Source organism: Nyctereutes procyonoides, unplaced genomic scaffold (assembly GCF_905146905.1).
Source record: "Nyctereutes procyonoides isolate TBG_1078 unplaced genomic scaffold, NYPRO_anot_genome, whole genome shotgun sequence".
Lineage (NCBI taxonomy): Eukaryota > Metazoa > Chordata > Mammalia > Carnivora > Canidae > Nyctereutes > Nyctereutes procyonoides.
Window position 1 is genome coordinate 16,516,375 of NW_026575132.1, and position 56,172 is coordinate 16,572,546.

The window sequence follows — 56,172 nt, forward strand, 5'->3', positions numbered from 1 at the left end:
TATTTTTGTTAATGTGTAATAGATTTACCATCTAAGGCCTTGAGTCAGAGGCCTGTACTCTCAGACTTCTCAGTTGTGTAGCCAGCTTCCAATGTTAGACCATCAGGGACCTGGACTGGGTCAGGTAGGGGGGTGAGTGGTGCTTTCAGGATTTGCACCATTGTTCGGTGGAGGAATAAGCAATTGCAAGTGACACTAACTGTGACCACCTACCTTACCTGTCCTATGCCTTGCTTTCACAGTGCTTCCTCTAAAGTTATTTTTCTTCCCAGGACTTATAAACACCATGAAATCGTTGAATAGGCACCATTTGTGGAGAACACATTCAAGGATCAACACCTACACACATACACATGCACTTCTGCAGTTTCCATTACTCTTTGTGTAATCTTGGGAAAATCACCTAACTTCCCTAGGCTTTGGTTTCCCCATTTATAAAATAGGAATGGTGATGAAAATCAAATGCAATAATGAACTCAAAAATACATGATAAACTATAAATACCAGTGGTTAAAATATCATATCATTCATATTTTAATAAATGCTAAGGATGATAATATTAATAGAATTCTTGGTACATCAAACAAAAATAAATATGAATGTGTTTCTGTGTTTCAACATCACAGTGTCTACATTTTTTGCTTATTTTATGGAGACCAAATGTGATCAGTGGATAATATCAGTGGATAAAATGTGAAATGGTTTGGAATTTAGCAACAATCTTGTTTGGTAATTTTGATTTCAACAATCAAATGATGACTACCATTTGAGTGTGATCCTGAATCAAGGTGACAAGGAGAGGAATAACATAGGCAAGGGCAGTAGAGTCAGAGCAGATAGAGTCCTTGAAGTTCACCCACTGCTGGTGGCAGATGCCACAGCCCAGAGCATGCAGCTCTTGTTGTCCACTTGCATGTGCCAAGTTGCCAGAGCTAAAGCAGGACTGCAGGTTGGAGTGGCCACTGCTGCTTGCATAGGAGGTAATCTGCAATGGAACACGTTTACAGTAAGGGAAATCTCCCCAAGATCACATTACCATGAGCTCATTGACAAAATCCTGTTCTACACCCTCCCCCACTGGTGGACTGCAGATGCAGCAGCCAGGGTCATCATCAGCCATAACAGAGGCTCAAGTATATGTGCTTACATGCATATGTGTGCACATTTCTGATCCATCAGGCAATTTAGGCCTGATTTGGCTAACAGTAGAATTTTGCCTTTTTTCTCATTTCTATATCACTAGTGCAGCTTTTTAATGTGTTTGACTTTTATTCTTCATTACATTAAAGCTGTTAAAGTGCTTTGGAGGTCTTTGAAGCTGTGTGGAAGAGGAAAGTTGATATATAAAGGACAAGTCAGAAGAAGTATCCTTGCTCTAATTATTTGACTAAACTTTTTAATCTTTAAGTAGAGAAATAATAATAATAGACCCAATTCACACTAAAAACTATGGGGACATTTGCATTAAATCACAGCAGGCTGGGAGGGCCAACGAGGGAGGATTTGGCCCCATTCTGCCTTCGAAATTTAAGATGTCTGTGAGGATCTGGGCCTAGGGAAGGGAGCCATTCCTTGATACTGGAGCACCTTCCCTTCTCCGAAGTTTATCAAATCCTGGTTCAGTCTAAGCACCCTACATCCCTCGTCTAGGACAGCTCCTCTTCAGACCAGCTTTACTTGGCTCTCTCTTCTCTGAGCACCTACCTCCACTTCATCACCACCCAACTTAGCACAGCAGCTCTGTCTTTCTCATATAATTTCTTCTTTTCCTGCTTTCTTCTTTTCCTTGTTTTCAGCAAGGTTATGAGTTCAAGAATAGGGCCATGTCACACCTCTTTATCCCCCATCATGATTTATTATTAGTTAGTTAGATGGATAAAGAGAGCCCCACAAACATGAAGAACATGAAAAAATAATAATTCTAATTCTATTTTGGAAAATGATGACTCTCCCACGTGAAGTCACCCATGTGGATGTTCAGAGACATAGAAGCCTCTTTCTCCCACTTACTCAGCTACCACTTTCTCTGATTCTGATGCCCTCTGCTTCTGCCTGTCCTGGGTTACCTGGGAGGACTTGAAGGGAGGTAAAAATGGCCCAGAACCCCAGGCTGGTGTGGGCTGACAACAACAAGGCCCTCCAAGAGCACCACCAGGGCTATGCTATTAAAGTCTTAGAACTTCCCTCCAGTAGCTGAGGGAGAGAGACAGGGGAGTGGGCCTGAGAAAGAGAATGAAAATGAAAGAAAAAGTAGTAAGCAATATTTTGTGAAGGAAAATAATAGAGTATTCTTAGCTATTTCCTTGTAATTTTTTTCTTATACTTTTTTTAAAAAAAGATTTATCTATCATCTATCTATCTATCTATCTATCTATCATCTATCTATCTGAAAGAGATAGCGGCAGTGGGGCAGATGGAGAGGGAGAGAAGCAGACTCCCCGCTGAGTGTGGAGCCCACTGTGTGTGGGTGTGGGGGGGCTTGTACTTTAGAAGGTGGATGGATCAATAGAATGAGTCTTTGGATCCCAGATGACATAAGACATGCTTTGTTATGTCTCTTTGTATTACCAGCCAGCAGCCCATTCGATTTATGTGGGAGGTTAAGGGATTGAAGCCAATGCATCTCTTATCAGAAATATTTGAATACTGAGTTTAACTGTAAAGTTATGTACTAGTTGTTTGTTTTTTTAATAACTACAAAACTCCCTTTTGGAAGAACTGGTCTTATTTAAATCAAAACAAAAAGTTAGAAAGCTGTTTAGGGTCCTCTAGGAGCTCATGGTTAAATGAACTTGTAGATCAAAATATTTGAATGGATCTACTATAACCCCTGCTTTCTCCTAAGAACAAAATCATTTATTTAGGAGCCATTATAGTCGCGTGAGGCTGTTAGGAGCCTGAGTAGAAAGAGTTCATTACCCTTCTCCCCTGCCCAAAAACACAAATGTTTTTGTTTACAAATTGGCTTTTCCAGACTCTCTGGTAACCACTCCCAAGTGAAATCTCTTGAGTTCATCAGCACATCATTGACTTAACCCTACTGAAGGAAGCCATGTCTACCTTCATTTAAGCAGTTAGGATTGAAACTGCAGCAAATCTTACAGTACTCATTTGGCTCATGATGATGAAAATAATAATAGGTAATAGGAAGTAGCTTACTGTATAAAGAGTGTCTGGTATGTTCCAGACATTGTGTGAGGAATCTTGTACAAAGTACATCATGTAGACAACATAGCACAATTATTATGGGAACTTCCCCCAAATATTTGTGAAATCTAGAGCAACAGCATAAATAGAGCCTTCTCTATCTCTCCCCTCTTCTCTTTTCACTCCCTCACATGTCCACACTCTATCCACATGCTCTTTGCCCCCCTTCCCTTCCACAAATAGCTGCTTTTGACTACCAGTGTTTTTGGGAGGATAGACCTGGTAAAGACTCTCTTTTAGGTCTTGGAATCAAGGGTCTAGATAGAGGGAATTCTGGAGTTTTAGGTAAAAGGAGTGTGGTCTAGAAGTGTGGGCTTGTCCCCAGGGTTCCACAGATTCTTGTCCTGTGGGGAAGATTGCAGCTAGAGGAGGCTAGAGTAAGACCCTCTGAAGCACCCAGTTCAGGCCAAGATCCCTGGCAGATCAAGTCTAATTATAGTACTGATCACTGTAGAGAAACAAATCCAAAAAGGTAGACATAGCTAGTAAGTGAAGGAACTGGGATTTGAACTCAGGTGTGTCAGCCTCCAATGCCTAAACTAATTGCTTCTACATATAACAATGGCTTATCTTAGATGTTCCTTTCTAGGTGTGCCTATCTTATATCTTCCTAAATTGCATGCTTCTCAATGTCATACTTTTAATTTACAAAAGGCCTTGCATCCAACTAGCTTGCAGTGTCCCTACCAACCCTGAGAATCTTTGTCTTTAACAGGAGTTCTGGTAAATTGAAGTGGATTCTTCAATTGACTGTTGCTGCCAAGCTCAAGAAATCAGCATTAACTGACTATAACAGGCTCTGTAATCCCTTATTCACTTATTTGGACTTCTTATTCACTTCTAAGACAGTGGTAATGAGTGACTGTCAAAGGGACATTAAAGAAATTCACCTTTCTTTGACTTAATGAAATTTTCTAGAAAACAGCTAATTTATCCTGACACTTTTTCCTTATAAAGTCCATATATATAGCCGAATTAGACACAACGAATAGAGTGATGACTACTACTTACCGAGCTTCTGCTTTATGCTAGCCTCTTTATAGGAGGGAGCTCATTTATTCCTCATAAGATCATGCAAGTGGGAAAACTGAAGCTCAGGGAGGATAAGTAACTTGCTCAAGATCAGCCAGCCATGGGTGGTCAAACCAGGACCAAGTCTATGGAGCTCGAAGCCTGCATTGGTAGCCACTGAGATACTCCACTTTGAAACCTGATAAAGTCTTAAAGTATCAGAGCCCGAACAAAATGTGGAGCTCATCTTATCCAGACCCTTCATTTTATAGAGAGGGAAAGTTTTGAGGTACTGAGATCTGTGCCATAAAACGCTGTTTTCTAAGCCTCTAAGTTCACCAGATTAAAACAAAACCAAATCCTAAATTAACAAAGTTATTTTCGGAGAGACATGTCACCTGGTTTTTCATTTTTTTGTAAAAACAGAGATCATACATCTTTAGTCATCCAACCAGAGGACAACACATGATGATTTAGCTAGGCCAGCAACAAAACCTCAACTCTTCTATGTATTTGGAATTGATAAGAGCCACAACATTTTGATATTATGTGTATCTTTATATTTATAATTTATCTTTGTAAATTCCTTTACAAGAAGGAATTTTATTTTAAAGAATCTTCACTACTTAAGGTTCTGTACAGAACATTATTTTTTAAAGACTTTTTTTTCCTTCTTTTTAAGTAATCCTGATACCCAACATGGGGCTTGAACTCACAACCCTGAGATCAAGAGTCATAAGCTCTATGGACTGAGCCAGCCAGGCACCCCAGAGCATTAGTTTTTAAAAGATATTTGTTGATATATATTCACATATCATACAGTTGATCCATTTAAAGTATACACTTAATGGTTTTAGTATGTTTATGGATATGTACAACCATTCCTACAGTCAATTTTAGAACATGCTCATCAATGCAATGAGAAATCCTGTACTTGTAAATTGCATTCCCTTATCCACCATCCTCCCAGCCCTAAGCAACCACTAATCTACTTACTATCTTTGTAGATTTACCTACTCTGGGTATTTTATATAAATGGAAACTTATAACATATATGCTTTTGTGACTGGTTTCTTTCACTTTACATAATGTTTTCAAGGTTCATCCATGTTATAGCACGTATCAGTATTTCATTCCTTTTAATGGCCAAATACTAATGGAATACTAATGGAATTCCATAATATGGATAAATCACATTTTATTGATCCAATTATCCATTGATAAACTGGGTTGTTTTCACTGTTTAGCCGTTGTGATTGGTGCTGCTATAAATGCTATGTATAAGTTTGTGTTTGAACACTCCTTTCAATTCTTTTGAAGGTATACCTAGAAGTAGAATTGCTGAGTCATATGATAGCTCTGTTTCACTAAGGAACTGCCAAACTATTTTCCATAGCAGCTGCACCATTTTACATTTCTACCAGCAACTTATGTGAGTTCTAATCTCTTTACATCCTTACCAATAATATTTGTTATTTTCTGGGGATTTCCCTCCCTAAAACTATTATAACTATCCTAGTGGGTATTAAGTGGTATCTCATTGTGGTTTCAATTTGGATTTCCCTAAGGACTAATGATGTTGAACATCTTTTCATTTGTTTATTGACCATTTGTATATCTTCTTCAGAAAGATACATATTCAAGTCTTTTGCCCATCTTTTAATTGTGTTTTCTTTGTGTTATTGAGTTGTAAGAGTTGATATATATATATATATCCAGAATATATATGTGTATATATATATATATATATATGTGTGTGTGTGTGTGTCTGTGTGTGTGTGTGTGTGTGTGTATATATATATATATATATATATATATATATATTCAACATATATATTCTGGATACTCCATTCTTACCAGATAAATGGTTTATAAATATTTTTTCCCATTCTGTAGACTGTCTTTTCACTTTCTTTTTAAGAAAATTATTATTTATTTTGTTTTCTCCCAAGATTTTATTTCAATTCAAGTTAGTTAACATATAGCATAGTATTGATTTTAGGAGTAGAATTTAGTGATTCATCACTTAGATATAACACCCAGTGCTCACATCAAGGGCCCTCCTTAATGCTTATCATCCATTTAGCGCATTCCCTCACTCTCCTCCCATCTGGCAACCCTCAGTTTGTTCTCTATAGTTAAGAGTTTCTTATGGTTTGCTGCTCTCTCTGTTTTAACTTATTTTATTTTTCCTTCCCTCCCCTTATGTTCATGTTTTGTTTCCTAAATTCCACACATCAGTGAAATCATATGGTATTTGTCTTTCCCTGACTGACTTATTTTGCTTAGCATAATACACTTTTGCTCCATCTATATCATTGCTAATGGCAGATTTCACTCTTTTTGATGGCTGAGTAATAGTCCATTGTATATATACATACCATATCTTCTTTATCCATTTATTGGTTGATGGACATTTGAGCTTTTTCCATAATTTGGCTATTGTTAATAATGCTACTATAAACTTTGGGGTGCATATGCCCCTTCAAATCAGTATTTTTGTATCCTTTGGATAAATATTTATAGTGCACTTGCTGGATCATAGGGTACTTTGACTTTTAATTTTTGAGGAACCTCCATACTGTTTTCTAGAATAGCTGCACCAGTTTGCATTCCCACCAATAGTATAAGAGAGTTCCCCCTCCTCTGCACGCTCGCCAACATCTGTAGTTTTCTGTGTTGTTATTTTTAGCCATTCTGATAGGTGAGGTGGTATCTTATTGTGGTTTTGATTTCTATTTCCCTGATGAGAGATGTTGAGCATTTTTTCATGTGTCAGTCATTAGTATGTCTTCTTTGGGGAAATGTCTGTTCACGTTTTCTGTCCATTTCTTTTTTTTTCTGCCCATTTCTTAACTGGATTATTTATTTTTGGGTGTTGAGTTTGATAAGTTCTTTATGGATTTTGAATATTAACCCTTTACCAGATATGTCATTTGCAAATATCTTCTCTCATTCCGTAGGTTGCCTTTAAGTTTTGTTGATTGTTTCCTTTGCTATGCAGAAGCTTTTTATCTCAGGAAGTCCCAATAGTTCATTTTTGCTTTTGTTTCCCTTGCCTCCAGAAACATGTCCTTTGAGGCCTAAGAGGTTTTAATTTTGACTAAGCCTGATTTACTTTGTTGTTCTTGTTTATGCTTTTGGTATCATATTTAAAACGTCATTGCCTAATAAAAGTTTATAAAGATGTATGCTTGTGTTTCTTCCAAGTTTTACAGGTCGAGTTTTTACATTTAAGTCTTCGAGTTTTTGTAGTTAGCTTTTACATATGGTGTGAAATAGGGAGCTAACTTCCTCCTTTTGCATGCGGTTGTCTAATAGTTTCAGCACCATTTGTTAAAAAGCTATTCTCTCCCCCCGTTAAATCATCTTCACATCCTTGTCAAAAATCAGACACATGGTTAATTTCTGGATTCTCCAGTCTATTCCATTCATCTCCATGTCTACCCAATGCCAGTACCTCACAGTCTTGATTACTGTTGTTTTGTGAGAAGTTCTAAAATTGAGAAGTACTCCTACTTTGTTCTTCTTTCTCAAGATTGTTTTGGCTATTCTGGGTCCCATGCAATTCTATGTGAATTTTAAAATCAGTTTGATAAAGAAGTTAACTGGGACAGGGCACTATTTTTGCTTATATAAATTTGGAAAGAGAATTAGCATTCTGAGAGAACAGAATACTACAGAATCCACTTGACTTTCCACTTTAATACTTCACTCTGTGTAATTGAGTCTTTTTTAAAAAATTAAATTCAAGTAATTAACATATAGAGTATTATTAGTTTCAGAGGCAGAGTTCAGTGATTCATCAGTCTTATATAATACCCAGTGCTCGTTACATCACATAGGTAATTGAGTCTTAGAAATAGAAATTCATACTGGAATCCAAAATTAAGCTGACTGTATTGTACTCTTGAATTTGAGCAAACACTGGGGACATGAATTTTCTACATTTACATTTGTGTAATAATTTAAAAATAACAAAATGTGTTCACAATCTTTCCCTATCTTTTCATCATAATCATCCTGGGATTTAGTGAAGCAGGAATCTCTCATCCACGTCTAGTCTTCAATAAAGTGATTTAGGCACAGAAAGGATAAGAAATGACTTGCTTAAGGAGATAAACCAATAAGTAGGGTAACCAAGCATCCTGGTTTACCTGAGACTGAGGGGTTTTCCAGGATGTAGGATTTGTGATGCTAAAACTGGGAAAGTCCCTAAAAAGCTAGTCTGAGTTGGTCACATTACCAGTAACTAGTAGAATTAGGATAACAACCCAGGCCTTTTTTTTTTTAATTTTTATTTATGATAGTCAGAGAGAGAGAGAGAGAGAGAGAGAGAGAGAGAGAGAGAGGCAGAGACACAGGCAGAGGGAGAAGCAGGCTCCATGCACCGGGAGCCCGATATGGGATTCGATCCCGGGTCTCCAGGATCACGCCCTGTCGGGTCTCCAGGATCACGCCCTGGGCCAAAGGCAGGGGCCAAACCTCTGCACCACCCAGGGATCCCCCAACCCAGGCCTTTAACACTTACTTTAACACTTCTCTTCCCAGCTGAACTCATCAAGCACGCTTGAACTTCTCTACCTTGGGAATTCTGCTTTAAAGCCCTCTCTTCACTCAGCTTTTCTTGACTAATCTGAAGCTCCAGCTGCCCTAACCTTTCCAGCAAGCCCTTGTCTTTGGTATGCCAGCCTCAACTTGTTCTGTTTTTTACTTTATGTGGGTCTAAGAGTTTTTCCTTCCATTGGTCGTTCCTCTCTTTCTCAGACTGTGAGTTGTAGAAGAAGACATGGTGCTTCTCCCTCCTTCTCATGAGTGGGGGCTTCATAAATCCTGTTGCCTGACCGACCGGAAGCAAGTAGACATTCCAAACACCTGAACTTCAGGGTCAGGTATGTTGCCAAGGATCACCATTTTTTAGAGTTCAGTGATTATGTAAGATAAACAAGAGTCACTTGGTGCCAGAAACACAATTTGCATATTTATTGCATTTTGATGTGGATCATAACAAGAAACACATAACCTAGTACAAATCGATGACCCGTCTCAGAGAGCCCACTTGGGCATCCATGGCTCCCCAGTCGTGATAGCGCCTGTAGTCCCCCGGCCTCAGCAGGTACTGCCGCCCCCGGTAGTTGGGCATCTCGTAGAGGACCCAGTAGCCCTCCAGCACATGCAGGGAGTGGAGCTCATTGAGCCGGAAGCGATCGTGGATGCAGGAGCAGTCCTCAGTGAGCTCAGAAACAAGGCCCCCGTAGTCATCTCTCTCGTACAGCCTTATCCTGTGAGAGCTGGTCTGCTGGGACAATAAACAAAAGAAAAATCAATCATGTGCATCTCTGATCTCAGTAAAAGTGAGTCAGCCTGCATCTTCATGCAGCATAGTTTTCAAACCATCCTGCCGGATACATGTCCTCTCCTCACATTGTTGGTCTGACAAATTAGGAAGAATATCAAAACTGACTTGATCTTGAAACAAACATTGAAATAAAGGGAACAAAAGGGATTTCTTCGTAGGAAACCATTGGTTACAACCATATTTAGTGAGTCTGTAAGAGAGGATTTTAACTCTTTTCCATTATGGCTGCATATAACTGAGTCCTAACAAGCTTGTTTCTAACTCACTCTTCACACGTAATTTACAATTCGTATTTACTCTGAGTCCACATCTGACATTTTGCCAAGTAACTGGAACCATTTGAGATTCTTGCCTCAAAGAAATTCCTATTTTATTCGTGTGTCTTTTTGCATCTGCAAATTTCTCTAGCCTACTTTTGGTTTCACTTCTTGAATCTGCTTGTCACACCACGTAATTTGGTGTCACCAGCAAGCAGAAACACAAACTCGACGTGTTTAAAAAACATTAAGCAGCACTTTGATGAGGACCACATCCCACGAAATCCTAATTAATGATCTGTCTCTGACCCTCATAAGAGACTAGTTGATAATGACTCCCGGGAAACAGGGAGCCCCTTAGGAGCTGAGACATATTGTTCTAGTTTCTAGATCCTTCTGTCATAGAGACTGTATGGAAAACAATCACTAATACAGTCAGAGCACATCATGCCTATGTTCTCCCGTAGTCTCTTTGGTCTTCCTATCATTAAAAAATAATGACCTGGATGGGCTTTTTTTTTTTTTTTTTCCTTTTCTGAACATGGTGATTTTTATTTAGAGAGCGGGGATCAGCTAGGTGCTACCAAATTTAACTTTAGAGGCTGTGTTGTAATTTCTTATGCCTAAGAACAATCTTGTCCTAAGTAGGAAAAAAAAAAAAAAAGGTCACAGTGAGTCATAAGCCTGTTCACAATTTTTTTTTTTTTTAGATGCTCCAGAGTCAGGCAGTGCTATCCTTACTGTGAACACTCATCCCGAGTGGAAACAAAGGGACTCTTAGGAACAGGAATTTATGGCCACGGATCAGTGATGCTTTCACATCGGGCTGGTGGAAGCAAGACTCACGTAGGGGATGGCCTGGCAGGAGCGGATGGAGTCGCTGAGGCCCAGCCACTGCTGGTAGTCGGGGTAGTCCCCGCGCCGCAGGAAGTACTGGTGGCCCTGGTAGTTGGGGCGCTCGTAGAGCATCCAGCAGCCGCTGTCCACCCGGATGGAGTTGCAGCGGCTGAGGTAGGGCTGCAGGTTGGGGCAGTCGCTGCTGCACTCGTAGTGCCGGCCCTGGAAGCCGTGGTCCTCGTAGAAGGTGATCTACGGTGGGAAACAAGGGGGGGTGGCCAGAAGTCAGCAGGGGAGCACCCCCAAACACAGTAGACACTCCGCTGACGTGGCCTGGCACCTCGGGGGGCTCACCTTCCCCATGGTTGTTGGCCTCGGATGATCAGCGTCCAGTGTGATGGGGACAAGTGTGGCAGCCGGTATATGTAGCAGGAGGGCTGCTGCGTTGGCAAGAACAACACAAAAGGGGCCTGGGGGTAGTGCGTGAGGGGATTTCTATGTTCTCTCTCTTTTTTTCATTTGGGATCATGGGGCAGGGGGCTCTCATTCTCTCTGGCATTTTCGAGTTCTCCTCACTAGCTCCAGTGAAAGGAATTGAGGTCAGCAGAGCCATTATGACCTTGGAGACAAAGGGCGCACTTCTCATCCTATGCAGCTCTCTAGAAAGACATTACATGCCCAGCATTTTGTGTGTTTGCCTATGGAAACTGCTGAGATGGGGTTGGTGGTTCCATCTGGGGTGACTCGTGACAATCCTATGAGTTCCAGAAGGACTTGAAGGGGTAAAGGTGACCAGAAAAATCCTCTGATTGAAAGGCAATTACATTTTCTAAATTACTTCCTTGATATGATGTGGTTTTGATAAAAGTATTTTGCATATGTTTATGTAGGGGGAAAATATTAGAATGGTGTATGTATATACCAACACATCAGTGATGGTTATCAATAAATGGTAAGATTATAGATTCTGGTTTTATGTTTTTATTTCTCCTTTTTGCTGTTTTTGATTGCCTTAATTTTTACCATAAATATATGTGATGCTCATGAAATGAAAAATAAACTCCATTTGTAAACGTGTAACTCTGAGTTGCTGGGGGAAAGCAGCAAATTTTGAAAATAAGTATAATTTGTTCTGAGATTAAATGCTTCTCCTTGGACTAAAAATAAAGAGATTTCCCAAGACTCTGTGAGACGCTCTGAGAGCAGGAAAACATACAGGATCCTTCCATTCCTCTCTCTCCCACCAACCATTTTCTAGGGTTGCTTTTCTTCTCAAAACTAGCAGCATACTCTGCCTGAGTTTTCCCTTTCTGGAGCATCACTGTTTCAAGTAACTTCCTAAGTAGCTTTCTCCATTGCTGCCACCCTATTGATTTAGAAGCACTCCTCAGCTATGCAGGGGTGCGGGAGGCCTTCAGTCCCCAGCATCTTGGTCATCTGTGGGTGTGCAGAAAGACGGAGTCAAACACCTTCGTGGTTTGTGACCCACGGAGGGCTCTGAAAAGGTATCCAACCGCAGCTGGCGCTGAGTGTCCACAATATGATTTGTGAAGGTCCTTGGGCAGCAAGTGAAGCAGACGTGCAGATGTCAAGAGGACAGATAGCAGTGGCCACAAAGAAAAAAATGTTCCCTCCCAACTGGCAGAGCTAGATAAAAGGAAATCAGGCAAAGCTATAGGACACTAGATGGAGTACCCAGGGATCACAAGTCACTGAGGCATCCTCTGCCTCTTCCTAGTGCTGCAGGCCTACTGGTAAACCTCAGTTACAACCATAAATGAACCCATGTGGAAAAGGCAGCATCGGTCTCCCCAACCACAGCACCACATCGGAATGCCATTTCCAGGAAAAGCCAACAAACCAAACACTTGTTTTTGCACATGTTCAAGACAACTGTTCTGCAGAAAGGTGGCACATCAAACCCTTAAGAGTCACATTCATTGGGTCAAATTGTTACCACGTGTATTTATAAGCCAAACCACATGCCTACTCAGCATTTTGGAAAGTGTGGAAAGACTAGAACATTTTCTTTTTCCTAGTAGTTATGATATTTACTGAAAGAAAACCCACACTCATTTTTCCTTTAATGCTTTATTGAAATGATTTTAAATGTTTTCACGTGAGAACCGTATAAGGCCAATGAATGACAGGTTCATTTTATTTCAGATCAAAACTTGGGGAAACTGCCTCCTACTCCTCCACTCTGCAATATTCAGTGCTAAACATTTGTGAAATGTGCTGCAAAGCCAGTCTGCTCTAACATAGTAATACTACATATTCTCAAAATTCTCCAACCTGCGGTATTCCAGTTACAAGGAAGTAGCATAAGATATACACTTTTTAAAAAAACCTCAATATAGCCATACAATAAGATTCTAAGAGGAGAAAGCCCAACATCCACAGTAACACTTCAATAAAATTTGCACCAAAAGCTAACTATAAAGAAAAACGTGCTGGCAAGAATTGCAGTGTTAGGATGATGTTTCTTTTCTTCTCCCAGAGACTTTATTATGAACATCCAGGTGCAATTCCAAGTCTCTAAGTGACCTGCAAGATTAAAAAAAAAAAGATTTTGGTGCACAGACATTAGCTTCAATCTACAGGAAGTTAAGGTCAAATATCAAATACTAAGTTACTGACAAAGATGGATTAAAATACATGTAGGGGGGCAGCCCCGGTGGCTCTGCGGTTTAGTGCCGCCTTTAGCACAGGGCCTGATCCTAGGATCAGGATCGAGTCCCATGTCAGGCTCCCTGCATGGGGCCTGCTTCTCCCTCTGCCTGGGTCTCTGCACCTCTCTCTCTGTCTCTCATGAATAAATAAATAAAACCTTTAAAAAATAAAATAAAATACATGTAGGTACAAAGGAACTTCCATGGAATTGTTCTGAGAGGTTTGGAAATAGTTATATTTCTCAACTAAATACAATATATGATCCCGCACTGAATCCTGTACAGAAAGAAAAAAAATGTTTAGAAAAGGACATTATTGGGTCAATTGACAAAATTGGTATATAGATGGTACATCAGGTAAAAGTATCAATATTAGCTTTTATGAAGTTGATCATTATACTCAGGTTATTGGAGGAATGACTTTATTCTCAGGAAACACACTGAAGTATATAGGGGTATAGCAATATGGTGGTTATCACTCAGATGGGTCAGAAAAAAAATTTGTATCTATTTACAGGGAGAAAGAGAGAACAAAAAGAGAGATGAAAGCAGGAAGAATAGTGATGCTAATAGAGCACAATGCTAGCATTTGGTGAGTCTGAGTAAAAGGTATATGAGGGCTCTTTGTGCTATTCTTACAATGTTCTCCTAAGCTCAAAATTATTTCAAAATAGAAACATAAATAATAAAAGCTACACTTCTTTTAACTAACCTTACCCAAAGCAAATAATTTCTTTTTGTGCCTGAGCAGTTGTGTATTGGGCTTATATAGTATTATTTTAAAATGTTATATATTGCTTTGAATTTAAACTTGAGTTGCCCTCCCTCCATTGCTGATGGAGCGGTGTTGACGTCTCCAGCTATGATAGTGGAGCTAGTGATTTCTCTTTGAGGCTCTATCCATTCTTACCTCATGTAGTTTGATGCACTGTGGTCCGGAGCACACGTGTTAAAGATTGTATGTCTTTTCAGAGAATTGACCCATTACGTAATGCCTTTCTATATGCCTGATAATTTTCCTTACTTTGAAGTCAGCTCTGTCAGAAATTAGTATAGCTTTTTCTTGCTGTTGATTAGTACTGGCATGATTTATTTTGTCCATTTACCTTTAATCTATATATGTCTTTATATTTGAAGTGAGTGTCTTGTAGATAGCATATAATCAGGTCTTGTTTTTTTTTATTCACTCTGACAATTTTTCTTTTCTTCTTCATAATTTTATGATGACATTTTTCATACAGAAAAGTTGAAATATTTAAACAATGAAGATACAATATGCCCACCACCTGGATTCTGTAGTTAACAGTTTGGATTTCTTTCTCTCTGCTTACATTTGCCCATCTGCTCCTGTATGCTGTCTACTTTATCCACTAGAGCTCTTAGCATATGAAATCATATTTGTTTCAAATTCCTGGTCTGAGAGTGCCAACATTCCTGCCATACCCATTTGCTCTGTCTCTTTAAATTATGTGTTATGCATTTTAGTATACCTTGTAGTTCTTTCTTGATAATGAGGCATGAGGTTCTGGGTAAAAGGAACGCCCTAAATAGGTCTTTAGTGACGTGGTTGGGGGGGGGGTTGGGAGAGGAAGGGAGGATTTCTAGAGTCCTAGGATTAGATCTGTCTTTGGTGAACCTGTGCCTCTGGACTTTGAACCTTATAAGTTGTTTCTCAGTTTCCTCTCCTCCAGCTGGGACAGGATGAGAGCTGACTGGAGTGGGTATTTCCCTTCTTCTAGGCCAGTCAGGCTCTGATAAAACATCAACAGGTTAGGTTGTAGTTAACTAGTTGCTCTCTTGTATTTAAGAATGATTCTCCCCCACTCCCCACTCCTACCCCCGCTGCTCCCCAATATTTGCTTTGAGAACCCAGCAGAGCTCCTGCAGGTAAATCTCACAAAACTGTAGGTACCCTGCTATGACTGGGTACCCCTGGGGTTTTTAACTCTCTGAGTTGTCTGCCCTGAGGTTCCCGTGATTTGCCAGTTGCAGTAAAGATTTCCTACTCCAGCACTGTATCTGCAGCAGCTTCCACTTGTGAGCCTTTGCTCTGGTAAGCCCTAACTCCCTATATTCGCCCGTGGTCTCTCCAACCTTGGGGGCAGAGATTTGCCCTCTGACCTTCTCTGTCCTACAGATCCAAGAGGAGTTGTTGATTTCTCAGCCAGTTCAGCTTTTTACTTGTTAGGACGAGTGGCAGTTTGTAAATTCCTTGCTCACGGAACCGGAAACCAGAATCCCTCAAAGTGCCCCCTCTCTGTGTCTTGTTCTGATCCACAGTATTATGACTGTCAGGAGCGGTAGGAACAAGAGCATTTGTATTATTGCTAGCCATGGTCTTGGCTGTTCCACATATGTTAACTCATTTAGCCCTTGTAACAGTCTTCTGAGCTAGGTACTGTTATAATCCTTTAGAGATGAGACATGGAAGCACAGAGAGATTCACTTAACGAATCATGCCAGTTATTAAATGAGAGAACCAAGAGTCAACTCTGGGCTGTGTGACTCCAGAGTCCACACTCTTAATCACCATGGTTATCTGTTTTCTCGCTCTTTGGTTACATCCTGTCCATTCCAAATCCATTTCCTGGTAATGTGCTCAATATCGCCACTTTCCTAGGATATGGTGTTGCTCATATTCATTTTGACTAATAAGTGGGTTACTAATATCAATACAATATAAAAGAAATCTTTAAAATGATTATCCAAAATACCTGGATTGTTTAAAAAATTCCTCCCTTTCTTTTACTTTATGAAGCACTTCTGTGGCTGGAAATAAATAGAAAATTCTGAATGAGGCATTGTTTTATCTTGAGGTAGAAAAAGTTGTTCACCAGCTAAAAGACATGATATAATATCCATAAAACATATGGATAAAGAAATGAAAAACTTCAAGCAATAAACTGTGAAAATATGTTTTCCACATATTTCTAAAAGGATTTGTTTATTTATTTTAGAGAGGGAGAGCAAGCGAGTGTGTGCAAGTGAGGGGAGGCCAGAGGGAGGGAATCTTCAAGCAGACTCTGTGCTGAGCATGGAGCTCCATCTCCTAACTTACGAGATCATGACCTGAGCCGAAAGAAAGAGGTGGATGTTTAACTGACTGAGCCACCCAGGCACCCCTTTCCATATGTTTAGTAAAAATATTTATTTCATTAATTTCTAACCAGTCAGACACACGTATATGCATTGATATGTACAACAAATATTTAAATATTACAAGAAATAGTAACAATGGTTATCTCTGAGGAGTGGGACAGGGGTATGGGGAAGGGGGAATTCTTTTGTCTAAGAACTCCTGTTTCAGAGATCTGGTTTTTTCATAATTAAGTTTCAAGTCTACGTATCTCTCTCTCTCTCTCTCTCTCTCTCTCTCTCTCTCTCTCTGTGTGTGTGTGTGTGTGTGTGTGTTTGCCTGTGTGTTATTTCTGGAGTTCCTTTTTCCCCCTGTTGTTTTTACTTTCTAAAACTTGCTATCTCCAAAATCCTATTAAAACAACAACAACAACAACACTTCATCTTACTTAAAACAGTTCTTTAGTAACACAGGTATGATTCTAGAAAAGCTATGCCTTCAAATATCATTATAGCAAATATTTTTAAAAGAAAACTCAGGATAGTCAAGATTTCTCAATAGTGAGGTTGTCATGTTACTAGAATAACACTTATTAATACCCTGATGTGACCAAAGAATTCAGGAAGTTCCTAAAGCATTTGCTATGATAAGGTTACATTTCTCACTGGTCGATAGCTTGCCTCTAAAACCTGAGTGCATCCTGGGCCCTCCGCGGTCCAGTCTATTCAGAGATTCACATTAAAACAATGCCCAGTACAGCAACCAAACTACATAATAAACATTTTAATTTTCACTCGTGTTTCTTGGAGCAAGCCCAATTGATAACCCAGTGGACCAAGTTTCAAGATTCCCTTTTCCCTTTCCTACCTTACAAACCTGTAGCTGGCCCACACCCTCTTGTTCAACAAAGTCCTAAAATATCCCAGACAGCCAGCTGTACCACTTTTCTGATTCTCTGCCCTCTTAGCTTTTATTATGTTGAGTAACTTGGTCTTCTGATGTTTTTAAAATTTCCTTTTCACTTTGCACATTAGAGAGCCCAGGACTGGAAGGGCAAAGAGGTCTCCTGCCTTTCTCCTTGTCTCCAGTCCTGTGCATCTCTGACCTTTCTCCGAATTCTGCAGCATAAATGTCCCAGGAACCAGATGGGCAGGGCAGGAGCAGCAGAAATGCAAAGCAGGCAAAGACAAAATTTCATTACTGAGAGAGGGACCAAGAAGAGAAACCTTTAGGACAGAGACATTAATATAAATCTCCTCAACACACTTACTTGAATCAAAGAATAATAGCTGATTAACTTGTGAATAGTATTTCTCAAGTGCTAAAAGATAATAATGGTTAGTATTTGTTTGGGGTTTACTCTGTACCATGCACTAATCTAATCACTTAAAATGCACAATCCAAGTTATTTATCCCAACAACCTGGAGAGTAGATACCCTTATTTTTCCTACCTTGTAGAGGAGGAAACTAAGGCATAGAGAGGTTATGTAGCCTCCCCAAAGTCACACAGCTAGTAAGTGGTGGCTTTATTTAGACTCAGACCCACAGCATCTAACTCCAAAGGCTAGACTTTTACAATATAAGTAAAGTACGCCCCAAAACTTGTTATGAGTTTGGTTCAATTTACATTTTTAGACCTACTTTGTTCTTTGGCTGGGTGTCCAAAGATACATTTTTTGATGATTTCCACGCTGTGGCATTTGCTTCGCTGCTGGTGGCAGTTTTATTTGTCGCTCCCCTTCTTAACTTGACACCTAGAGACACGTGTGGTTAACCGAATCCACATAAAAAAAACTTTAAAATAAGTGAGTCCACCCACAGTTTTAGATTCTTCCTTTCTAGAGTGCTTTGCTCCCGTCACTAAAGAATCTGAGAAATAAGACTTTCCTGATTTCTATAATGAAGGGAAATTAAGTCATGGATCCCTCTGACTTGTTTTTTCTTTATTCAACTGGACAGAGAAGTCTTATTACCATAATGACTTTGGTCTTGCTTTGTGGGTTTATTTCTTAGTTTTACTTAAATTTCCATAAGCAGGTGCAAGTAAAGAGGCTTACTCTGTTTGCGGGCGTATTCTGCTGCTTTGGGTGCTGTTAACATGGCGAAGGGATGCAAGGAGAGGCGGAAAGGTGAGGCTCGGGGAACCTGAAAGGAAAACAGTCCTATTTTTATTTTCTAATTTAAAAAAGTATTGTATTTATTTATTCATGAGAAACACAGAGACATAGGCAGAGGGAGAAGTAGGCTCCCCGCAGGGAGCTGATGCTGGACTCGATCCTAGGACCCCAGGATCACTCCCTGAGCCAAAGGCAGATGCTCAACCACTGAGCCACCCAGGCGTCCCAGCAGTCCTGTTTTTAAAAGCTGCGCACACTTTGTGCTGTTAGCACCTGCTAGTTATAGCACCTGGTCTCTTGAACCAGCCCATGGTCCTCGGACAGCACCAACCATCCGTGGGTGACTCCTGTTTCGCATGGCACACCTGTTCATATACTGCCCTTTGCTCCCACTCCCGGTCGCCTTTGCCCAGGATGCCCTTTCACACACTGATGCTCTTCACATTGTTGCCTTTGACCTGGGATAACCATTTGCACCTTTTCTGCCTAGAGGCTCCTACTTTCCCTTAGAGATGTAGCTCACATATCACCTTTTCTGAGATACTTGCCCCTTGCTTCCCCACCCCCACTCTCCTGTGCTGGCACCCTGCACCCCACCTTATCTCAAGGCAGAATTGCTGACTCTACTTGTCTGGGAGCTCAAAGCATGTGCTCATGTAGGACAACCCCAGTGTGGGGTAGTTAGTTATAACCCACTGTCTGCTGCAATACACTGGAAACTTCTACAAGGTTAGAACTGTCTCTTCATTCATTCCTTCCTTTGACAAGTTTTCAGTTAGCACCTACTATGGGCCAGACCCTGTGTCAGGAGCTATGGTTACTAAGAAAGACAAGGCTCCTGCCCTTCTGGAGCTGAGGAGGTGCAAATGATAGACGATTAAACATCCAGGGTAATCATACATTGTGATAAGTTTAATATATAAAACAAGATGATGTGCTAGCAAGTGACTGGACAGCCACCACTTCAGACAGATGGTCAGAGAAAGCCTCTAGAAAGAAGCAGTGCTTCAGCTGAGATTTCCAGAATGATCGACCACCAGCTAGGGGAAGAACAGGAGAGGAGTGCACCAGGCAAAAGGAACAAGAAGGTATTCTTAGAATAGCCTGCATTTCCAGACACAGAAAGGAAGCCAGTGTGGCTACAGCATAGTGAGAAAGGGGAAATTATAGATGGGGCTGAGGAAGGAGGCAGGAGCCAGATCATCTGGGTCCTTGTTGGCCATGGTAAGCCATTGAAATATTTTTAAGCTGTAGTATGACAAGGTCTGATATAGGTTTTAAAAAGATAAAAATAAAAATAAAAATAAAAATAAATAAAAAGATGACTCTGGCTGCTGTGTGGAGAATGGGTTGGATTGTGGAAGCAGGGAGCCCAGTTAGCTAATTTGACTTTTTCTCTCCAGTTCCCTAGGGAGTGCCTAGCACGTAGTACACCCTCAAGTATCATTGACCAGTAGAACAACTACCATTCTAGTCCAGCAATAGTGGTTAAAAGCATGGACTTCAGTCAAACAGGCTGTATGAAAGTGCACAAGGTGTGTGACTTGGGCATGTCACCTAATTCCTCTGTGCCTGTTTCTTCATGTGATAATAATAATACTGGCAATGACCTTATAGGGTTGTGGTAGGAAATAAAAATTTAGTATATGTAAAGTGCTTAGAATAGTGCTTGGCACATAGTACAATATATTGACTTTTAAATTAATGATAATAATAATTATTATTATTTATATTTGTCATCACCACCTCCCTCCCTGACTCATCTCTCTCTATTGTGTAGAATAACCCATGGCAACAACTTGACCACCATTTTCTTTACAAGATCCTGCCTGGAAACAGCTAATCATTTATTTATTTTTATTATTTATTTATGAGAGTCACACAGAATGAGAGAGAGAGGCAGAGACATAGGCAGAGGGAGAAGCAGGCTCCATGCACCGGGAGCCCGACGTGGGTCTCCAGGATTGCGCCCTGGGCCAAAGGCAGGCGCCGAACCGCCGCGCCACCCAGGGATCCCGGAAACAGCTAATCAAAGAAGTAATTAAAAAACAACTCATTAGAGCCAGGAGGCCTGAAATAATTAATATCCCTCTGCAAGATCAATAATTTTCTGCTTTCTCACTGAGATTCAGGCTTCATATTTATAGAATTTATTTCTAAGGAGCAAGATATGGTTATACAATTCTCTTTATGTATACATTTCAACAAATATGCTGTTTCATCAATAGGACACCCTTACATGATGTATACCAAAAGACAAGAATGATATCCATTTTTAAATAATAAAATACCAATTTTTAGATAACGAGGTGGGTAGAAAATTTTCCACCCTATCATCCAAATTGATAATGATCAAGTTCCCGCATAATTGGTATTCCTTCAAAATAAATAGAAATATGTATTTCCACAATTTGAGTTTAAGATAATTGTGTGGTTTATATATAGGTGGGAAGTTTTTGTTTTAAAGAAAGGTACTATAGTTATGTATTATTTTGCAATTTTCAAGAAGAATGACTGACCAGAGAGCCAGGAAAAGCCTGTGTCCCTGACAACCCTGCGGAACTGTGCTACCGGCCCTGGTCTGCCCACCTCTGGCTCCTTCACGTGAGAAGTAGAGGTGTTTTCACGATTACTATAGGTTTTTGGTTGTCTTATACAGAAAACATGAGTTAAACAATAAATGAGGTTATGTTCTCTTTGTTGACAGAATAGTTTATAGCTATCTGGGTAGGGGCCCTTCTAAATTTGATCTCAGCTTTCTATTTAAATGCCAAAAGTATTTATAGAGGGGAGCGCCTGGGTGGCTCAGTGGTTGAGCATCTGCCTTTGGATCAGGTCATGATCCTGAGGTCCTGGGATCAAGTCCTGCATCAGGTTCCCTGCAGGAAGCCTGCTTCTCCCTCTGCCTATGTCTCTACGTCTTTTTGTGTCTTTCATGAATAAATAAATAAAATCTTAAAAATATATGTATATAGAGTTTATTTCCTATCTACATTGTAAAGAATTAAATATAAGCATAAAGGATGGTCTCCCACTTCAAGAAGTAGATAATCTATTCAGAAACATGGCCCTAATATGCAGAAGGTGATGAAAGGAGGCTTTGTATTAGTTTGGGGACAATTATGGCTATGGGAGCAGCCCTTCAGAATAATGTATACGAAGTCCAAGAAAAAGAGAACTGGCTTACATGTCGTTCTCCGTGCATTTGAAGATTCATGCTTTTCATGCTCTAGTTCCTTATCCACTGGGGAAGATAGAACCTGATAATTTTAAAAGTCACTTCTAGCTCAGATATTCATAAGTCCTGATAATCTGATGGCTCATGCAAACAGTTCCTACAGCTTCCTATGTAGTTCATATGAGAAATTATTTTCAAAGTAGGATGAAATTCAAGTCCTAAACCTAGAGTTGATACTACAGTCTTTTTTTTTTTTACTTTAAAGCTATTTACTAAGGTCATCGTTGTATCAGTATAGAAGTATTATTACAATTATTTCTTGATTCATATTCTTTTGAGGTGCCAAATTCTGTCCAAAGCACATTCAACAAAAATTTCTTCTAGCTGGAAGTGGGAAGAGAGAGAGAAGAAGATGGAGGTTTGTCATATAGGAATGTGCACAAGAAAGGCCCTGGATACATCAAGGGATGAAGAGTATAGATTTTTTTAAATTTGAGACAGAGAGAGCGAATGAGTATTAGCAGGGTGGGTAGCAGAGGGAGAGGGAGAATCAGGTTCTCTGCTGAGCAGACAGCCAGATGCAAGGCTCAATCCCAGGACCTGGGATCATGACCTGAACCTAAAGCAGACACCTAACCAGCTGAGCCACCCAGGCGCCCCAAGGGATGCAGAGTATAGAAGTAATCTTCATCTGCCTTTCAGCCTTGAGGACTAATTTACTAAAATGTCATTTGGTTTCACTGAGACAGAAGGTGTAGAATTTCTGATTCTAAATGTCAAAACAATTGAACGTATTCTCACGACAGTCATATTTCTCCAAAGTAAAATTAGGGCACATCGTCTGGAAAGACAGTTGTACTGTCCAAGATGCTTTTCAAATGTGGTTGGGATCATGCAACATCATATTTTCTAAATGTTTTAATGTTTGTGAAGAGAAAGGGCAAATTTCAAATAGGAAGAGTACTGGAAAATCTAGGACTTTACTGATTATATTTTTAAAAATTGAGGCTCTGTGTAAATTAAAAGAAAGAAAGAAAAATGACCCAACCAAAAAAAAAAAATGGACGGAAGATTTTTAGCAGGCACTTCACAGAAGACGAACACAGAAATAGTTATTCATTGGTAATCAGAGGAATATGAATTTAAACCACTTAACAGCCACTTAACAGACTGACAAACTTAAAAAGCCTGAAAATAGCAAGTTTTGGTGGCAACCAGATAACCTCACTGCAGGTAGAAGTGTACATTGGTACGACCATCTTAGAAAACAGTTTGGCTTTATGGAGAGCTAGAGATGCTCATACCGATGAGGTGGTGGGGTCACACCTAGACATAGGCCATACAGAAATCCTGTTACTGTACACAAAGAGACATGTAAGAGAAATCATCCAAGTGTCTAAAATAGAAGAATATGTAAATAAATTGTGGCGTACTCCTATAGCAGAATATTATGGGCAGTAAACAGTGTGTAATGTCAGAGATGAATTTCTGCAACATAATGTTGAATGAAAAAAGAAAGCCATGGAATAAAACATCTGCTTCATTTGTAAAGACTGCTTTTTATATTACTTCTATCAAGTTCAAAGAACATGCAAAACTAAACAGTATGTTGATGAGACATGCATATGTGGTAAAATTAGAAAGAAAGACAAGAAAATGGTAAACGCTTGATTCTATATAGTGGAAATATAGAGTACCAGGAAGGGTAGGGGCTGGAGAGGACGCAAGGGGAGCTCCCAAACTCTTGATACCGTTCCATTTCATCCACTTGGTGGATTTGTTGTTTGATTGGCTTTTATACTTTAAACTTATATTGTAAGTATTCATTTGGACATAATGGATATTGAAAGCATGGTTTTCCACCTCTCATCATAAAGATCTGCCAATATTGAACTTTTGTGTAAACCCAATGGATCCTTCTCCTTATCATGAAAATGCTTTTCATTTCTGGGTCAGCATCTTTCAAGAAGAGAAAACACTCGGCAGATTATTGTGGTAAGTGCCTGGAGGTAGGGCTGCAGAAGGATGTGAGGGGAAGACGAGCCTGCTGCAGGGAGGCCAGGCTGCTGTCAATGGACTTCTGTGGATGAGAGGCAGGAGTGTGGGTGGGTTTGGAAATAATAACACTAATGTTGAAGGTCCGCCACCCCATACCAGCATCATGCACCTGATGTGTATGGCCTCCCTGAAATGCTCAGAAGGACCTAGCATACTTTGGTAAGTGTAATCATGCATATTTACATGTAGGGAAATAGGGAATCAGGGAAGTTAAATAACTTCTCCAACGCCACACAGCTAGCAAGTGGCAGAGCTGGAACTGGACACCAGTCTGTTTGCCCCTGAAGAGCGTGCTTTGGACTTGAGGTGGAGTTAAATGATGGTTGGTCAGACTTTGGGGTGTGGCTGCAGGAAGAGAGAGGGTAAGTAGAGGTTCTGGTGTTCTCCAGTCACCTCTCCTTGTCTTTCTCTTCTCTTTGCTTGTCTTTCCTTCCTCTTTCTCTGACAAATGGAACTGAAGAATATTTTTATTGCCTGCTTGCTTTGTTGAAAGCAGATTTATGCTTCTTTTTCTTCAGTTTAAAATTGAGCAGGCTATTTTATATTTATCTGAAGCTGGTTGTTAGTAACAGTCATTTGTGTGAGACCCTTAGTTGATTTTTTTTCCCCTATAGGTCCAACATCCTCAGCAAAAAAATGGCTCCCTGTCATCAAATAAGAGCTCCCTATCAGCAGTAGAACTTGAGGATAATAGACTTGGTGACTAACACTGAGCCCATGATGCCTTTCTGTCACCAGGTGGCAGCAAATACTCCTGAAGAAAGCCATTAAGCCAATGCACAGCCCATATAAAATTGTGCAGCCAACTTTAGTGGTGAGAACTTCTACATAATCTCATTAGTATTCTACAGGGCTTTGCGCTCTTGCTTGGACAGGATCTTAGCTGTTGCTTAGGAGACATTTTATCCAAAGGAATCATTTTATTCAAAGGAATTCATATACATGCAGCAATTAGAGAAGAATCTTTGTCAATAACTTCTTTTGAACAACCCCATCTCCCAGTTAAAACAATTTTTTGAAATTATATTAAACCTCGAAAGTCTGTTTTAAAATAGCTCTTACAACTTAATATTCGAAATGCTACATTTCCATTGAGAGGTTCTATCAATTTCTGATTTAAGATGTGAAGGAGGTCCCAGAGTTGAGCTGATATACAGCCACAATAGAGAGGCCTGGGCTGGTATTCTTGAGGTAGGGGGAAGCCTGTGAGGTCCACAAGGGTAGATGAGCCTTGCATTCTCGTATTTGTAGCTCGAATGGTATCATACCCTATGTGATCATTTGGTGTCTAAAATAGGCAAAGTTTATATTATGTTGATAATATATATGATGCTTGATGAACTATTTAGTTATGTAGAGCAGTGGTTCTCAACCAGCTGTGATTTTGCTTCTTAAGGGACATTTGGCAAAGTGGAGAGACATTTTTGGTTGTCACATTAGGGGGAAGCTATTGGCATCTAAAGGGCCAGCAATGCTGCTAAATATCCCACAATGGACAGGACAGCCCCCCAGCTCCACCCCTACACAAACAACAAAGGATTATCGGAAATGAAGTGTTGAAAAACCTTGATTTATAGAAATATAGAAGAAATCATATACCCAAATCCCAAGTACCAGAACCTTAACTATAGTTATTGTGTTGAGGTTACCATGTGCCAACCACTAAGGGCTCTACTGGTACTAATTCATGTCATTTCCCACAGCACTCCCTTTTTCTGGTTCCAATTTTTTTTAAGATTTATTTATTCATGAGAGGCACACACACAGAGAGAGGCAGAGACACAGGCAGAGGGAGAAGCAGGCCCCATGCAAGGAGCCCAATGCAGGACCCAATCCCGGGACTCCAGGATCACACCCTGAGCCAACGAAGGCAGGCGCCAAACCACTGAGCCACCCAGGGATCCTCTGGTTCCAATTTTTATGATGAAATTGAGGGTGATGGAACTTAGAAGGATTCTTCTGCTTGCAGTTGGCTCTAACCCAGGCAATCTGGCTTCAGAATCCTCATACTGAACCCCTACCCAAGCTGCCTTCCAGTTACAAACCTATAAATGAGCTGAGAGTCATATCCTATAACAATATACAAATGCAGGTGTTTGAAGGAATGCCCTCTCCATGTTAGTATTTTCTATGGCCCTTTTGAGCTGGTCATTATGTAGTCTATGTACACATCTGGGCTTTTTAGTTTGAGTCACTGACTGTGAGAACAAGACTGTGCATAACCAAACAGGGAATGTGCTGAATAAAATCTATTTACTGAATAAGTGAAAGACAGGATGGATAGGCAGCAATTGGCCTGCCCACCTCTAAATAGCATGGTTTCCTATTCCAGCCCTTTAAAATGAAGCTAGCTAGTTGCTTACAAAGGCCAGAGTTACTTGGACACCTGTGTTTGCAAACTTTCTTGATTGATAACCGAACCAAGACTAGAAGGGTTCATAGGGCCATCCCCTCCAGGATGTGATTTTCCATATTTGCCCTTTGACCATGTGAGTTGAGGTCAACCAGTCAGTGCATGATGCCTGCCCTAGCCATCCCCAGGCACCAGAAGATGTGGAAAAATACAATGGCTGAGCCCTAGGGGGCTGGGCTGGATAGTCATGTGTATATGTTAGGAGGGTTGGGGAAAGGGGCAGCCTTCCAGAGGGCAGCCTGGAAGGGGGAAAACTGCGGAAAAAACCAGCAGAAATGAAGCACTATGGTTTGCTTGGCTCTTTAAGGAACCAAAAGAGCTGGGATATCTTTAAAAGCACAGAATAGCTTGGTCTCTGAGGAGTACTGGACCTGGGGTAGCTTATATGTCAACCAAGGTAGAATGTCAGCTCCAACATAAGATACAAGACCTACGAGAAAAGTAATCTTGTCTGACTTGTTCACCATCAAATCCTTTGCACCTATAACTATATTGAATGAATGAATGAATGAATGAATGAGGTTTAAACTAGGGTGATCAGAAGAAAGGTGCTGATGTCCTCTGTGACCAAGGGACTTTGAGTTTCAGGACTAGAGCCAGCTTACATATGGATTAAAAGTGACGAGGCACTCGGATTCAAAGTTTCAACACTTTTTAGTAAATTCTTGACTCTTCAGCTGGACCTGGTGGGCTCTTGATTTTATGAGACCCCACTGTTTGCTGTATGGTCTACAGGTAAAAGAACAAGAGAGGCAGGCATTTCTGTGGCCATAGCCCTGCCTCTGCCCTGGCCTTCCTGCCAAGTTGTGGTGGGAATCAAAAGTGACAGTGTGAGCAGAAGGTTGGGTTATTAGGGTATGGACTCTCTCTCTTTCCTCTCTGCCTCCCTCCCACTGCACAGTCCTCCAGCTCTATCCCCTTTTCCCTTTTCTAGAGGTATCTAAAGTCAAATAGATCACTGGTTCACCTCTAAATACTATCTTATATTTAATGTTTACTAAATGTTCATATGACTGTAAGTAGCAAAAACTGAACTGGCTATAAGGTTAATTCAGAATATTAAAAAAATTTTTTAGACCAGTATATGAAAACTCAAAGAAGGAAAGGGATCTAGGGCTCCGTAGAAGTGGTGTCCGAAGTGGTGTCACTGGACTTCTGATAGTTGTTGCTTCTGTTGTAATGTAAAGGACTCTCATGGGAAGGAGAAGAGTGATGGCAGCAAACTACAGAATTTATCAGGAGATAGAAACTTGCAGAGCTTGTCCTAGTTCTAAATGTCCTGGTACATCGTGCAAGAGGAGCACTTGGACTTGCCAAACGTACATTACAAAATGTGGAAGTGAGAAATTCTGCTCACCAGAAACAGAGGCAGAATCTAGACTCTAAGCCTGGTGCTCTATTTGCTGCCTTTACTCAGCCTTGTGCAAAATACGTTTGTGATTACGAACAGCCCTCACATAAGCAAATCATTTTACAAAGACTTATTATCCAACTAAGATATGGCTACATCTGGTTTTGTACATTTTGATGAAAAAAAAAACCCTGTTGTTTCATGCAGTTGAAAATGTTAAAAACACATTATAAATATATAAAATAAATTCTTTCTAAAAATCTCTTTTATTAGATAGTTTCAGATCACTCTTACCTTAGTAGCCCCAGAATTGGTAGAAGAATCAGCTCCGTATATTTTAAAGACTTCCTCAATTGGGATACTGTTCTGTTAAAAAAAACAACAGCACCAACAAATGCATTATCATATCATGGCTTTTCTCATATTACAAAGCAAAGAAATCATAGCTCTGGTGTGTCTAGTATCATGCTTGGATACCATGGGCACTAAACAAATAACTTCTGAATAAATGGATAAATCAGAATCTCAGTATTATTATATATGTCTTTCATTCTTGTGTGTTTGTTTTTGCCTCTTTTTTTTTTAAGATTTTATTTATTTATTTATTTATGAGAGACACAGAGAGAGGCAGACACAGGCAGAGGGGGAAGCAGGCTCCATGCGGGGAACCCGATGCAGGACTTGATCCCGGGACTCCAGGATCACACCCTGGGCTAAAGGCAGATGCTCAACTGCTGAGCCACCCAGGCGTCCCTCAAGGACTTTTCAATATCTTTAAAACTGAAACATTTAATATTAGTAAATCCTAAGCATTTAGAAAGATCAGTTGAAAAATAAAATAAATATGCATTAATACCAAAATGCACATAATAAATATGAAATCTCCATATATACAAATAGTGTTCTTTTTCCTTACCATTAAGATTCCAGCGTAAGATGATAAAATCATTGCTTCTCTTTCTTTCCGGTTTGGATATACAGGTCTGTCATGAAATGGCATTTTCCTAAGGGAGATAATGAATAAATAACAATGGAAGGCTTATTTTTTTCTTTTTGACACCTAGTAAGCTTATAATAATAATCCATAATTAATGTCCAATGGCCATGTGTTATGCACTTATTTACAAAATTGAGGTGGTTAATCTGCCATCAGTATAGTACACACTTTGAATTTGCAATCTTGCAACAATGGTGATGAATTTGCCTTCCATGTTTTCACCACTGCCAAACACTGGCCACTATGGTGGACAATTATGGTTTTGCCAATCTGTATCCTCTTCCCCTTCTGTGGCAGAACTCTCCCCTTCTTGCTGGGGTAACCACGTCACCACTGTAAGCCTATCTGCTTCTAGGGAAGCCAAGGACACCCCTAGATTCCAAGGGTAGAAAACACACTGTGGACTAAGCTAGTCAGAGTATTCCAATCTCCCACCCTCCATCGCTGGATAAATCAGGGGCTGAGGCATGACTGAGACACAATTCTGTGATATTTTTCTTAAACCTATTTTCCTGTGGACTGAATATTGTGACAAAATGGACTGAATGAAGAATAAGGTTCACCATTGAGTGGCTTAGTCTGTAAAGGATCAGACTGTTGATTTCAGCTCAGTTCATGATCCTAGGTTCCTGTGATTGAGTCCTGAGATGGAGCCCTGCCTTGGGCTCTGTGTTGAGTGTGGAGCTTGCTTGGGATTCTCTCCCTCTCTCTCCCTCTGCTCCTCCCCACCACTCAGGCTCTCTTTTTCTCTCTCAGAAAAAAAGAAAGAAGGAAGGAAGGAAGGAAGGAAGGAAGGAAGGAAGGAAGGAAGGAAGGAAGAGAGAGAGAGAAAGAAAGAAAGAAAGAAAGAAAGAAGAAAGAAAAGAAAGAAAGAAAGAAAAAGAAAGGAAGGAAGGAAAGAAGAAGAAAGAGGAAAGAGTCCAGAAGTAAATCCTGATGACATAATTTGAGTTTTAAATTAAGTCATGCCTAATGTAGACCTACTCCTGGACTTTTCAAATAGAGTCAATAAATTCCTACTCTCCTCCCCTTTTGAGGGGGAGTGCTTAAGTCTGTTCAAGCTAGATTTTCTGCTTATTACAACTAAACCTTAATTGATATAGCTATCCAGGACAAGGTATGTGTTCTAAGGTGATGGAACAGAAAAATAACTGGCCTCTTGAGTAAGCTATTAAGTCCTGGCCTCATTAGTTCCTTATTTTTACCAACTGAGTGAGTCTGCCTGGCACACATGGAAATGCCAATAGTCCTGGAAAGGATTCAAACAGCTGTAGTTCAAAAAGCTCAGCTCAGGTATATGTCTAGTTAAATGCTTAAGAGGTTGTGTTTGATAGTCCTTAGAAAACAACCATAGCCCTTACCCACAGAATTGACCATTTTTAAAAAAGATTTGTTTATTTGAGAGAGAGAGAGAGAGAGAACACAGAGGGAGAGGGAGAAGGAGAGGGAGAGGGAGAGGGAGACTTCCTGCTGAGCGGGAAGCCCAACTTAGGGTTGGATCCCAAGACCCTGAGATCATGAACTAAGCCAAAGGCAGATGTTTAACTGACTGAGCCACTCAGGTGCCCCAAGAATTGACCATTTTAAAAATCACAGCACATGCACAATAAAGCACAGTTATATTTCTAAGATACAACATTATGTGTGAGAAAGATCATCTGACAGAAATCAGCAGAGATGCAAAATATGTAAACATGTATATGTTGACAACTATGGGGTCTCTTTAGGTATCTAGCAGGCAAGGGATACTCACCCTGCAGCATTTTCGAACAGAGTGCCTCATGGTGGAAGATGCCAGAGAGAAGCTTTCTCTATCACTACTCATAGTCATACATTTTTTTAAAAAAAGAAGGAAAAAAAAAGAAACTCTTTCAACTCACACTTTCTCCCACTCCAGCCAAGTTAAGTCTTCTGAGTGATCCAGCCATTGCAAAGCAACATTGATGGCCAAGTCATAGTGTGCCTGGAAGCGGGAAGCACAGACAGCAAAGGGATGGGCTTAGACATTGGCTGGAGCACCCCCTGGGCCCAATGACTATGGCATTGCTAAGCCTATTCTACTATTTTATGATGTCTACAATGGGGGGGACCATCTACTATGTCCAGTAACCTGATGCTCAGACAGAGATTTGAGATTTATTTAGAAATCTTCAGTGATCACATTTACTTCTCACTAGGGCCATTTTTAAATTTTTGATTCATGGTGACAGGAAAAGAAAGGATAAATTCTTAGAAGGAAACTAGGAATCAGGGAATCTAGGTTCAAATCTAGATATTGCCAACAACTCACAATATATCCTTGAGTAAGCCACTGAAGTCCTCAGGGCTTCAGTATCCCCAAGTTTTAAAATAGTAAAAGGAGAAGGTGGGGGAAGAGGGCCACAGAGAACAATTTTGAATTCTGTGAGCAGAACATCAGAAATGTGCTCTCAGGGGGATCTTGGGAGGCTTCCAAGAGGAGGCCCTGGTGGATCTCGGGCTTGAAGAATGAGAACTTCTCTAGGTGGAGAAGGACATCCTGCGTGGCAGGGCCAGTATGAGCAAAGGACTGGAGGTAGACCTGATAAGAGTCTTGTATACAGTAAAAAGTTGAGGACCAATTCGAATGTTCACTTCTATCCTATTGATCATCTTTCTGGTAATATCTAAGCATATTCACCTTGTCCCTATCAAAATATTCCTTCTCTCCTCTCTATACCCACCTCCGGAAAAGGGAAGGTTGGTTTTGTCTTGGTGGTATTAGATGGGTTCTAAGGTTCTAACATTGTCTAAATAATGTACAGTTGATCCTTGAACGCCCAGGGGTTAGAAGCACCAATGCCTGCAGTCTCAAATCCTCTATAACTTTTGACTCCCCCCAAACTTAACTACTAATAGTCTGCTGTTCACTGGAAGACTTGCTGATAACATACACAGTTAACACATATTTTATATATTACATATATATACTATATATATTATAGATTACATTCTTATAATAAAGTAAGCTAGAAAAAAGAAAATGTTATTAAGAAAATCATAAGAGAAAAAATATTTACAGTACTGTAGTATATTTATAAAAAAAAAAGATTCCGTGTATAAGTGGACCCGTGTTGTTCATGTTGTTCGAGGGTCAACTGTACTTATTTCTTTCATCAACTAAACCAAACTAGAAAACACAACAACAACAACAACAAAAAACAAAAACAAAAAAAAGAACAGTGATCAGTGGTTGAAACCTAATCCAAAGGTTGGTGTTTGGACCAGCAGCCTTGGCATCTCCAGTTGCTTATCACAAATGCAAATTCCCAACCCCACCCAAACTTCCCAAATCAAAAGGGCCTTGCATTAAGATCTCATTAAAGCTCGAGAAGCACTTATTTAATCGATTTAATTTCTCCATTGAACATGTGCACAGAGAAGTACTTTTAGAACGCCAAGGCTGAACTGCTTATTCAGCTCCAGAAAGTCAGGCAGGGAATGGAGAGGGGTGAGGGGAGGGGTGGAGGGAAGGGTGGGGGGAGGGGGAGGGAAGGGGAGGAGCAGAGAGAGAGGCTTTCTTCCTTAGTGCAAGAGGAGGAAACAGGTAAGCATAAAAAAGCTGAGGGTTGACTAATTTATTTGAATTAGATCTTTACATAATTTCTTAATTTCTGTGAAGGGAAGTTTCATAACACATCAGGAATCTGAGTTCCAGCATAAATAATGATGAAGGATTTTAGGATTATTCAATCCTTTGGTTTTCTCCATGAATGTAAATGGTAAAAAACAAAACATTATTATATTCGAGAACTACATACTTCATTTTGTCAAAAAGTTTTCAACATCATATATATAACATTTAACCTTGCACTCATTTGCTTTTTTGTCTTTCGAGGAGAGAAATAGCAAAAGTCTCATGACTTTTACATTCTCATTCTTTTTGCTTTCCGTGTAATGAGTTGAAAAGACCATGTGGAGGGACCTAGGATGAGAAGAGGAGGAAGAGGACATTTGGGGAGCATCACGATTAGCCTTGTTCACGATCTACATTAGATCCTTGTTCTGTCCCCTGAACACAAATAACACAAATGTGACTTGCATTGGCATGCCTTTCTTTACCATATCATCTAGAAAGGTGAGTTGCCTTCTTCCTTTTGGGTCAAATTCATTTTCCCGAAGTCTGATGCCAATATAATCTCCCCTTAAAAGCAAGAGAGCAGCATTGAGCCATTGGGAATGAGAGGGGAGCTCCGTCTGCAGAAGAACATTCTTCCCAACCCTCCCTCCTCCACCAAAAGACAAAGCCACTGGTGGCTCTGGTAGCTCAACTAATACTCATTTAGATTTAAGTAGCAATTCTGCAATGATATAGATTTAAGGCGTCTAACCACTGTGAACTTCAATCACATTTATCTAAAAATAAAACTCATGTAGTTGGAACAGAATTGATGGGAAAGTGGAGAGGGGCCTGACAACTTCCCACACGCAGAGGAGATCTTAAAACCAAAAGGATGGAGACCTGCTGTTTAAAACAAAGATTCCCTTGCTGCCTGTGTTAAACTCAGTCAGAACGTCCAAAGTTGAAAAGTTCCAGCCCTGTGATGTTCTGTATGGATGTATCCTCTTGCCCTAAGGCCTTTTTCCCCATTAGAAGGCAAAGGAGGAATTATGCATAAAACCCAGGAATTCCTGTGGGAACCTTTCCCAGCTGCCCTGGGAGAAGAGAAAGGGGGCTACCCCCCCAGGGGAAGTCAGGAGAAAGGAAGGATAAAGGGTTCTGGGTCCCCAGGGTCCATCTGTACAGATCCACACTTGGACATGAAGTCAGTTCCATTTTCAAGGTCCGTACCGTGCACTTGGGGCAAGTTCCTGCCAGGGCAGTGGGGGCCGGGAGGGGTAAGTTTGTGTCTGGTTTCCAAAAGTTTTCTGAGTCTATTAAGCTAAAATTAATAAAAATTATCAAGTTTTGCTCTCTAATTCCAAAGTACTCTATCTAGAGTAGCCTAAATCTTATTCTTTGGATATAAAATTAAATCAGTTTTGAAATTCCAGTTCTACATGGAGAATTGACATTTCTGATAACAATTTTTTTTTACTATGTTGGCCTCCAAGCACATACATGTAAGTAAATATGTATAAAGTCATATATATTTTCTTCCAATATTTTTTAAGGACTTGTTAAAAAACAATTACTACAATAGGCGGGAGAAAGGACATCTGATGAGGACTGTGAGAAGGTCTTTGATAAAAAGGATGTTATTGTCATGCCTATAATGTATATGAACTAGAATGGCCTTTTTCCCCCTTTTGACGTGGTCTGTGTTTTTCACCAACCTCTTAATAAAGTCGCAGAAAAGCTACCGGGGGAGAAAAATTTTTTCCAGGGGAAAACTTGACTTTTTTTTTTTTAAGTTCAGATGTCAAGAAAAAGGAGATGAATTATTTAGTCAATAAGACTGACAATAATAGAGGCAGAGGCTGCAATTAAAATGCCGGGCCCTTGGGTACATCTTGCAGAAATCTCTTCTATCTTTCACCAGCAGGGCCCTTTTAAAGGTGCATCCTGAGCAGTACAGGCAATCTGGGCTGGGGGCTCAGCTGTTGGGCTCTAGAATGGGGGTGCCTCTGACACACACGATCCTGGTAGAAACGTCCTCTCAGGAGAGTCTGCATCCTCCTTTGCCCCACATGTGAGGCCTCTCAGGCAGGAGGCAGAGACTAGCTCATCTGGCTTTCTGCTTTACTGCAGGAATAGATTCTTCCTCAGATTTTTAACGCCCTCCCCCCACCCCACCTGCCAATATCCAGACCACCTATGACCTGCAACCCACCAGAAGCCTAGTGTAATAAACAAAAGTTTATTCTCAATCATACTTACAGGAGCTTTTTCATTTCCTTCTTTAGGAGCTTTCTTTCCATGATTCAAAGCTTGTCCAGCTGGGCAGGTAGCTGTAGCTTACACTGTACCTGATATCCTTGGGGAAGACCCAGCCTCTCTGAGCCTACAGGCTACAGCAGCAAATCAGAGAGAATTGGAATTGGGATGCTATCACTCCAAATACCAGTCATGGAGTCCTAGGCTCTGGAAGGGATCCGGGAGTGTGCAGAGCTCAGACCTCTTATCCAGCAAGTTCCAGGTCAGAATTTAACTGGCTGGGGGTGAGGAATGGGAGGGCAGTGCATTCATTGTACCTTGAGTTTGTCTGATAACCTTTTATTTTTTCCAAGTTTCCCAATATTCATCACTTACTTATCCTTGCAATAAGCTAGCAAGTAAAACAGTCCTGGCTCAGGTAATTGTAGATGAGATTATTTGCAAAGAAGCATCAAAAGTGTTGTAATCTGAATCTGTGGGCTCTGTGCACATTCAACATAGTGACTCTCAGTGAATCCACCTTGGTACAATGGCTCATAATGGAATTTTCTATAGAATCCATGTATGACTTTCTATGGCCAAGGGTCCTGGAAAGAACATATCACCATGGCAAATATGAAGCCATATCCTCAGTTCTTACCCCCACACTAAGCCAGAAATTCAAGTTTAGATAAGGAGGTCAAAAAGGGTTTGAAGTCACAGAAATGCGGTGCCCAGAGAGAGGTAGAAGCAGGATATCAACTATGTCTGCGATGTTTTATTCTTAAACAAGATCAAAAGCAAATTGTGATGGTTCATTTTTATGTGTCAACTTGGTTAGACTGCTGCGCCAAAATATTTGGTCAAAAATTGTGCTAGGTGTTTCTGAGAAGGTGTTTTTTGGATGAGATTAACATTTAAGTCAGTGAACTTTGAGTAGAGCAGATTACTGTCCGTTATGTGAGTGGCCTTCATCCAATCAGTTGAAGGCTTGAATAGAAGAAAGATCGACTTTTCCCAAGCACCAAGGAATTCTGCTGGAAAACCCTATCATGGGTCTCCAGCCTGCCAGCCTACTACCCCTTCAGATTTTGGACCGGCCAAGCCACCGCAGTCACGTGAGCCAATTCTTTAAATCTCTCTCTGTTCATGTATACACATATATACATATATTTTCAGTGTCTCTGGAGAACCCTAATAGACAAATGTATATTTAAAAAGTTAACATTTGTTGAATCTGGGAAGATAAATTCACAGATGTTCATTATCTAAACTTCTGTACTTTTGAAATTGTGCCTGTGTTTTTAATTCATTACTTTAAGTATGGTTGGAATAAATAAAACTTTGGAAACTTTTGGGAAAAAATTGCAGTCTATATTTGATTCAGCTCACCAACAAGAAGCAAAGAGAAAATAGGATATCATTAATTTAAATGAATTCTTCACCAGACCAATTTAATTATTTTTGGACTATTCTTGCTGCCACTGCATCTGCTTCTGTCTTGGACGGGATGTGGAAAAGATGAAGACGAAAGGTGGGGGGCAAAGTAGGAGCATTCCATAGGGAATGAATGAACTCCATAGATAGTAATATAGTTCTCTACGGGAGAGTCAATTGGGAGAGAATACTGCAAGCCAGAGAGGGAACCTTGTGGCCTAGAAGGAAAAGCACTGAACTGGGGAGGTCAGATGCCGGGATGTGGTGTCCACTCCACCACTGATTGGTGTGGTGGTGGCCAAGCCTCTTGACTCTTCTGCACCCCAGTTTCAGGTCTTATCTAAAAAACGATGAACCTGGCTGACGTCGCCAAGAACACCTTTTGCCCTAGCACTTGAAACTTGATAAAGGCTAGCACTTCTACTTCACTGAGTCAGAAGAGCACTTATTGGTAGAACATTTGCTTTATCTCAATTCCTTGACAAGGGGGTGGGTGGGCTCCCTTAGCTTTGATGCCTTTTTAAAAGCAAAAGACCTAGCATTGGCTTTAACCCATTCTTGTTTGTAATTCTGAGCCAACTCTTTGATTTTCAGACTTACAGTTTATAAAATATGCGTCTCTTGGATGCTGTGACAGCTTCCTCTTAGACCGCCCTCCCCAAACGCCATTCAATGTGGCATAATATAGAAAGGTTAAAATCTTAAAAGTATGAGCATGTCCCAACCCCAGGAGGTCCAAAGACCCAGTAAGCCTATCAGTTAGCTGTGTCACATTGGATAAGTGAATCTGTCTCTCTGTGTTTTTGTGTCTCCTCTTCTGTAAAACAATCAGTGGAATGAGTAGAGGTGTCCCTTCTAGCTGTAGAGTTCAGTGACTTACATGCTTTGAGGAGCTGGGCCTGGTTGAAAGGGGGCCGTTTGCATAGACTACGTAGTTTCAATTTGAATTCAGCCACTCTTCTGTCTATAGAGCTTTCACAAAAAAACAAGACTCTGGCTGGCAATACACACAAAAGAGTTAATAGAAAGAGGTCAGCTGTCTCAGGCATTAGCTGTTTCATAGAAATGAACCCCACAGAAGTCTCAGCTTTACTCTGTAAGAACATCATGCCCTGAATATCTGCACGCTCCATGCAGATCCCCTCTCTGCACCCCTACATCTATGATACAAAACTCTCAGATTGTGTTCTATTAGGTGTCCAACCCTTCACAAATTCCCCTTTCAGAATCTCTCACCAACCAGAGACCGATTCCGGTGCTTTTGTCCTCTCCCTGCTTCTGGAGGTGTGTGCCGGAGCACCGAACATCATGGGCTTGGGCTGGTGCTCACAGACATCAGGAAAACACATGCTTCTTTTTTGGTTGCTAGGAAACAGTGACTGAATGAAAATCATTTGGTTTTACCCAGCCTCCTACCCTCTGCCAGCCTGCAGGGGAAAGAATGTCATATTTAGGACCGGGTTGTGATCCTGACCTGGAGTTCACGTATCTTTTTACCTGAGTAGGCTTTGGTTTCCCCCCTAAATGATTAATTGGAAAGCTGAGAGGATGCAAGAAGTCCTCCCCCAGGGTTTTTTATAGCACTTGGCTGCAGATTCGGGAGTCGTCTGACTGAGCAGGGATTGCTGGAGAAGCCGGGGAACCTGTGGCCCCTCTCACACTTAGGGTGCCTGGAAGCACTTTGGATGATTCCACCTACAGACACAGAGTGGTGGGAGTCCTGAAGGATCACTGTTGGTACAAGGGATCATCACCGGGACGCTTGAGTGACTCAGCACTTGAGCATCTACCTTCAGCCCAGGGCGTGATCCTGGAGTTCCAGGATTGAGTCCCACATCAGGCTCCCAGTATGGAGCCTGCTTTTCCCTCTGCCTGTGACTCTGCCTCTCATGAATAAATAAATAAAACTTAAAATCACCATTTCCCCCCTGCTAAGTGGTCTCCGTACTCACACACTTGCCTCCTCATCCTGAGTACTTCCCTGCTTACAGCTGGCTCACGGTTCCCCACTGTCTTAGAGACCAGAGCTCGCTGTGGCCTGTACGTGCATCTCCTCCACACCTGTGGGCAGAGCAGAGTTTATTCTGGTCCATGTGCGCCTGGGTGTCAGTATCACTTCCACTCCTCTCCACTGACCAAGGCTCTCGGTTACCTGGTATCTCAAGTGTTCGAGGAGTGACAGTAAAAACTCTAGATTTGGATTTTTATAGCCTGGTTGTTCACTCCACCTTGAATTGATAGGATACCCAGATGTTTCCAGGCTTTGTGACCCTAAAGTTTATATCATTTGAATTTGATGCAGTCTAAGAAAAAAAATGCAAAAATGTGAATACAAAATTAAATGTTTTTTAGAACCATTAATCACAAAGAGCTGACAAATGCCACCCTATCAAAAGCATGAAAACAAATCATGGTATTATCTTTATTATTAACTGAAATAACCTAAAATTATATTCTCTTCCATAATTTTTGATAACTTCTTAATATGACCAAGATTTTGTGATATTACTTATGGAGAGACTAGAAAGATAAGTCAGTCTTTCCTCTAGTGTGGTTGTTAACAATTATTTTTAGTTACGAATGAAATATTAGAATAAACTAAAAGTTGTTTTTCAGCTTACTGGCTCACTGTTAGTGATGCCTACTTTATAGTGTCACCACAATTTCCTGCTCCCCAAGATGCTCCTTGCCCAAGGGCAACCCAGGAGAACTTTAGCCTTGATCTTGCTCAGCCTGTTCACCTTTGCCTCCCTTCTCTGTCTCCCTCCCACCCCAGCTGAAATGCTGCAGCTGGTCCAACTCAGCCAAGACATTAACTCCAGTGTTCTCCTCCCCAACTTCAATCCCTGGAGACCCAGAGAGAGTTCAGGTCCTAAATGGACCAACGGAGGCTGCTGGATGTAATGCCAACAGTATATCTGCCCTATCCCAATGCCAGGGCAGCCACCCGGGCATGGAGGATGATGCCCAGGCTGCCTTTTCCTTCTTCCCCCAGTGAGAACACATCTAGCTTTTGAAGAACCCAAGAAAGTGATGACCCCTTTACCTTGGCTGCTTTGGCTTTGGGAGGAACCTACCGCTTCTTATACTTCTTATTGCCAAGACGTTAAATCAAAACAAAACAATACAACATCCAAAAGCACTTTTATACCACAGCTAGAAATTGTCAGTTCTCACAGCATATCCTGGAGGCAGATATGCAAATAATATCCATGTTTTTTTTTTTTTTTTTTTTTTTATTTTATGATAATCACACACAGAGAGAGAAAGAGGCAGAGACATAGGCAGAGGGAGAAGCAGGCTCCATGCACCGGGAGCCCGACGTGGGATTCGATCTGGGGTCTCCAGAATCGTGCCCTGGGCCAAAGGCAGGCGCCAAACCGCTGCGCCACCCAGGGATCCCATATCCATGTTTTATACATAAGGAAGCCAAGGGAATAAAAGGAGGTAATTTGCCAGAGAAAAAAATCCACTTTATCAGGTCTGACTCCCCAGACAATGCATCTTTGCCAGACTTCTTTTTTTTTCTTAGTAGGCACCATGCCCAACATGGAGCACAATATAAGGCCTGAACCTACAATCCCGAGATCAAGACCTGAGCTGAGATTAAGAGTTGGACGCTCAACTGACTGAGTTACCCAGGTACCCCCCTTTACAAGACTTTCTGGTGTATTCTTTAAACTTAATAAGATGTTTATAATATTCAAGATATCTGTATATAACATACTGACTTGAAACTGCAGAACATTTCCACAGAATGTAGATATGAATTTTTCATCTTCATCAAAACTTATGTTTAAATTACTGAAAAGTAACACTACTACATAGTAAGACAATGAGGTGACAACTGTGTGATTTTGGTCAAGTTACTCAATTTCTGCACTTTATTTCCCTCTTCTGTAAAGTGTGATGAAAATCTATATATAAAAAATCTATCTCATAGGCTTCCAAACATTAGATATGATATATATATATATATATATATATATATATATATATATATATATATATAAAATCTTTGGCCTGGAGCATCATAGTCTTTTACAGAATAGTTGTTATTACCAGTACAGTTTTTGCATCTTATTCAATTTTATTTATCATCCTTCCTTCTTTAAAAGTGTTATCTGTGGGTTTATATTGAATCTCTTTATTTCTATGGTAAGCTTCTTAAATGTAAACATTATGTTTTCTATCTTTGCGTTCCTCAAACAAGATGCATAATAATACATTGCAGGTATCATGCATTCACTAAAAATTATCTGACATGGGGAGATTTTTTATGTGCTAAATGTAATGTGGACTCTGAACACATTTAGCAGATCAAATCTCTGCTCTCATTTGTAGGCATGCTCTTGCCCTTAATGGTTGAACAATGGGGGGAAGATGGTGTTGGCAGGGGTTGACCAGATGGCAGTGTTTTTAGCATTTGCATTTGGTAGGGGGAAAAGCCTTTGTGTGTATATAAATAGTATATGGTAAGCCAGCCTATGTGAGCACAGGACTTTTATATGAAAAAAAGAGATGAGATTTAGTAATCTTCCCTGTGAACATAAGAGACTGACTTTATTCCCCTTAGGATTTAGACATGTCTGAGCATATCTGAGCAAGTCAGGAAGATCATGGGTTACAGAGTTGTACCAAGATTCCGTTTGCATCAGCGGTTCTCAACATCAGCTGTACTTTAGAATCACCAAGGAGCTTTTAAAACTCCCCAGATCAATTAACTCAGAATCTCTGGGGGTAAGGACTCAGGCATCCATATTCTTCAAATTTCTCCAGGGATTCCAGAGGCTGACATGTGAAGCTGGAGGAATAGTCAAGGTAATGCTCTGTTATTGCAGTTATACTAACTTTTAGTTTGAGGGAAAGTAATCTCCACTTCCCCAAAGAGGCATGAGGCAGAGATGTTCCACTTTTCCCCTTTGGCCAAGGTCACACTAAATATGATGCCCAGCACTATGACAGTCAACTTCTTGCCAGTCTGAAGCTACCAAGTGGATGAAGGTGGAGCCAAAGAACTTCAATTATATGTTTTTATTTCTTAAGGTTCTTATTTTTAAAATGATTCTTATTTTTAAAGCCAGCTATAGTTAGAGATTAAGAGTAATTTTAGCAGAAGACATCCTAAGTGATACACTTTCCTAAATCCAGCCCCTAATGCCAGGATCCTCAATGGAAGGGACTGCACTGGAAGAGTGAATGAAAATAATAAGCATATATGTATATATGTATATATATATGCTTAGATTTAGATTTTATTTATTTATTCATGAAAGACACACACACACACACACACACACACACACACAGAGGCAGAGACAGGCAGAGGGAGAAGCAGGCTTCCCATAGGGAGCCTGATATGGGACTGAGTCCCAGGACTCCAGGATCACGTCCTGAGCCAAAAGCAGATGCTCAACCACTGAGCCACCCGGGCGTCCCAAAAAGCATATTTCCTCTGTGATCACCATGGGACATTGGGAGCACCGGTTGACATCAACGATGATATCATAGCTTCTACCACAATGGGAGCAATAGCAGCAGCCATGACGGCAAAACTGGAGGTGGCCTTAATTTCAGACATCAGCGCTTGGCCATTAGACATCAGTAGCTTTGATGCAGATGTTTGTAGGGATGGAACTTTTCTTCTATCCTTTTAAGTTATATGCCTGAGGCCTGTGATTTAAACTGACAGACAGATTAACAGGAGAAAAGGCATAGCAATGTTTATTGATGTTAATATTGTTATGTGCATGGAGGCTTCACAGGAAAGTGAAAACTCAGAATGATTAGGCTCAGGGCCTTATTTTCAACAAAGAGCAATAAATTGTGAAGAAGTGACCAAAGGAAAGCATGTTTGGGCTTCCAGGGATAATAAATTGTGGGAAAGTGAGTAGGAAATATAGGGGGGAAAATAATTGTGAATAATGATTATTTAGTAAGGTTTGTTTGTGTAGATGCATCTTGGTGTTATCTCTGAGAAGAAGAACACCTTCAAAAGAGAAATTTATGCCCTGCTTTTAGGCAGATGGAGGGGAGTGAGTTCTTCCTGTATCTGATTTATTTCAATTGCCTTCAAATCAAAATAAACCTTATGCTAAAGTGGTAGATTTTGGGGGTGCTGTATTCTGATTCCTTTCACCTTAACAGTCACTTTTGAGCATAGCAGTGATATTCTTTGGTGGGCACCAGCTGCCATCTTTCCTTGGGGCAGTGCTGCCATTTTAGATTTAGCAACGAAGGACATTATGTAGGACATTTGACTGCATGTAACAGAAACAATCTTTACTGACTTTAAACACATATCTTATTTTTTAGATCACCATGGATCCATATCTTTTTCTCCTCTCTCAGCTTGTGAATTTCATATTTATTATATTACATTATGATTCAAATATTTTTGGTATTAAATTTCAACATTTAAAATATACTACTCTTTTTAAAAACCTATTTTGACATTTTTCTTATTGTACTGCAAGCCTCCAAAGATGTTCTACTCTGTGACTGCCCTCATGAAGGATGAAACCCATTAGGACAAGGACCCTGCCTTCAAGAAACAGTGAAGAAGTGATAGGTAATATTGTCATCTTAATTTGTTTCCAAGCCATGTTTTGGAAGCATGGTAGGGGTTGAGCTTATTAAGAGCTCCTATTTCTCAACAAACTTAAGGAAACAAATTATTCTGAAATACTGCTTTTGCAATAGTCTTTCTTTTCTTTTTTTTTTTCAGTCTTTCTTAAAACAACAAAAAACTTAGAAATTAATCTACTAATCTGGTAAGAAGGAATAGATGATCATGCTTTCTTATCTAAGAACACGTTTTACTTTAAAAATAAAAGTAGAATCCTACTTTCAAGAACTTGGTGTAAGCATTGGGGGGAAAAAAGTCAACCCATTATGGTAAACTGAACCATTTCCCACCTTCCTTAGATATTTGTAACATTAAACAAGAGGATTTGTACAACTTCCCCCAAATAAAATCAGAAAATAATACAGAAGCTGCTTCTATCAAAAAGCACATCTCACCTCTTCCTCTCTTCTGTCCCTTGATCCTTATATTTCTGCAGTAGTTGGGCATCACTGATCTCGTGCATAGTTGGAGACAGAGCCCTGCAAATGGAGCACGCTTCCTCCATTGACTCCATGGAAGTTAATGAAATTCATCTCAGAGTCATGGAGTCAGAGAGAAGACCTTTTGATTTTCTTTCTTACCTCAGACCCCCAGTTACCTGCCAGTTCCCTCTCCCCTTCCTGCTCAGGACCTCATTTTTAACTGTCAGAGATTTCAGAAATGTGGTAGGACTTCTGGGGTGGACTTGGTTTTTAAACATAACCTGGGTTTCCTCAGCCCCGTCAGGCTGGGGCAGAGATTGTAATAGACCTTCAGTTGTAATAATGAACAGTTTTAATAGACTGGATCTTTACCAGAGTTGAGGAAACCCCAGTTTCTCACAAATCCATCCCCCAAAGCTCAGAAAGTCCCATGGGGTTCTCCTGGCACTCTTGTGGAGTTTTATTCAGCCACTTCTGTAGTCGGTCTCCTGCTTCTCCAGTCACTGCCAACATTTTAACCTTCACCTCCCTCAATCTGTGTGGCTTGAGACTCAAGTCACTCTCAGCTTCTTAGGATTGAATCGTAATGTCAACTGCCTTCTGTGGGTCAGACTCATCCTGCAGTCACTTCTCTCAGGCATGGAGAAACCACCCCACACATGCCGGGGTTCATTCCTCCTCACGGCTTATCATGCATTACTGTCTGATGCTCTTGGTGACTCAGACTGTGATGATTTTGATTTTGTTGGTTAATTGGTGTTTTCAATAGTCTTCTGTAAGACTTTGTTATAAATTCCTGTGTTTGAGAGCAATCTGAGAACCCCCTGGGATTATGTGTGTATACACTTACAAATGACCCCTCTTCTTCTTTTAGATGGTTCTGCAGAATCCTTGAACTAAGCTTGAGTATTTTTACTTGATCCATCATATGAATTCCTGCTGTGAATGTCTTGCATTCGTGAAACAATTAGATCCCAGGATCCTGGGCAAATATGCTCAGGAAATCCTAGGTTTGTGTGAATTTGCCACAGGTCCACAATTTAGATGGTCTCTGAGATCCTGTTTTTATAAAGAAGGTCTATATAGGGAGGTAAATAAAATTTGAGGAGGATAGTCAAAGTGGTTAACTCAATTATTTTTAAAAAACTTTTTACTTAAATTCAGTTGGTTCACATATAGTGTATTATTAGTTTCAGGGGTAGAATTTAGTGATTCATCAGTTGCATATAACACCCCATGCTCATTCCATCACGTCCCATCACCCAGTTACACTGTCCCTCCACCTACCTCCCCTGCAACAATCCTGTTTGTTCCCTAGAGGTGAGAGTCTTTTATGGTTTGACTTCCTCTCTGTTTTTATCTTATTTTATTTTCCTTCCCTTCTCCTATGTTCATTTGTTTTGTTTTTTAAATTCCACATATGAGTGAAATCATATGGTATTTATCTTTCTCTGATTGATTTATTTCACTTAGCATAATACCCTCTAGTTCCATCCACATTGTTGCAAATGGCAAGATTTCATTCTTTATGATGGATGAGTAATATTCCATATATATATATGTATGTGTGTGTATATATGTATATATATATATATATATATATATATATATATATATATACATAACATATCTTTATCCATTCATTTGTGATAGACATTTGGGCTCTTTCCATATTTTGGCTATTATGGACACTGGGGCACATGTGCTATAAATATTGGGGTGCATGTGCCCCTTCAAATCAGTATTTTTTTATCCTTTGGATAAATACCTAGTAGTACAATTAGGGTACTCTATTGTAGCTCTATTTTTAACTTCTTTTTTTTTAAATTTTTATTTATTTATGATAGTTACACACACACAGAGAGAGAGGCAGAGACAGAGGGAGAAGCAGGCTCCATGCACTGGGAGCCCGACGTGGGATTCGATCCCGGGTCTCCAGGATCACGCCCTGGGCCAAACAGCAGGCACTAAACCGCTGCGCCACCCAGGGATCCCTATTTTTAACCTCTTAAGGAAACTCCATGCTGTTTTCCAGAGTGGTTGCACCAGTTAACTTAATTATGCTTACATTTCTTTTTAAAAGCAGTTAGTTAAAATGATTCAAGCAATGCTCAAATACACTCTTGCTAAAAGCTCTAATGGTATGGAGGAATACTGAGTCACATGTTACAGGCTCCCTCCATTTCCCGAGTGGTTTTTTTCTCTAGTTGTAAGCTCTCTGAACATTTCAGTATGTGTCACTGAGGACATTATCCTGTCTTTACATACATAGGTAAATATAGAAATAGTGGTGGCATTTGTTTCTTTTAGCGCAATGGGATTATAGTGATACTTTATGTAGTTTCCCTGACCTGTTAAACACCCCTTAGAAAGCTCTCCTTACTGGGATGCATAAATCTACCTCATTACTTTTAACTGCTGTGGGTGTCCCATAATTTTACATCATAATATATTCAACTGTTCCTTTAAAAAGAGACATTTAGGTTGTTTCTAATTGTTTGCTACAGTAAGCAATTCTGCAGCAGCATTTTTACCTAAATAAAAATATATTTAAATTTGTGAATACATGTGTCCTTAAGATAGATTGTTTGCAGTGAATTTGCCAAATCCAGGGATAAGTACATTTTAATATTGACAGAAATCATTAGAATGGCTATCTCCATTTCCCCTTCCTCTGACACCTAATGTAGAGTCTGACTATCAGATGATTCTTTGGGTGCACTTGGAAGATCACCAGGATTTTGCATGAACAGCCAAGCAGCGATTTTGGCAAATATTTCAGAGTACTTTGGACTCTTGGGCTATTGAAAGCAGTCTTTCAGCTTCTCAGTTGCAGATTCTGATCCAGAAGGAGAAGAAACAAGCTTTGTGCACTTGTGGTTTCTGAGGGAAGCATTTCCTTTCATGTGTGTGAGGTTTCTTTCATAATGCCATGTTTGATTAATAATACTTGCCAGGCATGCTTTCTAGCCTCAGCGGTAGTCTGTGTTCTGCCCATATTGTGGTTACAGCAGTTAGTAGGTCAGGTGTAAATATCTGACCTGGACTGTTAGGGGGAAAAGCCTTTCCCTCCTCGTTAAAGATGCAGGCAGGGGAAACTGAAGCCATTTTTTTTTTATCTTAAAAAATCATTCCCTTTAGCTTTCCCAGAACCTAGGTAGGAGGAGAGACCTGACCAACTCCTAGTTTACCTCCAGTGAGTAGTGTGTTTGAGGAATAAGCTGGTATTCTGCGACTGCTAAGTCCCTCTAAGTCTGCTGTCCTCTCTTGTCCCTGGAATAACCCCACTCTCAACTCCGCAGGACCTGCCATCTTTCCTGAGTTGGGGAATTAAAATGTCATAGTCTTTATGACACTCGATGGCACTTTATAACAATGCATTTTCCATAGTGGGGAAAAAGCTGTAGAAAATGAACTTGCAAAGTGGAGTGGTAATGAGGAGGGAGGGGATGGGTATAAAAATATGTGGAGTTTAGAGACATATTAGACTCAGAAGTAGGAGGGGGAGGCAGCAGACATAACAACAGTTTACTGAATTATCCAGAGCATTTGTCGAGCACTTGCTAGTTGTAGTATATGCTTATTTCTAAACCCCATGACAACCCTATGAAGGCATGCCATTTCCTCATTTTAAGATGTGACACTGAGGCTCCAAGCGGCTATATGACATGCCCAGAGCTTCATGACTAATAAGTAATTGTGCAAGACTCAACCTACATTTGTCTTATTTCAAAATCCTGGCGGGTCTCACCATAATTCAGTTTGCACCAGTTTATTGTGATAAACAACAAATACCTTTTTTTAGTATAACTCACTTATTCCATCTGGGTGTACTTTACTAAAAAATTATTCAGCATTTATCTGAAATTCAAATTTAACTGGGCAGCCTGTATTTTCAGGGGCTAAATCTGGCAACCCTAGGCTCCCTAACCTATTAAGAGCCAAGAGCAGGGGTGAGGGATGGGAAGGGATGGAAATCTCTCTTCCTTCTCTCCATTTTTCCTTCCCTCCCCTTTCTCTGTCCTCCTCATATTTTTTCCCCTATTTTCTTCAAGATCACATGACCCATACCTCATGATATTTTGCCTTCCCTCTGGAGTTTGATTATAGTTTCTAGAAATAATGTGGCTGTTTTCACTGACTTGTGCCTTAAGTCAGCTGGCCAAGTGAGGACTATATTGAAGCCTCTCTCATTTCCATTTTGCCTTCTCTGTTTTAGATAACGTAGAAGAGATGTCCCTTAGGATTAAAGTTGTCACAGGTTAGCTTGATACAAAAACTATTCCGAAGAGAAGATATCCAAGAAACAGGGGTAATTATGCCCAACCATGATTAGATCTAGAATTTGTGCTGCCAGCATCGTAAATCAACCAATCTCTACAGCCATGTGACAAGCACTGTTTGTGGCTCTGCAGGATTCAGACATAACATCTATCTTTGAAAAGAGAATCAAGGCACTAACAGAGAAACATATGGAAATGGTGCTTTTACAAAGCTTGATGACATCAGTGGACACCCAGCTGTATGCCACTGGCACCCCATCAAGACTGGGACATTTTAAAATGGTGGCTCTGGGTGTACAGAAGTGGTGATGTCAGGCTCATGTGGTCAAGCCAGGAATGTATACGGATGTCAAACAAAGTTGTTAATGAAGCTTTTGTGTTTAGCTCTGACCTCAGCATTAAAGAAAACTTTGTGATTACCTGGCCAGGTTTGCTCCTGGCTGGTCTGAGCCTGGTAGCAGCCAAGACTCAGGAGGGTGCAGGAACTCTGTGTCTACTCTCTGTACTTTAGGGGTGATTGGGAGTGTTGGCCGCAGCTCCTTCCGACTGGTTGTCCTACCACCCTGCCAGGACTTAGGGCCAAACTTAGAAAACCTGTGAAACCAGAAGATGGTCTTGGGCATCATCTTTCTCTGGTGTCACACCTCTTTTCTGTGACCCAGAGTAGCTGTAACATCTCTATTTCTTGCCTTCTAGGCAATGAGCTGAACGTGAGCTTGTCATAGAGGGCAATGGCATTTTTCCATTTATAGGGAACTTCTGGAAGCCTCAGCATCCTATCAATGCACAGGGAGGCTTCATTATGGTAGCATTTTGGATACCATGATACTATGATTGGCAACCTTCATGTCATCCTTAAGGGTAGAACTCAGAGTCACTTCTGCTGATACTAAACAGTACAATCCAGGCCCTCGTGCCTGGAATGTAACTGTGTTTTCCACAAAGATGTGTTTTATATTCATCTCAGTATTCCTGTTGAAGTTAGCAATAAACCTTCCACTGATATAAATGATATTAGAGTCTGGAATAACATCAGCTTAGATGTGCTTCAAGAATTCCAAAAGGGGTTAGAAGAAATTCAGCATTCTGGTTTGGAAATGTGCTGTCATACAGCTCTGAGTTTACCTCTTTATTCTGGGGGGTCTGTACCTCTCTGTTGTCTGAAAAACTATCAGTAGAGACTATCTTTTCTGAGTTGATACATGTGGACTGGTAAATGCTCTTTGGCATATGAGGCTATTGTTGAAACGACATGAAAAATGATTTGCCAGTCTTGTGGCAATTGATTAATAATAGCAAGGTATTTGGAGTGTTCTGTTTTTACTATCTTTTTTTCTTTTTTAAAACAGATTGTATTTATCAATTTTAGAGAGAAAAAGCGAGCAGGAGGAGAGGCAGAGGGAAAAGGAGAGGCAGAGAATCTCAAACAGATTGCGCGCTGAGCACAGAGCCTGACACAGAGCTTGATCCCACGACCCTGAGATCACAACTTGAGCTGAAACCAAGAGTCGGATGCTTAACTGACCGGGCCACGTAGGCGCCCCTGTTTTTAGAATCTTATTTTCTAATTATAGAATTAATGCACATTTGTTGGAACATTATAGAGATTTCAGAAAAGTATATCAAAGAAAACTTTCTGCTCTTTAAAACCTTCTTTCTTTGGAAGGATAAGGACATTGTCTGAATGTCTTCTATGCCTGTATATTCAACCTACTAAATGTTACAGAACAGATAAAGCACAAAATGAAATATGTAAGAACCGGAAAGATAAAGAGTTTTATTATTTTTTAATGGGGTAAGTTTTGACCAACAAAATGCTTTCATTTTATCATTTAATTAGGGGAAAATACATTTGACCCTTGACATCTCTGAAAAGATGAATTATATCTTAAGATTGGCAATGAGATAACTTTAATTCCTAATCTCCAAAAAGGATTATTTTCTTCAAAATAAAAACCTCAACACTGGTAACAAATAACCTCAGCCCAGATAATCTTTATCCTTTGAGGGCACCTGCATGGCTCAGTTAGTTAAGTATCTGACTCTTGATTTCAGCTTAGGTCATGGTCTCAGAGTCGTGAGATCACGCCCTGCTTTGAGCTCTGCACTGGGCCTAGAGCCTGCTTAAGATTCTCTTTCTCTGCCTCTCTCTGCCCTCTCCCTATGCCCTCTCTCCTTCTTAAAAAAAAAAAAAAGTATCCTTTGGAGGTGAGAGTTTAGGAAATGAAGTTGGGAGTAAATTCTGAATAATTTTCCAAATTATTATTCTGGAAATGCCAGCAAGGCTTATCAGCAGGCTCCAAAGGAAGTTCTACAAGAATTTGCCTACGTATGTGTGATGTTATGGCCCTATCTGAATATTATAGCATTATCTCAAAGGGGGCTCTTTAAGTAAACTCACTGAGATATATTCTTTTGGATATTTTTGTTTTTAATTACATGGCCTAAATTTTAGCTTAAAGCTGGTTTATTCTATTTTTAATTTTTATTTCTGTTTAAAACATGCCGGAAATGTTCGTAGTAAATGCCAAATTCTTTTACATATTGCAGTTGGCTTCTTGGCTTTCTTCATGAATCTGTTGAAGCTTCCCAGAGCACCTGATCTGACACAACCACCATACTCACTCCCTTCCTCGTTTTTATCAAAGACTACGGCAATGGGTTTTTCATACTTGATTCCCCTGCTAGAATATGTGCTTCATGAGAAGGGGACCCTATCCATCTTGTTTCTTGCTGTTTCTCTAGAGCTTGGCACAGAATAAGTTCTTTTTTTTTTTTTTCACAGAATAAGTTCTTAAAAGATCCTGTTGAAATAATGGATGACAAAATGAATGAATCTCTATTCTTGTACTAGCACCTCATTGTTGATTGAATATTTTATAACTGTTAATGCTATTACTTCTTTATTCTCTTACCAAATTTTCTTGAGTGTTCTTGCATGTTTTTCTTCCCAACAGACTTTAATTGCTTTTCCGAATTTTCTCCCCAATCCCATTTGGCTTTTGATTGAAAAATGCATCCCACTTTTAAATTTGTGAATCCCTGGCACATTTATAATATTGACTTACCATGTGCAAATATGATACATCTTTCCATTTATTAAAAAATCTTCTGGGATGCCTGGGTGGCTCAGCAGTTGAGCATCTGCCTTTGGCTCAGGGTGTAATCCTGGTCCCAGAATCGAGTCCCACATCGGGCTCCCTGCATGGAGCCCGCTTCTCCCTCTGCCTGTGTCTCTGCCTTTCTCTGTGTGTCTCTCATGAATAAATATATACAATAAAATCTTTAAAAAAATAAAAAATCTTTTATGTCCTGTGCCTAAAAAAAATGAATTCCCACTTTTAATTGTAAAATTATAGGCACACAAATTACTTACAGTAATTTTAATGCATAAGAAATTAATACATTTAGGATTGGAAATCTGGAATGATAGGGTACTAGTTCCAAATGTACCACAGATTGTGTGGCTTCTGGATGTGGTCAAAGGATAACAAGAGTTCAAACTACCTAGTCCATTATCAGGGGCTGGGCTGGAGGGATGGCATGGGTGGAGGAGGACGTGTCTGCTGTGGTTGCATAAGCTTTAGGTAATCATTATTTTCTTCAAGAAGAGGTGAAATATTACCTACTTGTCTACAATGCCTCTTCTACAATTTTAAAATCTGAGAAGTTCTGAAAGCTGAAAGGGTTTTTAATAATCTAATCTGAACTGACATGAGGCTATAGTTTTTTTTTTTTAAAGATTTTATTTATTTATCCATGAGAGACACACAGAGAGAGGCAGACACAGGCAGAGGGAGAAGCAGGCTCCATGCAGGGAGCCCGATGTGGGACTTGATCCAGGCACCGCGGGATCATGCCCTGAGCCAAAGGCAGGTGCTCAAAGGCTAAGCCACCCAAGCATCCCAAGGCTATAGTTTTTAATCTGTCCCATAATAAGAAGCTTCAATGTTTGGTTGTAAAAATATTGTGTTTGAGTATGGGGAACTGTTCTGGAGCTTTCTGCAGGTGGTTTGTAATATGCAGAATATACCCCTTGTGACATTTCTAACACCTGAAATCTGGCTCAAGGTTCTAATAAAGGATTCAGAAGCTTTAGGTTACTAGATTGCCATATCTCAAATCTTTAGGCTAGTTTTTTTTTTTAAACCACAATTTCTGGGGATGGCTGCTGCGTGGTTGTAAAATGAAAGGTTTTATTGAAAAAATATTCTTGGACACGGGCTTTGGTAAGTAAATGAACTAAGTAATTTTCCAGACATGAGCTCTAAGATTTGATTGCTGAATAGTGCATAAATCACCCTTTCTGTAATAATAAATATCATCCCAGTCCATTCATTGCATCCATAATTTTTTATAGACTTGATGCTAATTCTAAGGGCATGTACTATTGGGCAATGCTCTGAAAGTGGAGTTCTATAAAGAAGATCATTCAGAAAGATGACAGAGATGACAAACACTCTGCTGTAAACCTCTCTACCACAGGGTTTAGATTGAATGAACTCACTATTGTAGCCACTGGTTCATAGTAGTATACACATTAGTCTGACAAAAAATGTAAAGAACTTAGTGAAAGGAGTTTTTCTCTAGTTTTTCTATTCAGGTTCCCATTTCTTAAGTTTCTAGTTACACATTCCCTAGTTTATTATTTGCTTGGTTAAATCCAACTTTTCTGCTACCATTTTTAAAAAATATTTTATTTAGGGGAACCTGGGTGGCTCAGTTAGTTAAGCCTCAGCCATCAGCTCAGGTCATGATTCTCGGGTTCTGGGATTGAGTCTCATGTCAGGTTCCCTGCTCAGTGGTAAGCCTGCTTTTGCCTTTCTCTCTGCCCCTCCCTACACTCGTGCTCTCTTTCTCTCAAATAAATAAAATCTGAAAATTTAAAAATCAAGAATTTTTTTTTTTGAGGGCGAGAGAGGCTCACACAAATGGGGTAGGATCAGAGGGAGAGAGAATCCTCAAATAGACTCTCTGCTGAGCATGGAGACCCAATATGGGGCTCAATCTCAGGGCCCTGAGATCATGACCTGAGCCAAAACCAAGAGACGGATGCCTAACTGAGCCACCCAGGTGGCCCTCTGTTACCATTTGAACAGGGCCTAATCTCATTCCTGACAAGGTTCCAACTTAGAGTGAAGAGTTGGTAAGTTCTGCAGATCGTTTGTTTTTTAAATATTTTATTTATTTAAGAGAAAGAGAGAGAGGGTGAGGAGGGTGAGGAGCAGCACAGGGTGAGGAGCAGAAGGAGAAGCAGACTCCCTACTGAGCAGAGAGCCCGATGCAAGGGTCAATCCTGGGACCATGGACCATGACCTGAACCAAAGGGCAGAAGCCCAACTGACTGAACCACCCAGGTGCCCCATGCAGACTGCTTTTTTTTAAAAAATATTTTTTTTCTTTATTTATTTATGATAGTCACAGAGAGAGAGAGAGAGAGAGAGAGAGAGAGAGAGGCAGAGACACAGGCAGAGGGAGAGGCAGGCTCCATCCACCGGGAGCCTGATGTGGGATTCGATCCCGGGTCTCCAGGATTGCGCCCTGGGCCAAAGGCAGGCGCCAAACCGCTGCGCCACCCAGGGATCCCGCAGACTGCTTTTAAGAGTACTTTTTATTTGTCTTTGGAGAAATGGATGCAGCAAGTGGTCAACACAAGCTCTGGAATAACAGAGACTGGAATTTTCATCTTAGGTTCATGCTTTAACCCTAGAGGGCGGGTAGATAGAGCTCAACTTAGCAGGGCCAGGGCAAAGATTGTGCCCTGCTCTAGATCCCACCTCATGCACCAAGAGGGTTGTAGTGGGTTGGGTTGTGGTCCCCCAAAAGAAGTCAAAGTCCTAACTTCTGGTATTCATGAATGTGTGACCTTGTTTGGCAAAAGGATCTTTACAGATAGCATTAAGCCAAGGATCTCGAGATGGGATAATGCTAGATTAACCGGGTGTGCCCTAGATTCAGGGACAAGTATTCTTTTAAGAAGAGAGAAAGACATAGACAGGGAAGAGAAACATAGCAAAGTATTTCTTCACAAAAAAAATGGGGGTGAAGATTAGAGCAATCATTGCTCAGTTAGTCTGAACAATGATTGCTCAAGTTAGGTCTACAAGCCATGGAAAGCCAAGGATTGTTGGCAAGTATCAGCAGATAAGAGGGAGGTAGGGAATGGATTCTCCTTCAGACCCTCCAGAGGAAACCAGTCTTGCTGACAGCTGGATTTTAGACTTCTGGCTTTCCCAACTATGAGAATAAATTCTCTTGTTTTAAGCCACCAAGTTTGTGGTAATTTGTTGCTGTAGCACTAGAAAATTAATACAGGTGCTTTTCCTAAGATATTTCAGGGGACAGAGAGACCATTTCCTAAAATTGTACAAAAGTCTCTATAGAGCGAACAGTGGCCCTGAGTCCCATTGTGTGATCCCTGATCACTACTAGGGTCCCTGCCTGCCATTATCTTTCTTCACCCCCATTCCCTTGGCTAAGTCCTATTTGCCAGAACTTAAACTTCAAAATTCAGCTCAGGGAACTCACTGGGAAGTGTTCCCTGAGAGCCATTTCCCTACCCCTCGTTAGGTTATGCTTCCCCCTGAGGCCTCCAGGTCATGTCTGCTAATATTTATGATATTATGTTGTGTTCTCCACTTACTTGGCTTGCTTCTCCTGCAGCCTACAAGCTCCCCATGGGCAGTGTGAATGCTCTTGGACCTCTAGCAACTGGCAAAGCTCTTGTCTCATGATAGGCAATGTTTATGGAACCAGTGGAAAAAAGGTTGAGTGACAAGGCTACCAGGATTGTGAGCTGAGCTTTGATGAATGCAACTCCAGTATGTGGTATTCCCCAACCCCACCCCCCAACTAACAAATTCTCCAATTCTCAGCAGACACTGACCAGGTGTCCCACAAATTTAACTCAAGTCCACTCCTATCTACCTGGAAATAGTGTTAGATCTTGTAGGTTAAAGACTTAGTGTCACCAGATTGCTCCTACTCCAGATGTCAGCCACAAGTCCAGTTGTTCATTACCCGTGCTTCTCACCAACAGGTTATAAACCTATAACCCCCCCCCCCCACCGAATTCAATTAATTTGCTGGTGTAGCTCACAGAACTCGGGAAAATTGTTTTTTTGTTTGTTTTTACTGCATTACCTGTTTATGAGATACAACTCAGGAACAGCCAGATGCAAGAGATGCATAGAGTAGGTTATGTGGGGAGGGCCAGGGAGCTTCCATGACTTCTCTGAGAGCACCATTCTCCCTAAATCTCCACATGTTCACTAATTCAGAAGCTCCCACACCATAAATTTTGGGGGTTTTCATGGAGGCTTTATCAAGTAGGCATGATCAACCATTAACTCAATTTGTAGTCCCTCTCCAGAGAGTGCCGAATGGAGCTGAAAGTTCCAAGCAGTTGATCACAGCTTGGTGTTTCTGGAGACCAGTCCCATACAGGAGCTCAACCAAAGTTGCCTCATTAGAACAAAAGATACTCCTATCATCCTGGAAATTCCAGGGAATTTAGGAGCTCTGTGTCAGGATTCAGGATCAAAGACCAGAATTAGAATCAAAGACACTCCTCGTGTTCTTTTCACTTATGAAATTACAAGTGTTTTAGGAGCTCTGTGCCAGGAACTAGGGGGCAGAGACCAAGACATATGTTTTCTATTATTTCAGAGCAACAGAGTCTAAACCATGAGATGCATCTGCCCAGTGGAAGGGCTTTTTCCAATTCACTATGAAAGGTGACTAAAGGCTAGAGATGGCTCCATGGAGGATCAAGTTATTTGGGGTAGTAGCAATGCTGTGGTTCTGGGATTTTTTTTTTCCCTGTTAGTAAAGCATCCTGGATAATCCACCTAGCAAAGATAGGGCCCTTTAGGAAATCTATAGAATAAAAGTGTGGTTCTAACTTCAGTGAGTATGGAGATTTTCCTGAGTAGTAAACGCGGAGCATTTCTAGTAAACAGAAAGCTAGGTGGTCAGAAGTTCTGTAGAATGAAAAAGGAATAAGATCTGTCTTTTTACCTCCAGGGTACTCAACTCAATGTTTCTTACCAGGAGTTTTCCCCAGTGAACATGTAGGATTCTGGTTTTGCCAACCTTTCCTATTTATCTCCAAATTCTATAAATTAAATAAAATTAATGTTGTATTTTCTAAGAAATATTTATAGCCAGTTAACTTTGCAATGATTTCATTCCCATTGCTATGGAAAGAACACACAGGTTGTCACCCTAAAAATAGGGGCTCTAGAGTCATACTATCTGGGTTTGAATTCCACCTTTGCCATTTTACTGTCTGTGGTGGGTTATATTTTCCCAGGTGGCCACAACAGTTCTCCTGTCCTTCATACTCTTTCTTGGAAGGGAGTATCAACACTACTCTCATCAAGGTGGGGAGGGGGTGGATTTTTACTCTTGAATCTGGACAGGACTGTAATTACTGTAGAAGTGAAACAATGTGGCTTCCAAGACCGGGTCTTAAAAGGCACACTGGGACTATTACTCAGCAATAAAAGGAACACACTATTGATGCATGCACAATTGGATGTATCCAAAGGGCATTAGGTGTAGTGAAAAAGCCAATCTCAAGAGGTAACATACTATATAATTTGATTTATGTAGCATTCTTAAGATGACAAAACTATAGAGATGGAGAACCATTGACTATGGTGAAACAGAATAAATTTATAACCTAATTAATAGCATCAGGCAAATGTCAATTTTCTAGTTATGATCTTGGTCTACAGGTATAGAACCTCACTATTAGGGGAAGCTGAGTAAAGAGTTCATCTATAACTATATTTGCAACTTCCTATTAAGTCTATAATGAACTGAAAAAAAAACATTTTAAAGGCAATTCAGCTTTTACCTGTCCTCTAGGGATGCTTGTTTTTAGAGCCCAGCTGGTATGCATTTTGGGGGGAAGTCCAGGCCACGTGGAGAGGTCATGTGTGGGCCGCTTGATGACAGCCCCATCTCGGATCCTAGCCAAAAGACACACGAGTGAGGAAACGCGACAGGAAACAAGACTCCAGCCACAGCCGCCATCTGACTGCAAC

The 56,172-nt window shown here is 40.5% G+C and overlaps 2 protein-coding genes across 3 annotated transcripts; both read right to left on the reverse strand.

Moving 5' to 3' along the window:
* Window positions 1-9,241: 9,241 nt before the first annotated feature.
* LOC129522936 (gamma-crystallin A) lies at window positions 9,242-11,034 on the reverse strand. 2 transcript variants are annotated; one of them, XM_055345486.1, is made up of 3 exons: window positions 11,026-11,034; window positions 10,681-10,923; window positions 9,242-9,514 (listed from the first exon to the last, which is right to left on the reverse strand). In XM_055345486.1, exons 1-3 carry the CDS (start codon window positions 11,032-11,034, stop codon window positions 9,242-9,244), a joined length of 525 nt encoding a protein of 174 aa, XP_055201461.1. The 2 variants fall into 2 exon arrangements, with proteins under 2 accessions (XP_055201461.1, XP_055201460.1); XM_055345485.1 differs by having other exon boundaries at window positions 9,242-9,517.
* A 1,777-nt stretch (window positions 11,035-12,811) lies between these two features.
* Window positions 12,812-41,331, reverse strand: CUNH2orf80 (chromosome unknown C2orf80 homolog). The gene is made up of 8 exons (XM_055344993.1): window positions 41,252-41,331; window positions 32,615-32,696; window positions 30,415-30,497; window positions 28,454-28,541; window positions 27,832-27,903; window positions 18,478-18,565; window positions 18,062-18,174; window positions 12,812-13,218 (listed from the first exon to the last, which is right to left on the reverse strand). The coding sequence occupies exons 1-8, from the start codon at window positions 41,329-41,331 to the stop codon at window positions 13,210-13,212; spliced, it is 615 nt and encodes a 204-aa protein (XP_055200968.1). The 3' UTR covers window positions 12,812-13,209.
* Between the last annotated feature and the right edge of the window lie 14,841 nt (window positions 41,332-56,172).

Coding starts and splice junctions, on each gene's coding strand:
- CUNH2orf80 (XM_055344993.1), bottom strand. CDS start 41,331: ATGGCTGCTGCTATTGCTCCCATTGTGGTAGAAGCTATGATATCATCG. Junction 30,498..32,614: donor TCACCTTTCTAGATGATATG/GTAAAGAAAGGC, acceptor TCCCGCTTCCAG/GCACACTATGACTTGGCCAT. Junction 27,904..28,453: donor CTTACGCTGGAATCTTAATG/GTAAGGAAAAAG, acceptor TTTTTTTAACAG/AACAGTATCCCAATTGAGGA.
- LOC129522936 (XM_055345485.1), bottom strand. Junction 9,518..10,680: donor CCTGCCAGGCCATCCCCTAC/GTGAGTCTTGCT, acceptor TTATTGTCCCAG/CAGACCAGCTCTCACAGGAT.